At 37.9% G+C, this 72,089-nt stretch overlaps 4 protein-coding genes and 1 long non-coding RNA gene across 5 annotated transcripts in view; 3 read left to right on the top strand and 2 right to left on the bottom strand.

Annotated features, from left to right (window-relative positions):
* The window catches only part of LOC147557625 (tRNA endonuclease VMS1-like), a 2,630-nt gene extending 586 nt beyond the window's left edge, over window positions 1-2,044 (top strand). Inside the window, exons 1-2 of the mRNA XM_086658910.1 lie at window positions 1-1,328; window positions 2,033-2,044. The exon at window positions 1-1,328 is cut by the window's left edge and continues 586 nt beyond it. Of these exons, the coding sequence (XP_086515036.1) occupies window positions 1-1,328; window positions 2,033-2,044 (1,340 nt within the window). The remainder of the gene's footprint in view (window positions 1,329-2,032) is intronic.
* Window positions 2,045-19,018: 16,974 nt separating this feature from the next.
* On the bottom strand, window positions 19,019-34,482 carry LOC147557624 (uncharacterized). The gene is made up of 11 exons (XM_086658437.1): window positions 34,325-34,482; window positions 31,977-32,054; window positions 31,772-31,894; window positions 26,804-26,924; window positions 22,256-22,384; window positions 20,965-21,074; window positions 20,683-20,866; window positions 20,359-20,562; window positions 19,999-20,235; window positions 19,689-19,875; window positions 19,019-19,395 (listed from the first exon to the last, which is right to left on the bottom strand). The coding sequence occupies exons 2-11, from the start codon at window positions 31,997-31,999 to the stop codon at window positions 19,301-19,303; spliced, it is 1,413 nt and encodes a 470-aa protein (XP_086514563.1). The 5' UTR covers window positions 32,000-32,054; window positions 34,325-34,482; the 3' UTR covers window positions 19,019-19,300.
* Window positions 34,483-43,908: 9,426 nt separating this feature from the next.
* On the bottom strand, window positions 43,909-44,529 carry LOC147557623 (uncharacterized). Its single transcript, XM_086658909.1, has one exon. The coding sequence runs from the start codon at window positions 44,527-44,529 to the stop codon at window positions 43,909-43,911; it is 621 nt and encodes a 206-aa protein (XP_086515035.1).
* A 9,056-nt stretch (window positions 44,530-53,585) lies between these two features.
* On the top strand, window positions 53,586-54,672 carry LOC147557622 (uncharacterized). The gene is made up of 2 exons (XM_086658908.1): window positions 53,586-53,810; window positions 53,905-54,672. Exons 1-2 carry the CDS (start codon window positions 53,754-53,756, stop codon window positions 54,670-54,672), a joined length of 825 nt encoding a protein of 274 aa, XP_086515034.1. The 5' UTR covers window positions 53,586-53,753.
* Window positions 54,673-66,116: 11,444 nt separating this feature from the next.
* Window positions 66,117-68,019, top strand: LOC147557621 (uncharacterized). The gene is made up of 3 exons (XR_015235320.1): window positions 66,117-66,330; window positions 67,367-67,443; window positions 67,675-68,019. It is a non-coding gene; the product is annotated as an uncharacterized LOC147557621 (long non-coding RNA).
* The last annotated feature ends 4,070 nt before the right edge of the window (window positions 68,020-72,089 follow it).

Genomic DNA, 72,089 nt, shown 5'->3' with positions numbered 1-72,089 from the left:
CGAAGGACACTGACTCTCTCTTATTTGATGATAAACTAGACCACGTTGAGAATGGCATGGTATCCTACTTGAGGGAGAATAAGGTAGTTGAGAGAGTGAAGGGGTTGACTGACGAGCCTCGCAATAAAACCCAATTGAGGATTGTGTTACTTGCAAGTGGCGGGCACTTTGCTAGCTGTGTGTGTCATGGGAACTCAGTCATGGATCAAAAAACATTCCATAGGCATGTAGTTAGAGCTAAGGCTGGTGAGAAACAATCAACTAAAGATGCAAGTGGCAGAGATGCACATTCCGCAAGAGCATCGGTTCGTCGGTACCATGAACTTGGTCTAAAGAAGGAAATTCAAGAATTATTTGCTAATTGGAGGCTTTACTTTGATATTTCCTCATGCATTTTCATCAACGCTCCATCAAACAATCGTCAGTTACTTTATAATGGGGAAAAGGCATACTTTAGCTACCCACATAATGTAGTAAGGCACATACCAGTAACTGTCTGGACGCCTACATTAAAGAAAGCTAAACGAATCTACACTAATTTGACAAATGTGCAATATGAAGTAGATGTGAAAGGATCACCACCAAGTGTAATTGAGGATTTATCATTATTTCCAAGTGGCAAGGAAAGTTGCAATACCGAATCTAGGGAAGAACAGTTAGTGAAGCCTTTGAAAAAAATAAAAATTGTCGAAACTAGTCAAGTTATTGATAGTTCTGATCGTTTCGAAGAATCTAATGAAAATGATCTTATAGGTATAACAACACCTTTACACGTTGCAGCAATATCTAGCGATGATCAAAAGACACTAGAGCGTCTGGAACAAGGATTGGATCCTTGTGTTAAAGATGAAGGAGGAAGAACACCGTATATATTGGCTAATGATAAGGAAGTTAAAAATATATTTAGACGCTTTATGCCTTTAAAACTTGACAAGTGGGATTGGAATGCTGCCAAAGTTCCTGGTCCATTGACGAAAGAAATGGAGGAATCTAAAGCTGCCAAACAGGCAGAGAAAGAATTGGCTCGTAAGATATTCGATGAATTGTCTCTGAGAACGCAAAAACAAAAAGTGCAAGAAAATCATTTTACTTTTACTTCAGATTTTTGTGCTTATATTCATGGTGGTTTTGTCGAGAAGGGCTTAGAGATTTTTTGTGCTTATATTCATGGTGGTTTTGTTGTTAGTACTTTATGTCGTCCGGGGAGACTAACAACAACATATGCTATTGCGAAGACGATAGTTGTAGACTTGGGTTCTTCGGCGGCGTTGAGTATAATCTTCGTCATCAAATTACTAGATGGCGGGAGATGTAGAAATTTGTTGGAAGTTTGTTTCCTACCATCTATTTTGCAACTATCTTGTCATTATGGGATTCAGATTCTAGTTGGAGATTCGGTCTATATTTGTCTTCTTCGAAATTTCAACAAATTTCGCGCAAAGTGGGAACTAAGGATTGCTTGGGTGAAGTCATTGTATGTGGTACCACCGATCTTTTCTTTTTCGAAAGGTTCTGGAAGAACTTTCTCTAGCGATATCTACCAGTTTTGTCCGGAAGAGGCAATTTACGACGACACCAACTTGGGGACAAGTTGTCCCTCAGAGGAGGAGTATGATGGCGGCCATCCAACTAATGGGCCTCTCGGCCAGATCATTAGTGGGCCTAACGACCAGGTTACTACATTAGCGTAGTTACCAGATTTTAGTATTTAGGGTTTCCATGTTTAGAGTCTTAGAAATCAAGGAAAGTATCCTTTAATAATTATCTTCTTTCTTTATTTGAGTCTATCTAGGAAAGTACAATCTCTATATAAGAGAAGTCTAGTCTGTCTTTGTTAACCAGATCAGAGAATATTATCAATCGAGTTTATTATTAATCAATTTATCGTTTTGTTCTTTATTTTATCAGTTTATTTACGTATTTTATCAGTTTATTTCATTAGTTTAGTTTAATAACAATGGTGGATTCCATTACTTTTACACTTCCGCAACAATCTACATCATATAATTTACATTTGCTATGTGAATTACAGGTTTCCGTCTAATCCTAGAAGGTCTTAAAATGAATTCTGCTGATGTCAAAAAATGGCCTTCCGTTATATCAGCATGAAAAAGGGAGTTGATGCATGGCAGCCTCCATTATGATGGTATATTCTGTTATGTGAGGTAAGATTTCTGCGTCTGTTCCTGCTTCCAGCTCTGGTTCTCTGCTCCTCGCTCCTGCTTCTGCTCCTTGTTCATACTCCTGTTTTTCGTCTCCGAAGCTCCTGATCTCCAAGCTCCTGTTCGTCTGATTCCCGAGGGGGGAAAACCTGCAAAGGATTCGAAAACCGCTCCGACAGTCCGGGTGCTCTTTGCAGTAAAAGAATGAATACTGATTGATCCTTTTGGGGGCGAGTTATGGGAACTCTGATTGTTTCTTTTAGGGTTTCTGGGGTTAGAAGACGATGTTCTAGATGTCTTGTAGAAGACGATGTAGGGGGCCTTTTATAGGCTTAAGAGGCGGCGGTCTTTGCCGTTGAGGGAAACTTTCCTTATGTGTTTATCTCGGATTTGGGATACATGAAAGTTCCTAAGTTCAAGGATCTTTGATTGATATCCTGCTGATGTGATAGATCTTCTGGGAGAAGTTTCCTCCCTCGGACGCGTGGAGTCCAAACTTGCTTAAACACTTCAAGATATGTTAGCCGACTAGGATTTTTAAGGTATTTCGGGCTTAAGTCGGTAGGTTGCTAGTGCGCTTCTGCCTTCCAATTCTAAGTGTAAGGTATCGATCAAACCTATGTGGACCCCTCTCATTCCTTTAGAGACCCCAGAGCTGATTTATTCATGCCGAGAGCATTACAGGGCTGGTTTCCTCTAGCCGACCTCCCAGTTAGGAGAGTATGTAGCGGATCTTCGAGGGTTCAGCGGTCCAGCTGCCTTAAGCCGGGTTGACCCGTTGGACTTCATGTCTGATCTTGACTCTTCAGACGTTAGTCAACGTCTGGACATTTTATGCATCAAAATGAGTCCACCACTCCTTAGTCGAAAATATTAAGAATGAGGAGTAGAAGTAACTCCAGTATTTCTTAAACAGTGAAGACTTAAAGACAAAGGGTTTACTTGGACCAGAGCTGTTTCGTGGAGCGTGGTCTTTCTCTTGGTTTTTCGGAGCTCTGCATTCTAGTGTTGATCTGTGTAAACTGTCTTCTTCATTGTTGTTCGATTTTCTCTTTAACTAGCTATTTGTGCCAGAGTTGTCCTAATGATGTCCTTTTCGAGACGAAGTACACGTCTCTCCTTTCTCGTGACACGTCTTGGGTTCTGTTGGAGAAATTGATTTCCTTTCTCATGCTTGATCTGGTGACGTCATAGATTTGATTCTCTATTTGCGGGTCTTCGGCGTTAATCCTTTGGGTGACTATTCACAGGAGCTCTGTTGCCATGCGTTGGTACGTGGCATTCCCCGGTTGGGAGTAGTTGCGTGTTCTACCGAGTCCCGTTAATTCCCTTACTGACCTGATCAGTCTTGAGTCGTGCGTAGCCGATCGGTCATGATGACTGCTGATGTCAAAAATGGCCTTCTGTTATATCAGCATGAAACAGGGAGTTGATGCATGACAACCTCCGTTACGGTGAATATTCTTTTAAGTCAAGTTAGACTCCGCCGAGTGCTTCTCCTTCCAGTTCTGATTCTCTACTTCTTTGTTCCTGCTCCTCGTTCCTTGCCCCTTCTCCTAGCTCCTTGCTCCTGCTCCTTACGTCTTGCTCCTGCTCCTTGCTCCTGTTCGTCTATTCCCAAAGGGGGAAAACCTGCAAAGGGTTCAAAAATCGCTCCAACGCTCAAGACAGTCTGGGTTCTCTTTGCAGTAAAAGAATGAATATTGATCGATCCTTTTAAGCGCGAGTTAGGATTTGGGGGCCTTTTATAGGCTTAAGAGGCGGCGGTGATTGCCGTGGAGGGAAGTTTTCCCTTTGTGTTTATCTCGTATTCAGGATTGATGAAAGTTTTTAAGTTTAAGGATCTTTGGTAGATATCCGGCCAATGTGATAGATCTTTGGGGAGAAGTTTCTTTCCTTGGATGCGTGAAGTCCAAACTTGCTTAAAAACTTAGAGATTTGTAACCGACTGAGCTCTCTGTGGAGATTCTGTGATAAAGTCGGTAGGTTGCTGGTGCGCTTTGCCTTCCCAGTTCTGCGCATAAGGCATCGACCGAACCTACATGGACCCCCCTCATTCCTTTAGAAACCCCAGGGATGATCTATTCATGCCAAGGGTGTTACAGGGCTGGTTTCCTTTAGCCGACCTCCCAGTTAGGGGAGTATGTGACGGGTCGTCAAGGGGTCAGCTGACCTGTTACCTTAGGTCGGGTTGACCCGATGGATTTCAGGTTTGATCTTGACTCTTTAGACGTTCAACGTCTGGATATTTTATGCATCACCATGAGTCCCGTCACTCCTTAGTCGAAAGCAATGAGACTGAGGAGTAGAAGTAACCTGTGTTTTTAAACATTGAAGACCTAGAAGATAGAAGGTTTACCTAGACCTGAGCTGTTTTGAGAAGCTTGGTCTTTCATTTTGGTTTTCTAGAGCTACACATTCCCGAGCTGATTTGAGCCGTTTGTGCTATTTTGTGAAATCTTCTTTCTAATCAGTACTGATAGGGTCTTCTTTACTTGGCTATTTCTGGCCAGAGCTGGTCTCAAAAGGTATTTGTTTTCTCTGAGACGAGGTAGACGTCTTTTTTCTTGCGTGACACGACGCAAGTTCTGCTTGACCGAATAAAAAAAAATATTTATGCGTGATACGGTGACGTCACAAATTTGATCCTATGATCACGCATTTTCGGCGCTAGCCCTTTACGTACCTGCGCACGGAATTTTTTCACCATGCATGGATACGTGGCATTTCGTGATTGGAGAAGTTGGTGCATCTCCCTGTGTTCCATTAATTCTTCCGCTGGTTTAACCATTACTCGAGCCATCAATGGTTTGATGGGGCAACAAAGGGGCCTTTGGGTCTTCTCAATGCATGGTGATTATTTCTACGTGTCCATACTTCGAATGTTCCTTTACCTTTGCGCGGATTCTGTGCTTTCTTCTCACGATTTGGGAAGTTCCTTATTCTTTAAATATCTCAACTACTGAGTGCGTTTTTCCTTTTCTTTCCTACAGATCCAACTTTTATGCTCCCAAGTTCCAAGTTCCTTGGGAAGCAGCTCGGCGTTTTTATGCTCCCAAATACTCTTCCCCCTTGCGGCATATCGACAAAGACAGGGTAGCCATGTTCCTTAATGTCGTGATCGCTGACAGGGGCTCTAGAGAGGACTTCTCCTTTAGCGATGATGAGTAAGATAGCGAGGCAGTTGTTCCTGTGGTTCCAGTAGATGATGATTTTGATGAAGGCTCTACTTTCTCTGCCCCTCAACCCAATCATGACGATCCTCCAGACCCTCCTCCTTCTGAAGAAGAGCTTTAGTTTGTTTTGTTCCCTGTCCTTCCTTCCGTACGTTGTTAAAATTTCTGAGTTCTCATGTTTGGATTCGCAGAACTGATATTTGTTAAAATTAGCGTATCTTAGGCTTACTAATGAAATTCTCCTATCTTACTACGCATGCTCTGAATGATCGTTCATGCACAAAATAAAGCCCAAATTCCCTCTACAAAATAAAGCTCAAATTAGCCCTGTATAACTGTTTCGAATTATTTTCAGATCTGAATTCTGCCCCTGATCGTGGCCTTAGCTACAAAGGGTGCTTCGTCGGCTTGAGCATAACTAGTTTTGCTAAGACTTCTCCCTAGACCCCTGGTCGTTGCTTTCGCTACCAGGGTTGTTTTCGTTGGCTTGAGTGAAGGATATATCCGTTCGGTCTGAAGGAGATGTCCTTCCGAAGGAGTGTCCTTCGACCAAGACGGCAATGCGATTAATTTGTCAGTTAGGATAACGATGACCATAGGTGAAGATCATCCAGTCCGGTCCAATTAGGGGTCGTAATGCTTTTCTAGAAGCCAACTACGATCGTCGGATCAAGTAGTTGATTCGCGGCTAACATAGACCGGATCCTACAATAGGTTACACATAAGAGTATTAACTTGATCGGAGAGACTTGACTAGACGGGAACAGGCTAAAGATAGATTGGATCCAACTGAAAAAGCCGAAAAGGTTCGAATGAAGATTCGGAACAACATAGAAAGAACCGGGCCTAAAAAGGGGTGCCCGGAGGAAGGCTTATTAGGCCGGCCATGTGATGGCTGACCAAGGTAAGTGGGCTGGCCATATAGAGCCCATGGTGGGCTGCCCTGGCCAGCCACACTTAAGGGAATAGCCAAAATACTCCAAAAGGGTATTTTGGTAATTATCTTTTCTGTGACCCGAAAATAGAAAGACCTAATCTGAATGAGATTCTAATTAGGGGTTCTCTATATATAGGGTCAGTAGAGAACAGAAAAGGTGTGGATTTTTCTCTGGAAGAAAAATATACAACTCTCTCTCTCTCTCTCAATATACAACTAGTGGAGAGAGAGGAATATAGAGAAAAAGCTCTCGTTCTGTCAATCTAGTCAAGAAGAAGAGTTCTTCTCAACCTTCTAGTAAGTCCTAGTAGTCTGAAAGGAAGGGAGATCAAGTCTATACACTCGGTGTCTCAAGTAGAGGAGCTACAATTGGAGTTGTCGATCTTCACACGCGATTGAAAAGGTTCGAGGGAAAAACGCGATAAAGGTATTTATCTCTCTTCTAGTTCATTGATTAGTTCATGCTATATGATTTTGGGCAATCTAGTGTTAACATATGATGTTTGAGATTCCGGTTAGAACACTAGATAGTGTATAGGATATACCCAAATCCCAACAGTGGCATCACGAGCCGGTTGCATGAAACTATCTCTGACTAGTCGACTTAGATTCGAGCTTGATTGATTAAATGATTTTATGTTTAAATATGGATTTAGACATGAAATTGATTAGTTTAAATTAGATTTAGACGTAATCGGATAGAAATTGAAAGTGTTTCAATTGGGAGAACTTTAAAATTTCGAGTTTTTGAAAAGAGTTTTCAAAAAGAAGTTTTAAAAGAGATGGTTTTTTTAAAAGACTTTTCAAAATCTGCTGTTTTTGGATGAATTTTCATCAAAAACAGCAGCAAAAGTTGGTTGGAATCGAAAAACAGGAAGGGAGGAGCTGCTGTTCAAGAGCCGAACTGACCAGGACGCGTCTGGCCAGTCGCGGACGTCTCGGACGTCTCGGACGCGTCCCAGTTCTTCCCGGACTGGGAGTCCGAGACCGTCTCGGACAGACGCACCCGAGTTCCTCTCGGCCAGAAGAAGCGTCCAAGATTGTCTCGGACTGGGAGTCCGAGACCGTCTCAGACTGGGATCCCGAGAGATCCGCGTTGAGCAACGTGAGTTCGCGTCACCTGGACGCGACCAGAATAGTCCGAACGCGTATCGGATTGAGAATCCAGACGCGACCGGCACTATCCCTTCCAGACGCGTCTGGATAAACCAGAAGCCATCTCGGACTTGGAGTCCGAGATGCATATACTTGGACAGAGCGTCTAGGGCGCGTCTGTGGGCTTGGGACGCGTCTGGCCTAGGGCCAGGACGCGTCCACCCGAGGGCCAGGACGCGTCTGGCCTAGTCCTCGAGCAAAACAGAAAAATAAAACTAAACTTACCTCACCACTTTCGTAGGGAATCACGATTGCACTTAGCACGTGCAACAAGCCGTTAAACCTCTAGGTTACCCAAGAGGACGAGTTTTGTCTCGTGAGGGTTTGCAGTGAATATACCCACAAAATTCAGAAATCTCAAAAATCCAGAAGGGTCTAAATAAGACATGGACTCAAAATGTTAAGCCGATAGAAATTTTCGAAAGTTAATAGAAATGAAATCCAGGTCGGCCAAACCATACAAGCGCTAAAAATCCCTTCACTAGTAATCAAGACCTAAAGTGCACGTGACCAGCCAATATGAGTATCATTTCGGTTCTGAAAAGACAAGACCTCGATTACTGTCTCGATACATTTCGCCTCGACTACTGCCTCACGGTCATACACTCAAAAAATTAAAGTCACTCAAAAATGGCTCACTCAATGTGCGAGTATGAGTATGAAAGAAAACTCAACACATTACAAAAGATGGACTAAATTTCTTTATGAACGACTGATCTCATAAAAAGGAAACAACCACTAATATGGAATGGGGAAACTAACCTACTCTTCTCACCCGATCTACTATCTAACAGTGTTTCCTAGAGGTCAATAGAAACAAATGATAATGTGAACCAGAACTCCTGAGAACTTGATGTCTTCAAATCTTCAAGAATTTCTTCGAAGGATAAACACTTAAACTAAACAAACATTTTTATTTTTATTTTTCTATTTCTTTTCTCTTTTTTTTTTTTTTTTTTTTTTTCATAGTACTTTTCTAGTAATCAAACTCAAATACACAAAGAACTTTCTTGACATTATTTTTTCCTTGGGTATAATTCTCTTCATTTTGCTTCATGCCTTATTCTCAGGGTTCTAACAAATGGATTTCTATCTTCCTCTAGTTGACACTGTTTTCAAGTTTCTCAGACTACAAGAGAAAGGTTTACTTCCTGATGACATCCCTAGTGGTTGTAAAATTTGAACTCAAGAGATCAAATGAGTTCTTCTTTCAATATTGCGAGGTTGAGTAGCTCTTCACTCTACTCGGAGTTAGCGCAGAAGAGATCACTCAAAACAACAAGAAATGCTCAGAATCTCACATAGGTTAAGTCTCCACTAATGATCGATTAAGTTCTCTCAGAAAAGTCAACTCTTCACCTATCTAACACTCACATGGCTAGTGCACAGACAACTTCAAGACTCGAAATTCATGGACAAACCTTTAGCAAATGGATAGTAAGACCAACTAGACTCTATAACTATTAACAAGCAAAAACAACTAGACTCACATTTTCAATCCAAAAATTTTAAAATTTTGAACTCTTTTGAATTTTTGAAATAAGGACTAAAAATTCAATCCCCTATCCCCAAACTTAAACCGAACATTGTCCTCAATGTTCTGAAGACTATGCAAAAATAATAGGATGAGGGAAAGATATTACCTGATTCAGAAGTCCTAAGTGTGGGTTGCCTCCCAGAAAGCGCTAAGTTTAACGTCTTCAGCCAGACGAAACAGATGATTCGAAAAAATAAAAAGTATTAACCTACTGGATTACAGATACGTGATTAACTGTAAACCAATATTCGATACATCTGTGGGTCCACCCAAAACACAAATTTTTCAGTAAACGATAGTCTCACATTTTTGTGAATTGCAGAGAGTGCATGTGAGACTATCAAAGAAGAGGGGCAATCCCCAAACTTAGTGGATGCACAGTCCACTAAGTATCTATAAATACTTGGACCAATGACTAGAAAGTCATCAAAAGGATCGACATAACAATGAAGGGCCAATATATCCGTCGAAGGCAGAAAGTCATCTGCAAGTTTAGTGGATAGAATATCCACTATTTCCATAGACGTTCTCGAGGAGACATCTGAAGTGTCCCAAAAGGGATCAACAACCGAGTCTGAGACCATGTGAAAGGTCAAACTAGACTCTAAGGGTAAGGCAATATGCTCGGGGACCACGTCAAGGTCCATGGTTTCCTTAGGTAAACAGTCTGACAAACTATCCAACATGTCTCTAGCGTAATTAATGTCCTCAAAGACATCTGCGGCCTCGCATTCATTTATAGTGTCATGCCTTCCTAAGATTTCATCTAAGACTGACTCCTTACAAGTGTCAAATGTCGGAAAGTTCAGAATAGTGTCATTCCCAAACTTGCTCATAGAGCCATCATCCTGGATATCAACGTCTAGTGTAGCCCTATCATGGTGAGGCGACATAGGTGGAGGAAGCAAGACAACAAGGTCATCAGACCTTTCAGGCTCTAGGATATTATCAGTAAATTCATCGACATTTAACTTAGTACTAGGGTTAGACGTATTAACCTCGTCATCGTACCTAGTACCTTCCTGAGTTTGGGGTGGTGACACCCCTTCCTCGTCGGCGAACAACTGTGACTTAAGCATTTTTACCTGTTGAGTCAAGGACTCGATCTCCTGCTTTGTTTGAGTCTCAAATTGTGACATCATCTCAATAAGACGACTCTCGGACTCTGATCGAGATCTATCTTCAAGAGTCTCCTCATAATAAGGCTTACTAGTGTAATTAAAAGAAGACTCTTGATAAAAACTCCCACCGTACATATTAGGATCATACCTGCCTCTAAAGTCATTGGTCTCAGAATAGTGTGGACTATAAGGTCTCTCATATATAGTTGATGTCGGACCATATCCATCACTATTTTGACCATCTCTATACATTTGTCGGTGTTCTCCTAATGTCATACGAGATCGATCAGGTTCTGGTCTACTCCACTCACTAATAGACTCGTTTCTAGACATTCGTTGATAATCCCGAAATGTCATACCCGGTCGGTTAGGCTCGTCTCTACACATCTGTTGGTACTCCCCTAGGGTCATACCAGTTCGGTTAGGCTCAACTAGCTTATTCCCCTCGTTAAGTAGTTGATAATCTCTTAGAGTCGTACCACGTTGGTTAAGCCAGTCTTTACGCAACTGTTGGTATTCTCTTAAGGTTATATCAGTTTGGTTGATAACGGGTCCCTTTAGATCAAGGTCATCATCATCAACAGGGTACGTCCAACCATTAGAAAAATGCGCCATGATGGTCAGGCACGATCACAAGATGGGAATTGACACTTGCAAAAACTACACTTGATTCCTTTTTATTGGTCCATTTTTTTTTTTTTTTTAAACACGAAAACCGAGGAAGCACTACGAAGATCTTATGAAAAGTACCCACTAACAGGGGATTCGTGGGTGATTAGAGAAAGTTACCTCCCGTTCGAGACGGGCGACAACCTTTGCAGACGACCCGGGCCACTCTCCCCGCGAGTGTTCGAACCCGAGGCTTCTTTTTGGTTTTTCGGTTACAATTTATAAAAGCCCTCCAATTTAGGGTCAAAACAAAAGAAAGTACTAAAAAGTCTAAGTCTCTCTCTCACCAAAATAAAAACAAAAAATTAAAAAAAATGTAAATTTCTTCTTTTGAGGTCCTCCTCCTTGTTGCGCCTCCTCTTCAGCTCCTTAGTGTTCTGCACACCAAAAACAGAGAAGCAAGTCAAAGTATCCAAAATTCAAAACTTACCAAAAATAAAAACTTTCCAAAATTAGAATAAATTTAAAACATAGTCCCCGGCAGCGGCGCCAAAAACTTGATGGACCTAGAAAGGTTACCCTAAATAGGTCTACACCCGCAAGTGCACGGGTGTCAAGTTGTAATAATTTCCGGTAAGACCGGTTCGTTCCTCAGAGACTAAGTGAAACCTATTCTAAGACTTGGAAGTAAGACGGTTTTGAAAATGGTTTTGGTTTTGGTGATAAAATAATGATCAAATAATGAAACACTTAAAGAGACTAATGATACACTCAAATCGATGGGGGAGAAACCTAGGATTTTAGAAATTCACCACATAAAATCACCTTTAGAAACAAATACTTAAAATGGTTAATTCTCTTTTTTTTATAACTCAGAATTTCGGATAATGAACTATCCTAATTCCGGGAGATGTTTTCGTTAAAACCGAATAAAACATAACAATGTAATCATTTTATTTTAAATAAATAAATCTCTAAACTACTATTTATCAATTAATAAGTATGAACCGTCAAATGATTTAACATAAGCACGATGCATCAAATCGAAAAGTATAAATAGTGAAAAGAAAATCTATTTATCAAACTAAAACGAATTAAACTATGAAGCATTAATCAAGAGTTAATCAATAAAAATTATATCTCTAAAAGATCAAAAATGGGTTTCATCGTAAAACCCTAGATGGAGAGTCTTAGCTAATCATGATCGAGATTTAAATAAATATGAATAATAAAAGAGAATGGAAGAAAGCTTAACTTTTTCGCTATTTCCAAACCAAACAGGGCCTTAGGGAAATGATTTCCTTCTGTTTTTCCCAAAATTCCGCCAAACAGACCCTTAGGGAAAATTATTTTCTCGTCTTCCCGGAAACGATTTCCTGGTGAGAAAATAATTTTCCTTCTCTGGTTTTTCTCTTCCTTTACTGTTTTCTCTTTCTTTCTCTTTCTAAACTTCCTTTTTCTCTCTCTAAACAAACTATGAACACTCTCTTTCTATTTATAACCGAATCAATGAAGAAAGAAGAAGAAGAAGATGATAATGGAGTTTTATAACTTTGATTAAATCTCTTTCTCTCTCTACAATTCAAGAGCTTCTCTCTCACTAACTCTTTCAATCTCTCCTTTTCTCTCTCACAAAGAGAAGAATCAAAGGAAAAAGCAACAAAAACAGAAAACTCTCCAACTTTCTCTCTCTCTCTAGCTCGGTTATAAGCTTTAATGGCCGAGTGATGATGGTGGTCGGTCCTTCTCTGGTTTCAGCCGTGGAGAAGAGATGATAATCTTCTGTTCTTCTTCTCTCTCCCTCTGTTTACAGTTCTCTCTAAGAAGAAGACAATGGTAATTCTGTTTCCGTTCTTCTCCTTCAATCTCTCTCTGATTTTCTGTTCTAATTGAGCTAGAGAGATGATCCCCCAAAGATGAGATGTTAATAACTCTGTCCTCTCTCCCTTTTATACCAACCGAAGAGAAAGATTATAGCTGAGAACCTCTTCTATGATAGTAAAGAATCTTTCATTATCAGATAAATTCAAACTAAGCCGAGAAGAACCATCTCTCTAATATTTCTGTTTCTTGATTTATCTCTCTGTAGATTTCTAATATCTCTTCAATTTTCTATAACTTTTCTTGCTTTGAAAAATACTCCAACCATCTTTTCCTTTCATGGTTGTAGAGAGAAGATATTCTTCCTTTACTGTAGTATATAATATCCTTTATATGTAATGGCTATGTTGAGATGAAAAAATCAAAAAGGAAGGTAACGAACTGTAGTATATAATATCCTTCCTTTACTGTTAGTATATAATATCCTTTACCCAAATGTGCTGCCCCTTTTTTCTAGTAACAAGGGTTGATATGCTGCTTCTCAAAGTAGCCAGAAAAATATGCCAAAACATCTCAAAGACACGGGATGAAGAAAAGTGAGTGTCAGCCATTAGATACGAGAGGTGTTACTCGGGTGCGTGGTAATATCTTGCGCTCAGTTGTAACAAATCGAAGATCTCTGAAATCACTCAAGTACCACCGTACCTGACCGAAAATAGCCCGAACCCCATCTAAGCCGTTAGATCTTCCTCCACTTACGCGCCACGTGCCTCTACATGCTCTTTAATCAACCGACTTGGACCAAAACTTTGACTCGCTCTATCTTTCTTGTCAGGACTCCGATTTAACTTCCGTTTTCGCCATTAGGTTCATCTTGGACTCTACTTTGACATGAGCACTTATATTGACCAGAATACCCTTGTCATTAAAATGACCAAAATGCCCCTCAAGTATATCTTGATCACATGTTTCCGCATCAAACTCCGTAAACGAGACCTGAGAAAGAAAATCAACCAAATCATCAGAGTAACCGCTCGAACTGGACCAACTAACCCGAGTTAAGAGATTCAGATGGGACATTTTCATGTCTCATCACTCCTTGATCATGCTCCTTACCTCTTGCTCCTGCTCCTTGCTTCTTTTTCCTGTTTGTCTGTTGCCAAAGAGAAAAAAAACCTGCAAAGGGTTCGAAAACCGCTGTGACGCTCAAGACAGTCAGGGTGCTCTTTGCAGTAAAAGAATGAATATTAATCGATCCTTTTGGGGGCGAGTTGTGAGAACTCAGAGTTTCTTATGATCTTTTAGGGTTTTGAGATCGTGTCCTTTGAAGGACGATTTGGGGGCCTTTTATAGGCTTAAGAGGCGGCGGTGATTACCGTGGAGGGAAGTTTTCCCTTCGTGTTTATCTCGTATTCAAGATAGATGAAAGTTCCTAAGTTTAAGGATCTTTCGTAGATATCCTGCCGATATGATAGATCTTTAGGGAGAAGTTTCCTCCCTTGGACGCGTGAAGTCCAACTTGCTTAAACACTAAGAGATCAGTAACCGACTAAGATCTTTGTGGATATTCTGGGATTAAGTCAGTAGGTTTCTGGTGCGTTTTGCCTTCCCAGTTCTGGGCGTAAGGCATCCATTAATGCCTAGGGCGTTACAGGGCTGGTTTCCTCTAGCCGACCTCCCAGTTAGGGGAGTACGTGACAGATCGTCAAGGGTTCAACTGACATGTTACCTTAAGCCGGGTTGACCCGATAGACTTCAGATCTAATCTTGACTCTTCAGACGTTAGTCAACGTCGGGACATTTTATGCATCATCAATGACTGTGCGTATTCCCGAGGTGTTTTTATTTTTCACCTTGACACTTCTCGTCCATTGGGAATACTCCTTAATCTCCTCCTTCAGCTATAAATAGACTCCTTTAGTCTCTGATTTCTCATCGACACTTAAAGTTCATTGATATTTCCAATATTTGTTCTTAGTTCTGGTTTTCGCTAGAGGTTTCTGCTTGATGTTTTCTTTGGTGATGTTTTTCCATAATGACCATGTTAATGGGTGGACTTTTCCATATGGCCATGGTAACCCTATGTGCCATTTTGGATTATTTCATCTGGGAGGCGAAGATTCCGGTGCTGCCTTCAACTGGGTGCAGAGGAGAAGGTGATGGCGGTGGAGGAGAATTTTCTCTCTTGGTTGTCTTCTGGCCTTGGCCATTCTTTGGAAGGTGGCTTTTCGGGATGTTCTTCTCTCAACCGACTTGCGCAAGTGATCCTCTGTCTTCCTGCGTCTTTCGATTCTTCCTTGTTCTGTCTTTCTTTTCGTGGGTTTTATATCCCCTCTTCTTCTTCTTCTTCTTTCTTTTGTTTTGCAATTTCTTCTATAATAGACCTCTTTCGAGAATTTAATGAATAGTTACCTTTTTTACTTTTGCACGTGTCCATCTTGTTTATTTACTTTCCGCGTTTGAGTCTGTTGATCTTCTATTTTCCGTTTGTTTCTATGAAACGTGACTCTTCGATGGTTGTGCCCATTCATGGCGACTATCAATCCTTATAAATACGCACGAGAAAGGGATGGGTGTACTCTGTGTTTTATTATGGCGTTGCTGGTGGTTACTGGTTCTCTTCCCGGAGGTGATATAAGGGTTTATTTTACATGGCTCTTAATGATGATGACGCGTCCATCAAACATATGAGTATGGAAGTGGATGGTGAAGGCTTTGTCGACATCCTTTGTCCTCGAGATATGTTGGATGAGGACAACCTCTCAATCTTGCCGAGTGCTGATCTCTTTACCCACTAGTTTACTCTTTGGTTGGGAACTTGAGTACTGCTGAATCGGTCATGTTTTCGGCAGTCGGCTTTCTGGTTCGTCGCCACGGGGGTGGTCGACTTTTGCCAATATTCGTAAAGGCTTCTGTGGACGTTGTTGACCCTCCTGCTGTTCCTTCTTCTTCTTCTTTTTTCCTTCTCCTGATATGTAATTAATACAATCTCGTCTTTTCATGAAGCTTCGTTTCGTTGATGGCAACTTCTTTTATTTTCCGTAGTTTTGCCTCCTTTTGCTTGTTTGTCGTTGCTTCCTCCCTGTAATTGCACAAACACATGAACAAAGCCAGTGGGCGTTACTATTAGTCAAAATCCTAGGCTAACTAATGCGATTTCCCTAACTTACTACGCAGGCTCCGGATAAACGCTCCTGCAGGGGTAACAATTGGCCATACCTATTCTATCATGCCCTAATCTTACTACTTCCACCTGCAAAATAGTACCCCAGTTAGCCCTGCATAAAAGTTTTTGAATATTGTCTGAGTTTTTGGGTCTTTGCCTCTAGTCGTTTTTACCAAGGTTGTTTTTGTCGGCTTAAGCACGACTAGTTTAGCTTGGACTTCTCCTTAACTCCTGATTGTTTCTACCAGAGCTGTTTTCGTCGGCTTGAGCACGACTAGTTTAGCGAGGACTTCTCTGGTCATCGTTTTCAGGGCTTAGGTTAACTAGGACTTCTCCTTGGGATCCCGGGTGGGGGACCGCGTTTTACTCGAGTAAAGTGAGTTTAACTAGGACTCCTCCTTGTGGCTCCTGGTCGTCGCTTTAGCTACCAGGGTAGCCTGTTTCGCCTAAGCAAAGTGAGTTTAACTAGGACTCCTCCTTGGACCTCTGTTGGGGGGTCTTTTTTTACTCGAGCAAAGTTTCAGTTTAACTAGGACTGCTCCTTAGGGCCCACGGTCGTCGCCTTAGCTACCAGGGCTATCCTGTCCCTGGTCGTGGCTTTCGCTACCAGGATTGTTTTCATCTTAGGGCCCTTGGTCGTTGCTTTCGCTACCAAGGCTGCCTTTAGGGCCCCTGGTCGTTGCTTTCGCTACGAGGGCTTCCTTTTATGACACCGTTTTTAGAAGAAAAAAAAAATACTATTTTATTGATAAAACAGTAGCTTGTAACGCTACTCTTCTGCCTAGCGGCTTTATTATAAGTTAAAAAAAAGTACTGTAGCAGTTGTTCGTCATACCTGGGCAGTTTCTGTCTTATTCTGGCATGTCAACTGTAAGCTCGATGTAAAAGACTGTTCCCTCCGACCGTAGTTGGGTTAGTCATTTCTTTTCTGCACTTCTCAGCCGAAATTAAGTAACATTCCCGAGCCACCTCTTGGTTCCCCCCGGACCACTCCTACGAGGTTCGTTCCCGGGATTTGGAATTTCATTATTAGGTGGTTCATAGAGATTATAGTTGCGGATTCCCTCAGGAAGTTTCTCCCCGAAATGATGTTGTAGGCTTGCATCTTGTCAACAATGGCGAAGTTCAACACTATCGCCTTTTATGTCTCCCCGTCTCCGATCAGTATGGGTAGTGACGCCATTCCGTCGGTTTCTACTTGGTCAGTTAGAACCCCAATGGTAGTTTGATACGAAGGACACTTCTTCTTGACTAGTTGATAGCTTTTGGGAATTAGCTCACTTTCTCCTCTCTACTTGATGTGGTAGAGTAAGAAAGCTATATGAGAAATTCCACACCTTATTCTCTTCCCTAAGAGTCTTTATATAGAACCCTAATAAGAGTCCGCCTCTAATTTGATTTCCTAAAAGACCCTTTAAGAATAAGATTAAGGAAATTGCCGAAAATAGTAACTAGTTGATATTTTCTTAATTCCTTGAGGAGGTGACGTTCAAACCCCGCAAAAATTGGAAGATTTTATGTTCCTTATCAGGGGAACCGACCCTCCAAAAATCAGCCCAATCCGAAGCCAAAAAGTCCCTTTTTGGCTCTAGGCCCAGAACCCCTTTTTCGGGCCTTTTTGCTATCTTTGCCTAAACTTGTTTTAGACCTATGAGATATATTTATGGGACACTCCCATTATTATATTTCTCACTCCCACTAGTCATATCATCCGATTAAATAGCCATTCTTATGTGTAACCCGTTGTAGGATCCGATCGAAGTTAGCCGCGAATTACTTCATAATTCGACGATCGTAGTTGGTTTCTTGCTAAACACTACGACCCCTAATTCAATCGGACTTGATGATCTTCTTCATCAATTGTCCTATCCGACAAATTGCTCGCATTGCATTCTTGGTCGAAGGACATCCCCTTCAGTTTTCTCTGTCCCTTCAGAACTCCTATTGATCTTGACATTGACCTAGAATGTTAATGAAGATATAGTCTCTCTCTGTACAATAATCACTTTCTCTCCAAAATGGCAGTTCCTATTGGTTCAGGATAGTCCGAACTCCTATTGGTTTGGACGATGGACAGATAGAGAATATAAATGTATAATAGCAGATTAACATTGGCAAACCAAGTAGCACCAGACTAACCCCCTAAAAATTAAAGCGATGTCTATAAATAGAGTAGAGTTTCTTGAAGTCGTTATGATCAAATTTGGTTAAAGACAAATCCCTTAAAGTTGGTATAAAATATCATATTTGAGGTTTCACCAGCTTCTTCTGCTGCCCGACGACCGTAACTTTTCACCGGGGTCGAATTTGGAACCTCATATCTAGAAGAGCACGGGCTCATTTCCAAATCCAAACGCAAGACTGGTAAACCAATTCCCCCTTCACCCGACAAGAGTAGAGAGATCTCGAAAAGAGAAGAGGAAGAAAAAAGAGGACAAGGAAGAAGAGAGAGAGGAGAAAACGAACGAAATTTGTTTTTTCCTCAGTTAAAGCCGTCAACCGAGAAGTATCGGTCAGCAACGACTTAACCATGCCAATTATGCCGTCAGGCCAAGCATTATCATTTGAGTGTTTGCATTCAGAGAAGTTGCGTTTAATAACACTAGACATTGCTTCTAAATTCTCCCACTGGAAAAAACGAGTAACAATGATCCCACATAGAAAGACCATAGCAACCTAAATTGAAACGACTATGAATGGTTGTCGTCGAATAGTTTCATTTGAGAGATCTTTCCGATCGCAAACTAAAATCTAAATTGGATTTGAACAAATGATGTTTCTGATTGACAAACTAAAATCTAGATTGGATTTCAACAAATAAATAAAAATAAATTGGACATCCGGTAAGGAATTATTTTGCAAATTGGCAGTTTTTCGGCAGACCAGCCTGTAGTATTTATTGTTGATCGGTAGCAAAAATTAGGGTTTATGAAACCTTGAAGTTAGAGATTCTCGTGGAGTCTCAAGTGACTTTTAATGACAGATGAGTCTTCTTATTGAACTACACAGAGTCAAAATCTGTTAAAATATTTTTTTGCATTAGTAATCTGTTAACATATTGGTTCTAACTTTTACAGGTTCTACAATTCGGAGGTGGAATTTCAATCAAGAGAATGGGTGCATTTCTGTGTGAATCTTAATCATCCAGGAAGAAATATAAGTAATTGATTATAACCAAATCGAGTATTTATTCATCAATTTTAGACTTGAAAAAGTATAGCTCAGATTATCCTAGCGACCGAGACATTTTCAACTAACAAAAAGAAAAGGCTAGACTCTGAGCTGAGGTGACGGGACTATCAATCTAAAACATGTAAAAAAAAAATTTACTAGATGATCTACATAACAATCAAATTATCTTCATCTAAATTAAGAATTTGGATCTCAATTAGGGTCTCAAAGTTATCCCTTGTACAAAACTACATGACAAAAGATTCTGACCTGAAGCAATGGTTCAGTCACTAATTGGCCTCCGGCCCTTCCTAAATATCAAGACAATACAACTATCAAGGCGATGAACAAACCTAATAGAATGAAGATTAGGAATCTAACATAGTTTAACTCCGCCGATTATACAAACCGTGTTCGGAGAAAAGATGGGGTTTTCGACTTTTCGTTAGCCTTCCTCCCAGTCAATTTCATCCTCATCCTCACCAGATTCCTCCACAGGAGCATTTAAATCGTTTAGCTTATACTTCTCTGTTGTAGTACCTGTAGTGAAGTTCGGGTTAGGCACTTAAATGTAAGTAAATCCGAAACTTTCTTTCAGATTACTTTAAAAGAATTAAATGCTGCTAGATATCATGATGAATCGATGATGGGGTTCCGATCTCCCGTCAACAATGAGCTTCAGTGTCTTTCAGGGAGATGAATTCCCGTACATCCTTTTAATAGGAAATTCACATCAAGCATTGATAGTAAAGACTAGTAGTAATAGGAGTTGACAACTCCTATCATTTATTTTCCCAGAACATAGCCAAATCAGCAGTTAATTAAACCCATACCTGTAGTTGGATGTGTCCATATATCTTCATCATCATCGTTATCTTCCTCGCGTTTTGATTTCATACCAACTTGGCGATCAGAATCAGATAATGGATTTGTTGTTTGTTCTTCATTCTTCTTGACAGCTTCTGCTTGTTCTTGTTGCCTCTTCAGTAGTGCAGCATAATAAGCTTTAGCGTACTCATCCTACACAGATACGGAAAAACTACAATGAGATTTTATTCTCAGAAGATTTAACGTAATTTGTTACGTACAATCTATGTTCTAACACAAAAATAATAACGTTAAAATTAATCGCTTTGAACTAGCCTCTATACTCTTGTCATCCTCCTTTCCATTAACTTTTGACTTTTTGTCATCAGATAAATCTGAAAGTACTGATTTGCTGTCCACTTTGGTCTCCTCTTTGGCGACTTCTCCACGTTGTTCCTTTGTAAGATTCATGCCCTGTTTAATCATCCAAGGGGGCAGGACTTTCAGACCGGTTGCAGCATCAGGTTTGGTGTCTTCTTCCTTTACTGCAGTATCCGATATATCAACTTCAACCTGCCAAGAATCAGCAAAAAATCTATTATCAACCCGTGCAACCATGTTTTCAGCTGTCTGAAACATGATAGAAAATATATAAAGAAACAAACACACGTACTAAAGAAGGAAAATACTGCAAACCTTTGTATCTCCAAGAAATGGCATAGGTGTTCCACCATATCCTTGCCCTTGCGAAGACTTAGATGGATCATTGGCATTAGGATCACCATTTGCTGCACGGTTAGCAGCATTTGCTCGGGCTTCCCACGCTTGGAGCGTTCCAAATTCAGGAGTAGGCAAATCCTTTACTCTGTTAAGTTGGTCCATCAATGGCTTCAACTGGCCCTGCATTAAAAACCCAGCATATTTAAAGAAAAAACACATACTATACATTAAACCGTCTACTCCCCTGTGAAACTCAACATATCAATCAAAGAGATATAGAAGGAGTTATTAGTAACATACTTCCATCTTTTGAAGCATATCTTTCAACTTCTCCCGTCTCCTCCTCCTTGCATTGTCATCTCCATCTCCCATTTCCTCAGCAGCTAATTTATCACTCTCAGCAACAAGTTCACCATTGCAATTTTCACAGTGAAAAGCTTCATCAAATGGGGAGACCAGTTGAAGTGCATCAAATGCTGTATACCTGAAAATAGTCGAATAACAGAATATGGAGCATGAGGAAATTCTTTTTAATATAACAAAAAAGAGATGGATTTTAAAAACACGACAAGCAAGTATAACCTTTTGCCACAATCAGGGCATACATATTCCTGAACTGTGTTTCTATTATCCAGTTCATCCTTCAATTTTTTCTTCAAGCGATGCAGTCTGTATCTCACAACATCATATATCTGCAAACAGATTTTCCACTTAACATTGTTCACAGAAACATTTACTAGCACTTGCACCATAATTATGAAAGAATTTCATGGCGAAGGTAATTAACAAATATAGATTTTATAACTAGTATTAAAAAAAATAATAAAAAACTTAATTCAAGTGATTCAAAACTAACAAATGCAGAATATTATCTTGTGAGATGCATTACCCACAGCATATTAAACCAACTCCTACATGTGGCTCCAAGTCACGTTTACAGAAAATGAGGCTCTGAGCTGAAAATTATCAGCTATGTTAATCCTAAAGCCGATGGTGAAAATAGTGACCTTAGTCAAAACTCCCAAAGACTGTAAAACGAGATAAAGAAATGACTGTATACTACAGAATGTGGTATTTGGATCTACGTTTTTGGAAGGGTGCCTTAATAGGTCGTGTTGGATATTGTTTTTTCTTTTCCAAATAATTCTTTTTCAAATAATTCTTTTTGTATTGAATGATGATTACAATCTGCATAGAGGTATAGAAAGAGTAAATATCATGCATATCTAGTGACCGATGTTATATTTTCAAGCTTCGATAACTTACTAACTATACCTGCATATACTTTTTAATGATTAGGGCCACAAGCAGCAACCGGTTTAAGACTCCTAATATAATATTCAGAAGTGAAAGATGTATTTTAGATTTGTTGTATTCTTTTATTATACCCACATTCTGTTATACAACACTGGTTAGTTTGTGAAAGATTCATCAACATAAATAAATCTTGTCACTTTGGAAACTTGTTGACTATTCGAACATTTTCGAAACACACTCATGGTTTAGAACACGAAAAGTCGAAAACTGAGAGTGTTTTGAAAAATAAGTCAAAATAATAAAAGAAACGACGAATATGATAACTGAGTTAGCAAATTCACAGCAGTACAACATTGATGGTGAATAGACACACATGATGAAGAACTATCTCATATAGTTGAAAGTTGAAAACAGTCAATGCGATTTAGAAAATAACTTTCCAGGCATATGAAATAAAATCAGTAAAGTTGCACTTTCAGTAACAAAATAAGTGAAATAGTTTTTTAACTGCTAACTAAGTTTGAGCCAGCAAACTCATACCCAGGCCTCTTTCGATCAAGCACTAATCAAGATATGCAAGTAGAAACAGAACAGACCTACAACCACAAAGACCAACCTGTGAGTAATCTAAGCAGCAGTAGGAGTGGGTGTGCAGCTTTATCTTTTCTTCCCCCTCTTTCCCATTTCTATGTCCATCACCAGTGGCAGCGATTGCAGCACTAAATACCTTTGCTCCTTTAGCTGTCTATACAAAATCAAGCATCAAATCATAAATTATTGGTGTTTTGTTCATAATAATAGGCAACATTACGGAAGGATCCACTAAACTGAAAAGTACTGTTAGTAAATATAAGGTTTTTCCGTTTATTAGAATTGTATACGTAAGAAAACTAGTTGATAAGCGAAAATGTCAGAATACTCGAAACCTTTAGACCACCAAAGGCAAGACAAACTGTATTAGGTATTGTCCAGGGTAAGAGAAACACAAGTTCATAACACATAAGACACGGGAAGATACCTAAGTGTCTTATGTGTTATGAACTTGTTTAAGAATATAAATGATAATTTTGAATGGGTTTTTACTGGTGTCTACGGACCTTGTGTGAACTCTATGAGGAAAGAATTATGGATCGAACTAGACTTAGTAGCAGCAACCTGGGATAAACCCTGGTGTGTAGGTGGTGATTTCAACGTAATCCGTTTCCTCCATGAAAAGAAAGGTAATTCTACAATCTCACCTGCTATGAGAGATTTTGGAGATTGGGTTGATAGGAATGCTATGTTAGACCTACCCAAGCAAGGCCTGGAATTCACCTGGACAAATAACCAAGAATCCCCTACTTTGTGTGTGTTGGATAGATTCTTGATTAATGGGACTTGGGAGGATAAGTTCCCTGGGGTTGAACAAATTGTGTTACCCAGACCTACATCAGACCATACTCCCCTTTTGCTACGAGCTGAGATCGATCAGACCAACCCCCCACCTTTCAGGATGGAGGAGGTGTGGATGTTGGATAAAGACTTCAAGGACCACATAGCTAGTTGGTGGCAAGAGGGTCCTTCTGGAACCTCAGCTGGGCACACACTATGGACCAAACTTCAATTCCTGAAAGATAAACTCAAATCCTGGTCGAGAGAGAAGTTCAGATGCTTTTCTAAGGAATTCAATGAGTTGCAGAATGGTATTAAGGATTTAGAGGTGAAAGAGGAAAGCCAAGGTCTATCGCATAGTGAGTTCACTTCAAAGAACCTGATGAAGGCAAATTTAGATAAGTTACTTAGCCTCGAGGAGATCAGCCTAAGACAGAAATCCAGGTTACAGTGGTTGAAGGCAGGGGACAGGAACACTTCATATTTCCATAAGATATTGAAGTGCAGGAAAAGACAAAACAGGATAAGTGTAATTATGAAGGAAGAGACAGCAATATCTGAGGAGGAGGAGATTAGAAGGGAGGCTGTCACATACTTTTAGTAACTTGTATGAGGAACCGAGGTTGTGGCGTCCAGGCCTAGACAATATGCATCTTCCTTCCTTGTCTGGTGTAGAACTGACCTTCTGGAAGCAGATATATCAGAGGAGGAAGTGTTGTGTGCACTTAAGGAGCTAGCTAAGGACAAGGCTCCTGGGCCGGATGGTTTTCCTATATCCTTTTTTGTGAGAACATGGGATACCATTAAAACCATCCTGATGGAAATGATATGTGAGTTTATGTCTGGAGCTCACTTCCACTGGAGGCTGAATCATACCTTCATTGTACTTATTCCCAAAACCCATCATAGCTCCAACTTCAAAGAGTACAGACCAATCAGTTTGGTGGGAGGAGCCTATAAGATTGTCTCTAAAGTCCTGGCCTCAAGGTTGTCTAGAGTATTGGGCAGCCTAATTTCACCTTTCCAGGGAGCGTTTGTTAATGGCAGACAGATCCTGGATGGAGTGTTGATAGCTAATGAGTTGATTGATTCCAGAAGGAAAGCAGGCACCAGTGAGTTAGTAGTGAAGGCTGATTTGGAAAAGGCATATGATAGAATTAGTTGGGATTTCCTATACAAAACTATGGAAAGAATGGGGTTTGGATACAAATGGAGAAGCTGGATTTACTCTTGTATTTCGACTGCAACCTTCTCTGTCCTGATTAATGGTAGGCCTTCGGAGGTCTTTCAAAGCTCTAGAGGAATTAGACAAGGGGACCCCCTGTCTCCCCTCCTATTCTTGCTAGTGGCTGAAGTCCTCAGTCAATGCCTGCAGATAGCTGGGAGAGAAGGGTGGGTAAAAGGTTTTAACGTGCATAATGGTGGGGAAAGAATAAATCACTTGCAATTTGCGGATGATACCCTATTCTTCATAGATGAAGACGGTAGCCAATTAAGATATCTGAGAGATATCCTCATTTGGTATGAAATCTCATCTGGCCTTAAGGTGAACATGCTGAAATCTTATATATATAGTGCTACCAAAGTGGGAGACCAGAATATGAATCATGAAATGATTAAGGATTTTGGATGCCAGGTTGGTTGCCTACCCACATCTTATCTTGGTTTACCCCTGGGAGAGACCTATAAGTCTAAGAAGCTTTGGGATCCTGTTTTAGAAAGGATTAACAAGCGACTAGCTTCATGGAAAGGTCGCACCCTGTCTAAAGGGGGTAAGATAACCCTCCTTAAGTCAGTCCTCCAAGCTTTACCAACTTATTACCTGTCTCTGTTTTCAATACCAAAAGGGGTTCTTAAATGCATTGAGCAGAAGATGTGTTCGTTCTTTTGGAATAACAATTTGCACCAGAAAAGTCTTCATTGGATGAAGTGGAAGCAACTTTCTACCAGCAGAGCTAAGGGAGGTATGGGGGTAAAAAACTTAGCAATTATGAATCAAGCCCTCCTTACCAAATGGCTATGGAGAATGGATCATGAAAAGGATCAACTGTGGCAAAAAATTATAAGTTGCAAATATGGTAAGAGCCATAAGGAATGGATAGATAAATGCAAAAGAATTTCCTATGGATGTGGTGTCTGGAAAGGCATTTTATCTAATGTAGGAAAGTACCATAGCCTCACTAAGTGGAGGTTAGGTGATGGGACAAAAATTGAGCTTTGGACGGACTTATGGCTGGGGACTGAAACACTGCAATCTACTTTCCCTAGTATCTATAGACTGGCTATGAGACCGAAAGCAACTGTGGCTGAGGTGTTCAACAGTATCAGCAGGGAGTGGGATATAACAGTTAGAAGAAATTTGAATGATTGGGAACTCCAACAGTATGTCCATCTTCTGCAAATTCTCCATGAAGTCAGCTGGGGAGAAGGTACGGATACAAGAATAGGGCGCTTTGAGGAGAAAGAGCCACTATCTGTGTCAAATTGCTATAAGAGATTGGACATAGATGACAGTCTGCTTGAGCAATGCGTCTCTAACTATGTGTGGTTAAAAGCTCTGCCTCCCAGGGTGGGTTTCTTCATGTGGGCAACTCTACTGCACAAAATTCCTACGGTGGATGCACTGAGAAGGAGAGGATTCCAGATACCTAACAGATGCATACTATGTAAGATAGAGGAAGAATCGATGGAACACTTGTTTCTGCACTGTAAGGTGGCCTCAAACCTGTGGAGCTTCTTTATTCAATCTATGGGTGGTCAATGGTGTACCCCTAACTCTATTAATCACATGGTCACTCAATGGGATGGGCTGTATAAGAAAAAGCATAGAAGGGAAGTGTGGCATTTAGTCCCTGCAGCGATCATATGGAGCATATGGAGCGACAGGAATAACAAGATTTTTAAAGAGAAAAACCTTAACTCTTCAGTTGACATTGAAGATGTGAAGGGCACAATCTATGCTTGGATTAGGAGAATAGAGAAATATAAGAATGTATCTTATCTTGAAGTAGTATTAAATTGGGATACTTGGATGATGTGAGACATCGCCCTTGTATCCCCAACTCTTGTACATAGTTTTTTCTCCTTATATATTCAATCTAATTTTCAAAAAAAAAAAGATACCTAAGCAGCGAAGCAAAATTTCGATAAGCAATGGAAGGGCTCTTCTTCAAGGCTCTATAGACCTTTAATACTTGTACTGCCAATGATACTGGTTATAGAAGAGTTCCATGAATTTTGATACATGCAACTACTTTATTCTATCAGTCCTGTAGACTTTCGAGATTAAAATGTTGCCTTTAACGGGATTATCAACCATAATGCCATTCAACAGAAAACTAGAGGAAGCTCTTAGAACTGAACAATAACTGATCTATCAGAATGGTTGAAACTTGAAAATCATATACAAAAAGGAAAAACTTTTACTCAACTCCTCCCAGGATGTCAATCAAAGAGGTCAACAAACCACAGACTGTACTCATTGTCGATAACTGAATTACTGGAGAGACAGTGCGTGCATAAGCTGTTTCTTACAGAAACAATTTAAACAAAGCATCTCCCAACATTTTCCGACTATGATAAACAGTTCCACACCTTTACCATCCCAAAGTAACACAGTTTATCTCTAGTGGACAATGCTCTAAAAACCAGAAGCATAACAAACTGGTGACAGCAAAATTTAAATAAAAGGAAAATAACAGTATTTAATGATTTAATCTAGTCATATCACAAGATTCATATGTACATGACACTAATAGACATTTATCACTCAATCACGGTACAAAAAACTGACCTCTTTCCGATGATCCCTTGTCACTAGCTTCTCTTCTTCAAAAAAACGCAAAGTGCGGCGAAGTTGCTTGGAATGCAGCTTCAAATCTTTAGCCAAATCTTCTTCTCTAACCCACTGACGCCTAAACAATTGGAAGTATAGGATTGATCAGAATCGACAAGAAGCACCAAAAACATAGCCTATTTAGAACTTATTTAACAAGTGAAAAAGAGTTAATAAATTATAACAGAAACCAAAACTCAACAAGCATAATTCCAACTGGGGCTTAATGTCTGTTAAGCTATTCAATTCTTTCCAACAATATCTATTTCACCATATGCATTACATGCTCATACTACACCACGATAAGCTTTTCTTTTTTTTGAAACTTTGAATTAATATTAAACAAGGAAAACTATACAAGGGGGGGGGGGGGGGGGGGGGGGGGGGGGGGGGGAGGTTAGTGGAAGGATTAGCCAATCCACGCCTCCCAATTGAAAACAACATCATTGAAATGGAAAGTTCCAATACAATTTAGGTTTTTTGCCCAGCCAAAGATAACAGACTTGATGTCCTCCACGTCTAGGGTCGAGTTTGCATTCCCATCCTTGAAAGTCTTGTTATTGCGATCTTTCCATATACTCCACACTATGGCTGCTGGGATTAAGTTCCATATCTCCTTATTTCCTCGCGGCTTAGGGGTATTCTCCCATTGATCGAATAGGTTGGCAACCGATGATGGACAGCACCATTTGATACCTGCTGAATTGAGAAAATATGTCCACAGACCTTGCGCCACCTTACAGTGGATGAACAAGTGGTCGCTAGTCTCCTCGCTATCCTTACACATGATACACCGATTGATGATCATAAGACCCCTTCGTCTGAGAACATCCACCGTCGGGACTCTGTTGATGAAGGTCGCCCAAAGCATAAATCCAACTCTCGGAGGGATGCCCTTCCTCTTAAGAATATTCACTAGCGTTGGATGCATGATTTCGTCTCCTGTTTCCATCAAAGAGTAACATTGCTTGACCGACAACTTCTCTTTCTCCTCCCTTATCCAAACCCTAGAATCCTGGTTACTATTTAGCCGAACCTCCTGGAGAATCTCTAGAAGCTCCACATAATCTGTAACTTCCCAATCATTCAAACTTCTCCTAGTTTTGATGATCCACACTCCAGATTCTAAGTCGATCATCTCACACACTTTCGCCTTCTTCTCCATCGCGATAGAGAAGATGTTAGGGAAGTGATCTTTTAGCGCCAAGTTACCTAGCCATATATCCTCCCAGAACATAATCTTTTCACCACTGCGCACTTTCCACTTGGTAATTCTTCTGAAATCAAAGAGATTATTTTGGATTCCTTCCCAAACCCCACAGCCATAGGATAAGTTTTTAACCTTCTTTGCCCAAGCATCCGGCTCGGTTCCGTACTTATCCCCAATTACTTCCTTCCATAGCTTGCCATCTTCCTGCTCGAACCTCCAAATCCACTTGGTTAGAAGAGCCTGGTTCATTATCTTGAGATTCTTATTACCCAGACTCCCTTTAGACCGGGCTGTCTTTACTTTGCTCCAGGCTGCCCAGTGGATCCTATTGGTCTCTGATTTTCCATTCCACAAAAAGTTGCACATTTTAGAATCGATCTTCTTCAGGACACCCATGGGGATGGAGAACAAAGACAAGTAGTAAGTAGGGAGCGCCTGCATCACCGATTTTAGAAGAGTTATCTTCCCTCCTTTCGATAGAACATGCCCTTTCCAAGAAGCCAGTTTGCTATTAATCCTCTCCATAACCGGATCCCACAAAGACTTAGCCTTATATCTATGACCAAGAGGCAGACCTAGGTATGAAGTGGGGAGAGTACCTATAGGGCACCCAAACCCTTCCAGCACCACCATATTCCTATTGCTTTCCTCAACCTCTAATGCCTCATAGATAAAAGACTTCTTCAGATTCACTTTCAATCCTGAACATAGTTCGTACCAAACCAAAATGTCACGCAGCTTCTTTAACTGATCCATGTCTTCATCCAGAAAAAACAGCGTATCGTCCGCGAACTGCAAATGATTGATCTTCCTACTTGAGGTTGCGACTTGGAAACCCTTAATCCACCCTCTGACTTCCGCTTGTTGCATGCATTGACTCAGAACCTCCCCAACCAAGAGAAATAGAAGGGGGGATATGGGATCCCCTTGTCTGATTCCACGCGAACTCTGGAACACTACAGAGGGTTGCCCATTGATCAAAACCGAAAAGGTGACCGACGAAATGCAAACGTAAATCCAGGCCCGCCATTTGTAGCCAAAGCCCATACGGTTCATAATATGGTAGAGGAAATCCCAATTACTGCGATCATATGCTTTCTCTAAGTCCGCCTTGATTATGATACCTCTGCGACCTTCTTTCCTCCTTGAATCAACCAATTCGTTGGCTATCATGACGCCATCTAGGATTTGTCTTCCACCTATGAATGCTCCCTGAAAAGGGGATACAACTTTATCCATAACCGACGCCAATCTAGAAGCTAGAACCTTGGAGATGATCTTGTAAGCCCCTCCCACTAGACTGATTGGTCTGAAATCCGTGAAGGAAGAGCTCTGCTTCTTCTTGGGAATCAGAACTATGAAGGTCTGGTTGAGTCTCCAATCAAGTTTTGCCGAGCTCGAGAAGGCCTCTACCATAGCCATGAACTCTTCCTTGATGATATCCCAGCAGCTACTATAGAACAAAATAGGGAACCCATCTGGACCCGGTGCCTTGTCTTTGGCCTAGTCGGCTATAGCCTTCCTCACTTCCTCCTGTGAAAAGTTCCTTTCTAATCCGTCTGCCTCGTCGGGCGATATGTGAGGGAGATTCATACCTTCAATACCAGGTCTCCAAAACGTGGGCTCACAGTAGATCTTACTAAAGTAGTCTACTGCCTCTTTCATGATCTCTTCTTCTTTTGTGATGTTGCCATTATCCTGAATGATGATGCTGATTCTGTTTTGCCTAGCCCTACATTTCATGATTTTATGAAAGTAAGTTGTGTTTTTGTCTCCCTCTTTGAGCCATAGAGCTCTTGACTTCTGACGCAGGCTAACCTCCTCCTGAGCCATCAATCCCTCCAAATCTCTTCTCATCTTCTTCCTTTCCACAAACTCTGAATCAGACAGGGACTGTTTCTCCTCTTTCTTGTCTAGCTCACATATATCGGACTGCAATTGTAAGAAAGCCTTATGGAACTTGCTATATTTCTCCCTTGACCATCCTTTGAGCTTACCTTTCAAGTACTGGAGTTTTTTCCAGAACGTGTTGCTTGGGGACGAACCGTTAGGGCCTTCCGCCCACCAAGACGCAACGACGTCCATGAAATCCGTCTCGCTCATCCACCTCTCCTCCATCCTAAATGGGGGTGGATTAGATTTAACTACCTCTGTCCTCAATAGGATGGGAGCATGATCTGAGATAGGCCTAGGGAGGATGAGTTGCTCCACCTTAGGATATTTGTCTTCCCAAGCTCCATTAATGAGGAACCTGTCCAGGACGTTAAGCACCGGATCAATTTGATTATTAGTCCATGAGTATTCCATCCCTTGTTTGGGAAGATCCATTAAGCCATTGCGATCAATCCACTCCCCAAACTCTCTCATACTAGACGTTACTTTCCTCCCTCGTTTCTTTTCATGGATAAATCTAATTACATTAAAATCACCCCCCACACACCATGGCATCTTCCACTTAGTCGACACAAGGTCCAATTCCTTCCAAAAATCTGCTCTGAGATTTCTCTGGCAGGGGCCATATACTCCAGAGAAAACCCATTCAAAATCATCCAAAGAGTTCTTAAAGTGAATGGAAAGACTAAAAGACGTTTTAAACACTTCCTTAACATCCAACATACTATTATCCCACATATACAAAATACCACCGGAAGCTCCTACTGCTGGGATGGCATCCCATCCACAGCTTCCTTTACCCCAAACAGACCTAACAAGAGACTCAGACACATCTACTACTTCAGTCTCTTGAATACACAAAACAACACCACGATAAGCTTTACAACCTTGTGGTTGGAGAATTCTACATTACTTTCATTTTAAGACCTCAACACATGGAGCTTAATGAATGACGCACTTATATAGTTTGGTACTTTAAACGATATCAATACATGGATGATATAGTTTGGCTATTACCCTAAAATGTCTACACTCCACAAAACAACTTGTGTTGTTTTAAGAAGTGCTAAAAATAATAATGCAAATCTCAGTATAAGATTCGTACGGAAACCAACACTCTTTCTTTGGATAGAGAAGCGCTATCTTGCAAAAGATCTCCATCAATATCCTGCAGATATGGCCTTCATCAATATCCAAGAGACAATGCATTCCCTTGGAAGTTACTCCAGATGATATAAATATAGAGTGGGTGTTGAAAGCTGTGTCAGTGACAACATGGTCGGAAAGTGGGTAGGGACTTAAGTTGTTCACTTAGAAGATGACATTTACATTCACATGTCATCTACCAATTTTCCATTCAAATATTTCAACTATTTAAATATGCATGTCTCCCAACAGCACTCCAATTATAGGCATATGCAAATAATACCAATCTGTCAAGTAGGACCCGACTTCACACATAGATAACGTAATGACATGTTCGCAAAACAGAATATAACCTGACAAATATTTTATTACATCATACTAAGCTTTTGATAACATGAAAGATAATAATCACCTTGAATCTAATTCTGTATCCACTCATCTGAATATCCTCTATGTATCATCCTTCGCTTCTTCACAATATATATAATCCAAATAGTAAAGGCGACACTATGTTTCGCATGGTTTTTAATCAGCTAACATTTAAACCTAGAATTTTGGTTATAAGTTCACTGCCCACTTAAGATCATCAAATCAAATACAAATCTGATATAAATTTATCAACGAGAAGTTGAAATTTAGTAGGTGATATCAACAACAATGATTAATCAAGACATAACCTTGTCAGAGCATCTAAAATCACGACAGCCATCCCTCTGTTATCACTCCTGCCATTCTTTTGCTGGTTATCGCCTTTCAAAGTTATGTCATCGTAAAAAGCTCGAGCAGTAAGCTTGACCAATCTAGGATACACCAATACTTGAAGTAAGGTCAACGGCAATAGATGTCATCAGTGATCACTTAAATACAACTTGAAGGCATTACCTGTTGAAAGGCTCCACACTCATCTTCTTCAAATTATTCTACAGATCTTATGATCATCAAAAATCTACCTCTGCTTCACTGTACACAAATTAAGAGAGACACAAAACAAACAGAGGTAATAAGAAAGCACTCTTATCTTCCCAAATAACGCTAGGACCTAGGTAAAGTAGGAGAAATGGGCAGCCAAGTTTTATATCAACTGCACTTGATTCTCTTTTACATTCTTTATGTTATTGTTTACTAATACGATTTTCTAGTATTAAAAGATAAAAGAAGAAAACCCCCTTGATCAATCATAAAAATCCATTAATCTGCTAAGGATCAATACAGAAAATGTTATTTGAAAACCAAAGTAAAAGGTTTAAAAGTGGTACCATGTAAACCTCCTTATTTAGGATTTAGGTTTAACGGTACAACTTCTATAATTTTCTAGGACATTGTAATTACAACTTCAAGGAGGTCCTCACTCCTCCACTTAGCCCTAAAAGTGGAATTACTGAGAGAAAGAGAGTAACTACCAGTCAACAACATTTAGATCAAGCAATACAACTACACTTTAGTTTTTTAGTGTGTTCCTGAGAGAAAGGGGGGGGAGATAGAGAGTAACCTCCTGTTGTGACCATCGACAATCAGGACAGAAAACAGAGAGATGGTGCATATTCAAAAACAACAACGAAACAATTAGTCAACAGAACAAACAATTTTTGCGATTGCGCTATACCTAGATTCTCGCATTGAACTTTAAGAAGGATCTTGAAGAGACGGCCTACCTCTTCTTGGTGAATCAATAGAGAGTCAATCAAGCTGGTTAGCTTCAGGAGCCAACCACCTTTCTGATTGACAATTCCCTCTCTCGTTCCACAAGAGGAGTTACGATCCTATTAGAAGCATTGAGCTTTTTCCAGTTGGCAAAGAGAAAAGGAAACAAATAAACCTAAATTTCAACAGAAAAATTAGTGAATCTAGAGAGAGACCGAACCAAATAACAGAAATCTGATCTTTCTAGGGTTTTCTAAACCCTAAGTTTCCAGTGAAATAAGATGAGAAAGAAGACGAGAAGAAGAAATTCGCTCAGAATTTTTGTTAAAAGATTTCAATTCGAGCTGATATGTTCCCACGGGCAAAACTTATTTGCTTTTAAATGTTGGGAAGCCCTAGTTTCTAAGGAGATCGAGTGTGATGAAGAAAGAGGTGGAACTGCTTAGAGCATCTCCAATGCAAAACTCAATCTTAGAGCATCTCCAATGGGAGCTCAAACTCTAAGACTTAAAGATTTTGTCAAAAAACCTAGAGAATTACTGAAACCCCCGCCTTTTCATAATGCTCTTTCCTGAAACCCCACCATGTATTAGTAATTACTTAAACCCCCGACTTCCGTTAGATTTAACTTGATATTCTCAATATTACTTTCTTGCCCTCTTACGTTTTACCCCACCTTCTGATAATCTGATTACTAAAACCCCCACCTTTTCTAACAGACTTGGCCCCTTACTAAAACCCCCTCCTTTACTAATTGATTTACTTTTTACACCAGTTATTTGAATTTGAAATGAATGGACAATATTAAAATGGAGGGCCAAGATGACACCTTCACTATTTGTAATTTCATTTTATAATGCCGTAGTTGTAGTTCTTATGTGTATTTGTGTTCTTATTAAACAAGAAGATATTTCATACAAACTAACATCCATTTCAACCATTAACCTAACATCCATAATGTTGTCGCCAAGCTATGTCTGAAATTCTATCATACAAATAAAGTAAATTTCATAGAAATCAAACCAATTTCATACAAATCAAGTAAATTTCATCATACAAATCAAGCCAATTTCATAATACAAATCAAGCCAATTTTATAGAAATCAAGCCAATTTCAAAATACAAATCAAGCCAATTTCATACAAATCAAGTCAATTTCATACAAATCAAGTCAATTTCATAAAAATCAAAGCCAATTTCATCATACAAATCAAGCCAATTTCATAGAAATCAAGCCAACTTCATAAAAATCAAGTCAATTTCATAAAAAACAAGCCAATTTCATCATACAAATCGCCAATTTCGAGAAACACTAGTTCGAGTTATAGCTCATTCGAGAGGGAAACAAATTTTGGGTTCGTTAAGAACTACTTTGTTCTAAATGATTACTGTTATAATCAGTGAAGGGAGACAAAACCCCTATTTCGAATGGAGAGAAAGAGAGGGAAACCATATACTAAAACCCTAGTTCGAGTTATTTAGACCTAGTTCTATTTGGAGTTAACTACATGGAGATAGAGAGAGAGAGAGAGAGAGAGAGAGAGAGAGAGAGAGAGAGAGAGAGAGAGAGAGAGAGAGAGGGAGAATACCTGGTTCGTTTATGGAGTTTCGCTAGGGAGAAAGGTTGCTCTCATGGAGTTTCATTAGAGAGGGAGAGGAAGAATACCCGAGTTCGTTCTTGTTGGCTGCTGGTAATCCCGCGTGGGAGAGAAGAAGGTTGTGTTTTTAGGCGCCCCGGATTTGTATCGAAGGCGCCCCAATTTTCTGATCCATGGAAAGGTCCGATTTTAGTACATGGGTCTATCAGTCATTTCTCTCCCTCTAACGGCACAATACCGTCAAATCTAACGGAAGTCGGGCGGTTTCAGTAATTACTAATAAAAAGTGGGGGTTTCAGTAAAGAGCGTTATCAAAAGGCGGGGGTTTCAGTAATTCTCCTAAAAACGTTCTCGAATGGGGCACTCTAATTGACGATCCATGATGATGTGGAGGCATTTAATATAGAGACTCTGAAATTATTTATATATATATATATATAGAGAGAGAGAGAGAGAGGGAGAGTGACAAAGAGATGCTCAAAAAATTTAGGGTGTCAGACTCAAAAAAATCTCTATTCATCTTATGTGTCACGTTCCAATTAAGATTCTCACTACGCATATGATCTGAAGATATATATATATATATATATATATATATATATATATATATATATATATATATATATATCTATTATACAAAACAGATACTTGTGACTAGGACAAAATGAATGCTCTTAGATGGTGACTAGGACAATGTGACTAGGCATACCAAAACATATGATTTGCTGACTAGGACAAAGATTATGACAAATCATAGTCCTCCCTTCTCTTTCATCTATAATCTTAACCTTTAGATCAGTCTTCCACTCATTAATAATTAGTAGTTAATTACTAAATTAGTTTCAAATTCATGAACCTATTAAGCTTCCCAAAGAGCCATTGAGGAAGATCAACAATTGTATTGATTTTATTCAAAATATATCTTAATAAATTTTAATAGCTAACTAATAAATTAGTTGATGTTCCAGAAGTTATTAAACTTCTCAAAGAACGATTTAGGAAGATGAACAAATCTCAGTAGTGATTAATAGGTGATTATTAAATTAATTGTAGCTTCTTGAACCTATTAAGCTTCTCAAAGAAAAATTTAGGAAGATGAACAATTATGTTAAATGTTATGTCCATAAAATATCAATTTAGTATTAGTCAATTCTAATTACTAATTCCGTAGCATTTTCATGAACCAAATTATTTTTCCCATATATAAGAAAGAACCATTTCCCCATACGTCGAAGCAACAGTTGATATATTCATGGAAGGAGAATTGATACAGATCAAGTATTTTATTAATGTTATGCTCATATGTTTCATTCAGTGATGAAAAGTTTCAAACTATCAATAATGATGATGGGTATTTGTTCTTTAGTATTCTTATTGGATTTTTTTCTATTAGGATGATGAAATATCTAAATGAACAGTAAGAGCAATAAGTGATTTTGTGGTATCATATACTGGTACGCTCATACAAGATTGATAATCAAGTAAGCGGATATAATCTCAACAAAAAAAAGAAGTAAGCGGGTATAACTGATTGGTGCAACAGTTGCCTTCTTCCTTTTACTGATTATATAATTGAAAGATTAGGTTTATTGCCTTGGTGGAGACTCATTTTCGTATCTTCTCGTACCTTCATGTTCACTCTTGTATTCTGCTTTTAATATTGAGTCATTTCCTCTTAAATCAAAATGAAAAATATATATGAAAATTATATTTCATACCAGAACTTATACTTTGACAAATTTTTTCGTGTTTGTACTCCAAACAAAATTTTTGGTTCCGTTTCTAATAACAAGGTAGAACATGTTACGTATTTATCAATTTATCTCACAATTTAATTTTGTTAATATTTTCTTGTTCTCACTTTGAATTGTTGTGATATGGAGTTGGTTTGATAATCCAACAAACAAGAAAAGAGGGAAAGTGAAGTTACAATTTTTATAATAGCACCCCTTTATGAATTGATGGAGATGCCTTCTATGTCATAGCGAATTTTTGTTTGCTGAATATTATGTGGCTAGAATCGTACAATTCTAATTTTCATGTCTTTTGTAAGACATACTTTAAAAAAACTTAAACATATGTCTACTACACCTAAGTTGGAGTTTGATTTTTTTTTTTAAATGGGTCTAGATTGATTGTATTAAATTGGACTTAAACCTATAATATGGGGGCAGTTAGCTATCTATAAAAGAAAACTAGAAATATTTTTTAAAAAAAATTGTAAATAGATTTAAACATCAAAATCAAAAAAGTTTTGTAATTTCAAAACTTTTAAATAACTAACGACAAATCTTATACCTCTAGACAACTACACCTATCTTTAGAGGGTATCAGGATACTAATTAAAAAAAATAATCGAATATCATGTCTACTTTTTCGCGTTGTTTAAAGGGCATTACCCCGCCAGTAGGACGGGGGGTCATGCTTAAGACATAATTTGATAGCCACATAGACATTTTAAAAGGACAACTTTCCTTTCCTAAAAAAAAAAAAGGCAACTTTCCTCTTTCATGGTTCAAACAGATGTCAAATTTGATATGATTTATTTATCGTTTAGTCCAGACCTTTTAATTGAATCGCACATTAATAACCAAAAGCTTTCGCCCATCTTTCACGGTATGTTCCTCTCCTATGGGTCGATTCATCTTTTGAACTTCTCTCTGTTCAGTTGAATTAACTCTACCCAGTTCTAGGACAAAATGAAAGCTCCTCCGGGTAACTTGGTGACCACACATACATGTGACTAGGACAAACACTATTCATTCAAAACAATCCATTCATTTTGTTGTTGTCCATCTACACTTGATTGTCCCTTCAATTACCTCTTCGTTGTCCCTTCAATTACCTCATTCGCATACCAAACATGACATTTTCCTTCTTCTCTCTCAGAAATTCATTTTTCTCTCTCAACAACAAAAACTTGGGTAGCCACACAGACAACTATTCTTCCATGTTTGTCTTCCTCGCCTTATCAACTCCTAACCGCGCCCAGTGAATCTCAAACACCAAAATCCCTCCCCTCTCGTGCAAGCGCTTCATTGAATATGCACTCTCAAATTCTTTGTCATATCTCTCATTCCTCTCTGTCAATGTCCATCCCTGTCTCTCAAATCCTCTATTTTTTTCACTTTCCCATTTATCCCTTTCATCTAATCCTCCTTCCTTACCTCTTCATCCCCCACTCTCAATTTTTTTGTAATTATTTCATACTTAAAATTCTCCGCAATATCTCACCTTCCTCTCTCAATGTCTCACTCTCTCACTGTCTTAGATTTTATGACATCTTTATCTACTTTTTTTTTTATTTGTTAAGAAGTACCGTGTATTGGACGAGATTGAGTGAATACTTTCATCCTCCACTTGTCCATAGTTCTTTTTATTTATGACACAACTTGTTTGGGGAAATGACTCAACCAATTGAATTTTATTTTCATAAATTTTGCTTCCTGGTTACCTTTGCTCCTACAGTGTTCCGTGTTTTATTTGATATGTACCGTAATCAACATTTCCAATAAGGTGCAAACTACCTACCTGGTCAAATTCCTCCATGGAACAACTTTGTTTGAATATAGAACTATTCTATAACTGTATCTTGGCTATAATTTACACAGTTTATCCTTCATCCTCTCAGATCTACATTAGAAAATTGATTGTTACCGATTCAAAGCTTCTTTATATAGCAAATGGGTTGTACTCTAATGGGCGTGCAACCGATTCTAACTAAAAGAGGTTGTAGGTTTGATACTCGCAGATTGTTGTTGCCTAAATTTCTTATGTTCCAGTTATATCAATTGCTTACGAGATTATTTATTCTTATGTGAAGTCATTGATGGTGTAACAGGACAACTACTTGAACAAAATTTCGACGTTTTCAATCAAATTTCATTTCGGATAATATATGGCAATGGACAACAATCTCTTCACGTTCTCATTTGGTATGACTTTCTTTTGTTAACTTTAATCAACTGCTTATTATTGATTTCTCTCCTGGATGTATTTCTTCCATTGCAGCGGTAGCAAATGAATTAATTTCATCATCAGATGCAGACAACACCAATGTAGACATGAGGACAAGAAGAAGATTCACTATTAGGAGGGACCCTTTTTTCGGTATCTCCTGATCACGAGAAACTCTCTCGACTCTTTTCTGATCACTACGGTGCTTCCTTTGTCTGTCTTTGCTCTGGAGGAAGGTATCGCTCTCCTCCCATAACAACCTCATAGTTCGAATTAGTCTATAAATTTTTGTTTATCAATTAGATTGTTCTTGTAAGCCGTTTTGAGTAAATCATGTTCAAATATATTAATTTTTCACATGGATGTTCGATTTTGCTTCTAATTGATATTGGTGGTCATTCTGAATACCGATGTCCTGATTATTGTAGTAAACCGCCAGCATATTAATGCAAAGAGGAGCATGAAAAATAAATAAAAAATGAAATCCTACCTTTGTTCCTATAAGATCCATGAACTATAAATTGGTAACCTTCCATACATGCCTGCAAATTATATATTTACTGGTTGGGTTATTTAGGTGGGACTTTGCATTCAATATTCATCCGCTTGACCGGTCTTTATTGTTATGTTGAGGCTAAGGAACATTGCATTTGTGGATTTCAAAGATGAAAACTTGACTTATGAAGCAAAAAACAACTAAACAAGTACATATATGTTTTGCTCTTATTACCTTTAATTTTTGTTTGATTAACTTTTACGGTTAGGAAAAGAGAAGAAATTTCTCTTTAGTTTTCCATTTCTTTGGTAACTTAGTAGGGAAAGAAGTCTTCCCCCTAAATTACGTACCAACCTGACATTAAGCAAATTAGTCAAATTTTATTCAGCAACTAAGCCAATATCAACAGATAATAAGGATCAACAAAATGAAGCACAAGTTGTGAAGGACTCGAGTTGTCTACCTGCATAGTTGACCAAAGATGTCGGCTTTACTGGAAACCAAAGTAGGGGAGTCAATATGGGGTCTCTTCCTGTTAGTGAACCTATAGCTACAAGATTGTCGTGGAATACACATTTCTTCCTCATCTTGAGTATGTTACTTCCTTCTCCTTTCTTTGGTAATGAGTTTTCATTGTAAAATTGTGAAGACATCCTCATTTCTTGATCCAGTCATCTAATAGTGAAATAAATTATTTGGTTTGTCATAAAAGTTAGTTTCATGTTCTCCTCAGTCCTCATTAACATCCTTCCCATTTTAGATATGTATATCTTCCTCCTGATCGGAACGTACTAACGAACATCGTGAATGTTCTTATTGTAGTTGCTTGGCTTCACACAAAGGTTGAATCATTAATTTTCTGTACGACACACTAACTTTACTTATCTGTTATATTATTTTTTTACCTCTTTAATTGTTTTCATTTTAAAAAAATTGTAGGTTACCACGAACATCGTGAATGTTCTTTTATCCATATATTTAGTTTAGTCTTGTTATGTTTAAGTTTAAAATTATTCAACAATTCCGTCAATGCAACTCCTTATTTTTGTTCAGTTACAGTTAAGAAGGTCGTCTTATAGCTACATTGGTCTGATTGAGTTGTCGCTTAAATTTAATGTAGGTTATCATGGTGCCATAAAATCAAGTTGAAACATTTGGTGCAGCAAAGGGTTCTTTTATCCATATATTTAGTTTAGTCTTGTTATGTTCAAGTTTCAAATTACTCAATAAATCCATCAATGCAACTCCTAATTTTAGTTCAGCTATAGTTAACAAGGTCGTCTTATAGCCACATTGGTCTCTTTGGGTTGTCGCTTAAATTTAATTTCATACGCATTTGTATGGATGTTTACAATCACCATAAGTAAAGAACATAACTAAAGCGTTTTCGTTTCAAACTCAATAGGACAACAAAAGTACTATTCAACTACACAAGTCATTAGGTATTTTATTACACAAGACATGGAATCTTTAGTATATTTAAGTACTTTTTTGGTCTCTATTACTGTAATTAAAATTTTTTATTGTTTCCGTCAAGACATAACACATGTTCAACTGTAATGTCTATCTTTCGAAACTGGTCACGTCCGGTGCTACGCCTTATTGGGATGCTACATATAACCTTCTATCCGTTAAAGTGTAGTCTACTAAATTTCTTCGTCTTTTCCCACAATTATGCATCATCTGACAATCATTGACATTTATCCTTCTTGATACTCTAATTATTCACGTTACGAACCACAACTAAACAGAGTGTTGTGGGCAATCTATAACTTATAACGCAATTTCTTTATATCTACAGGTCACTTTAACGCTAAGTGAACTACTCCATGCCTTTTATAATTGGTAATGGATTTTTTTAAATACCTTCTTCTAGAACATTAGATATGGAAACGTCACTTGGATTGTTTGTTCTCATTACAGTCTACATGTCGCTAGAATAGATTTCTTCCAAAATCCACTTGAAAATTTATTTTATGTAACTTTTTCTAGGGATAGATATGTATTTCATTATTATTATTTAATTTACCAATTCTGTAGTTTTGAATTTTGATTATTGGAGAAAATATATTTCCAACTAATATCTCAACCATATGGAGTTTGACTCCACTTTTAAGGTCGCAAAGTCTTTACAAACCCTACATATTAATCGGTTAGCGTCCGAATGGTGTTTCTTTCATTCAAATCCAAAAAAAAATTTCATCTATAACATTTTGTCACGGAACACCATAGTAGTGATTCTAAACCCATATAGGTATAGTTGTTACCCATTAAATTTCGCCTCTTTTTCTTTCTTCATGAAAATATTATATCTTAATGTTTTGTTATATTTGTTTCACTTGATTTATTTGTGTATTTGAAATTTAAGATCATGAATGTTTGGAAGAATTAATACACGTTTTCTTTCTTCAATTAAATTTAAAAATTTCAGAATAATTATGTTGACATGGTTAAAATTTCTATTTCTACTCTTGAAGGATACTGATTCCGAAGAAGAACTCAAGGAAGCTTTCAAGGTTTTTGACAAGGATCGTAATGGTGTCATTTCAGCTGCAGAGATAGGCCCTATTGATTCATTTATATATTTGTATGATCGTTATTTGTTCATTTTATTATTACAAAAACAATACAAAATTGGGTTCTTCATACTTTGTGTACATTGTGGTTTTGCATTTTTTTCTTAAAGGTCTATAATATATTGACAATGGTGTAAAGAGTGCACCAATCGAGCAAAGAGCTCTTACATCAAAACTTATAATATGTATTACAGAAGACACTAAGTTATCAAAATATTTTCCGACCATTGGAAGATATCCTATCATAATAAATTGTATTTGTTTTTTATACCAACATGGAGCAGCTAAGGCATGTGATGACAAATCTGGGAGAAATTGACTGATGAAGAAGTGGGCGAGATGATCAGAGAAATATATGTGGATGGGGATGGCCAAGTAAACTATGAGGAGTTTGTGAGGATGGTGTTGGCCAAGTAAACAGGATTACGCAATGTGAATCCAATTATTTTCAATGGTTTTTCTGTCTTTAGTTCTTATTGTGAACGAGGTGATGTTGACAAGTTTGCTTGAAAATACCTGTACATGTCTATTGGGGGCACAAATCTCCGCAGATTTATTGTTTCTCACTCTAAAACCTATCATTATGAGCTTTGTTGAACAATTTCAGGATGGCTGCTATAACTTGAAAGTGTGCCTCTCATCCTCGGCGATTTATGGCGTGCTAATGGCAGATTGATGCATATCTTTAAGTTAATATTGTGGTGTTTGAGTTTCAAGTTGTACCTAAGTCTGCAACGTGTAATCTTTCCAAATTCGGAACGCCCATGGTTGTACTAATTGCTGCTTAACAACATGTTACGTATGCCCTTCCTCTTCATTGAAGTATATTCTGCTAAATTTCTTCTCCATTCTTCCACCCTTCTGCACCTCCTAACAATTATTTACTTTCCTTGCAAGTAATTGTTTGTGTGAAGACAACTAAGGAGAATACTGTGACTGATCATAACTTATAACACAATTTTATTATGTCTACAGGTGAATGTAAAGCAAATGTTTGTATTTTATTCTTATTATTTACTTTTTTCAACTTTGTAGTTTCAAATATATCGAAGAAAAACAAATTTAGGGGATTTCTCAAGCATACGGAGGTTGGAGTTTACGTTTGAGATTCGAATTTCATTATAAACTATAGATATTCTTACTTTACTGTCTAATTTGTATTTGTTTTATCATGTACATCACATATACAACTTTGTTTCGACAAGATGATATTTTTATTGTTGGAACACAAAAACGAATAGTTCTCAACTCATTTATGATATAATGTATTGTATCCATAGTTACATACAATGTGTTAGATAAATAAAAATTGTAACCAGTTCTACGTATCTCAATTTCATTTCCCCAATATTTGAATTTCATAAGGGGCATTGCCCCCGCACGTAGTGCGGGGGGTTATGCCTAGTATTATATATAAAGCACAATGGTGTTTTTGAGGAGGACCGTAGATTTATCTTTGAGATATTCGTGTTCGTTGGATTTTCATCAAGTACTTTACGATCTAAGGACCATTATATCACCACGTATACAGTTTTACATATTTCAGTAATTAAATACTATCCCAAAGGTTATTTATGTCTTTTATAATTGTCCTCTTTTTACCTTCAAAACCAACCCCACGTACATTACCACGAATTTCTCTCATACAGCAAAAACTACCAAATTTTTCTCTTACCTAAAACTACTCAATCTTTTCTCTCACCTAAAACCACGAATAAATCCAACCTCATTAACTTCTCCCACTAATTAAGTAAGTAACTTCTTAAAATAACTACTCAAAAATCTTATATAAATCTCTCTCTCAATATTTTGAGTTACAAATAACTTCTACTCCACGGTTACCATACACCTAAAACCAACCTTATATAAATCTCTCCCTCAATATTTTGAGTTACAAATAACTTCTACTCCACGGTTGCCATATATTCTTTAGTTATCTTTTTTAGTTTTAAATTTCAAACCTGATATTTTCCATTAATCCTCTCTACTGTTTTTGACAATTGATTTATGATTTTCATTTGCAGGTTTAAATAACATTGCTTCCATTGCTCCACAGGTGCAGGTTAGAGAAAAAGGTGCTCAAAGCTATATTCTTTCCCACTGCACCCACTTTCTCTCTTTTGAACTATTATCTTTGGTTGTTTAATCTTCTTACTTAAAACCTATTCAAGTTTTATTAGATTTACTGTTTTACAGTAATAATTTTGTTTCTTACTAATTTCATTCAAATATACCGCTTCAATGTAGTCTTGCTGTCGAAGTATTCGAACAAATGTATAATTATCAAATTTCATATCTAAACCTCAATAACCTTCTTATTAATGTATAATTATCAAGGGAGGGAGAACAATTCAATAAGAAATGGACAGTGTGGGATACGAAATCTTATTACTCTCTTTTTTTGTATGGTTTCGTAATGGATACTGTAAAGATACTGTTAGAGGAATGTATTTGAAAAGAAACATGCGTTCCCTTATTATTTTTGTGTTTTTTTTTGTTGAAGGAAAAACACAAAAAAACCAAACCAAAGCAATTACATCTTCAGCTCACACCTCATTCTCTCCATCGAATGCCACGTTTGACTGACCCCTTGTTTTCCAACCCCACTTAGCTAAAGCGTCTGCTAAAATATTGATCTTTCTCGGGCCGTAGTGAAATTGTATTTGCTCGAAGTTGGTACAGAGGGCTCTGATGTGTTCCATGTGATGTAGAGATTGCCAGTTGATGTCCTTGTTTTTATCTTGAATATGGTTGATCAAATTGTTATTGTCGCTTTCAATAATGAGATGAGAAATATTTAGCTCCTTTGCCCATTGTACTGCTTTCAGGATAGCCAAACATTCACATTCCTCCGCCGTCTGTCCCCTAATGGTCTCTGCCTTAGCTATAATAAAGTCTCCATTCTCATCATGAATAATACAACCGATGCCTGCTGGATCTGTGAACTTGCTGAAGGATGCATCGACATTTATTTTGAGGAAGGATTGAGGTGGTGGCAGCCACTTTGGAGGGGTGGCCTTGCTTTTTGGATTCCGTTCGTCGTGGATGCTTGTAGTATAACATTGAATCATCCTAATAACCTGCAAGGGTAAAATGTCTTTCTTTCCAAAACATTGATCACATCTTGCTTTCCAGATAAACCACATAATTTTGGCGAGGAACGCCATGGTTGTTTCATCCAGAGAAGGCCAAAACATAATCCACTCTAGCACCGAAGCAACGCCATCGGTTCTAATGTTGAAATGAAACCAAATGGCTCTCGCAAAATTGCAATGTAGTAGTACATGAGTTACAGTTTCCCGTTCCTCGCAGAACGCACATCGATAACTGTTTCCGATGTATTTACCGATTTTGTCTTTAACAGGAAGACTGTTAGTGCAGCACTTCCAGAGGAAGAGTTTAATTCTTGGTATGGTTCTAATGTTCCAGATAAAAGACCATTCCGTAGTATCAGAATCCCGATTGCCATTACTCAAATACCTGTACATAGATTTAATAGTGAAATTGTCCGATTTGGTAAGAGGCCATACCATTGCGTCTTCCGCTGACGAGTGAAGGTTTATACTAAGGATAGCCCTGCAAATCTCCTCATTAAAGTATATCTGAAGCAGATCCGCGCTCCATGAATTGTTAGAAATCAAATGGTCCGTCATGTAGAAGGGACAGTTATTTAAGTTAGGTATAGGCGGTTTATGATTAGGGATCCAGAAGTCATCCCAAATACTTATTTTTGTGCCTTTGTTAACATCCCAAAAGATAAGATTAGTGGTTTTTCCGATAGACTTCGCCAGTGATTTCCAGCCCCAAGAATGGTTTTGTTTAGGTGAAGAGGGTTTGGCCGATTTAGGGAAATATTTGGCTTTGAGTAGTTGTGCCCAGGGCGCGTCAGGGAATTTTAGAAGACGCCACCCCAGTTTACAGAGAAAAGCTTCATTGTCAAGAAGAGGATTTCGAAGACCAAGACCTCCGAACTTATGAGGACGACAAATGGCAGCCCAGTTGATGGTGTGAATGGATTTTGTTTTTCCCCACCAGAATGACCGTTGAATGGTCTCTATGCGATTGCTAATGCCTTTCGGAATGGCAAAGCATTGCATCTGGTATCGGGGAACCGCCGCGGTAATAGTCGAGATGACTACTGTGCGGCTTGCTTGAGAGAGGAGATTAGTTTGCCACTTCGAGAGTTTATGCTGAATTTGGTCAAGCAGTGACTCAAAAGCTTGTTTTTTCTTGGCTCCAATGAAAAGTTTTGTACCCAAATACTTGTTAAGAGAAGAGGCCTGGTGCATTTTGAGGGATTTGGTGATCAAACGTTTGAATTTGGGGTGAGTGTTTTTGGAGAAGAAGATAGTGGATTTATTATAGTTAATGATTTGACCTGATTCGGACCCAAATAAAGTAAGAATGTTGATGATATTGGTGATATTATCGAGGGTGTTCCGCCCAAAAATGATGCAGTCATCGGCAAACAGTAAGTTGTTTACTACTTTTTTACTTCTCTTAAAAGAAAACAATTCATGTTATTTATATACACCTCAATGTTTATTTTTGTGTAGTTTATTTTTTTTTTACTTCTCTTAAAAGAAAACAATTCATGTTATTTATATACACCTCAATGTTATTTAAAAAAAGGTTATTAAGGTCATTTAACATGTTTCAAAAAAAAAAACAGGACATTTAACATATTTATCCTAAGAATTGGTCGTGGGTGAACTGAAGATCCCTATTCCTTTCAACAACAAATAAAAAATCCTTATTCAATTTTTCCTCTCTCCCTAACCACTTCCCAAAACTCTTTCTTAAAACTTACGGTTTCTTGAAACTATATGAAAGTGGAAGATAATTATCTTGTCCTAAATTCTCTCAACTAAAATTACCCAGATGCAAATCGAATCCGCTTATCACTCAGAGATCCGCATTCAATTATTTTTTCTCTCTCTAACCGACTTCCACTATCTCCAAACCCAATCCGATTATCACTCAGATATCCCTTTAGAAGCTCCACAATCTTCTCCCTAGGAAAGTTATAAATACAGAACAATCTACTGGAGTAAGAGGTGTTCAAGTTTATCTTTCAGGTATATTTGTAGATAACATGTTTGTTAAAATTCCCATGACATTATGTAATTTTATATTTGTGTCTTCTTCTCTTAATTTTCCCATTGAGCAATAGCTATTCAAGTTGTACATAACATGTTTGTTAAAATACCACACTCCCATTGATCTCTTTGTTTATTTCTCTTTTGTTCTTTGATGTGTTGATGTTGTGTCTTCTTCTCCTGTTAATCTGACCTTGCCAAAAAATGATCAAAGTTGAATTTGGAAAAATTATCTCTCTCTTCTATTTCATTCTCCTTACTTATAATTCTAATTAATTTTTTCAGAATTGCTTTATTGTTTGGTCCATGTTAATCTAAATCTTTTTGTTTTATTGTTTTTCAAGATTGGTTCCTTCTTTCACATATAGAGGCCAAACCTTACTTCTTCCAGCTTTTACTTCATCTCTCCATCCCTCTGACCCACTTCTTCTTCCCCTCCATCTTCTACCTTTTTATTGCTTACTTGGTGCCTTTTTCGTTTATCAGGTTCCATCTCTCTTCTCATATTTCATTCTCCTTGCTTACTTTTGTATCTTTTGTATCTTTTACACATAGACAACCTAAGAAATACACATAGATTATAGATTATAGATTTACTATAAATTGTTTTAAACAACCTAAGAAATACACATAGATTATAATTTTCGGTGTTTTACACAACCTAAGAAATACACATAGATTATAGATTTACTATAAACTGTTTACACATAGACTATAGATTTACTATAATCTGTTTTAGGATGGTTCCCACTATTTTGTTTTTACATAACATATAAGAAATAGACATAGATTTTAGATTATAGATTTATATTATAATCTCTTTCAGGTCAAAGAACTACACATAAACTATTTTGTTTTAGATAACATATAGACTATAGATTTATGTGTATATAGGATAGTTCCCACTATTTTGTTTTAGACTAAGAAATACACATAAAGATATAGACTGTAATCTGTTTTAGGATAGTTCCCACTATTTTGTTTTAGACTAAGAAATACACATAGACTATAGATTTACTGTAATCTGTTTTAGGATAGTTCCCACTATTTTGTTTTAGATAACTTATAGGAAATACACATAGATTCTAGATTGTAGATTTATTATAATCTCTTTCATGTCAAAAAAATGAATAACAAATTACAGATTTACATAGTTCTAATAAGTTCGGCAAAAGATTACAGATATATGTATTAGTTTTCAAAGTCTTTACAACTTTTTGAGTTTTTGATTTTTTATTGAACTTATGGTAATATTTCTTTTATCTGACCAGACTTTCCATATTTTTTTATCCAGCTGAAGTTCCATAGTACACGATTCTTTTGATTAAGTTACAAATTTTAGTGTAATTCTTTATCTTTCTTCTTATATTGCATTCTCCTTGCTTACATGCACGTCTAACAATAAATATGTTGTTTTTCAGGATTGTTTTTTTCTCTTTTCTATTTCTCTATACTATCACCATTGACTATTGTTTAGTTTAGTTCTTTTTTTGTATTTATTTATTTGGTAAGCAAACTATATAATTCTGTTTTAGTTGTTATTAGAATATCAAAGAACTCAACAAGGTTAGGATCGAGTTCTTTGGTAAGGACTCTTGAAATGTTCACATTAGTTGTCTCGATTTATTACGTTGAACTTTTTTCGAATTTATATTTGAAAATTCGAAGCTTTCATATAAATTGCTAAACTGCAGGTTTTTCCTTACATATGGCGTCTCATCAACATCATACTCATGACTCGCCAGATGAAGATGACGCTTTAGAAGTATGACAATTACACTTTCTTACCAAATCATGAATTATACTTTAAAAATTAATCCTATTTATATATCATTTTCCAAATTGTAGACTCGAACTATAGGCCAACATAATCGCCGTGCAAGAGAGCGTTCGACACGTTTACACGAAAGAAATTCGGTTGCTAATCAACCAAGTTTTTCTGACGAAGAGATTTCTTCTAAGCATGGAGTTGAACAACTCAATGTAACTACATTTAAACTTTAACCCGCCTATTACTATGTATTATTTTTTACTAATTTATTTTTAATATTACAGAATCGAACTATAGCCCAACGCAAATCGTCGTGCAAGAGAGCGTTCTGCACGTTTAGACGAAAGAAATTCGGTTGTTAATCAACCAAGTTTTCTTGATACTAAGATCTCATCTGAGCGTGGAGTTGAACAACTTAATGTAACTACATCTAAACTTTAACCCGCCTATTACTATGTATTATTTTTTACTAATTTATTTTTAATATTACAGAATCGAACTATAGCCTAACGCATTTGTCGTGCAAGAGAGCGTTCTGCACGTTTAGACGAAAGAAATTCGGTTGCTAATCAACCAAGTTTTCTTGATATTGAGATCTCCTCTGAGCGTGGAGTTGAACAACTTAATGTAACTACATCTAAACTTTAACCCGCCTATTACTATGTATTATTTTTTACTAACTTATTTTTAATATTACAGAATTGAACTATAGCCCAATGCATTCGTCGTGCAACAGAGTGTTCTGCAAGTTTAGACGAAAGAAATTTGATTGCTAATCAACCAAGTTTTCCTGACAAAGAGATCTCCTCTGAGCGTGGAGTTGAACAACTCAATGTAATTTCATTTAATCTTTGACCCGCCTATTACTATGTATTATTTTTTACTATTTTTTTTAAAATATTTCAGAATCGAACTATAGCGCAGCACAATCGTAGTGCAAGAGAACGTTCTGCACGTTTAGATGAAAGAAATTCAGTTGTTAATCAACCAAATGTTCATGACGAGGAAACCTCTTCTGATTATGGAGTTGAACAACTCAATGTAAATTTCTAACCCTTTGATGCAAATTACAAAATATATTGTTTGATTTTTATAAAAGTATTTTTTAATGATGTAGAACCAAACTATTGCACAACGCAATCAACGTGCAAGAGAGCGTTTGACCCGTTTCGGTGAAGGAAGTTCGAATACTATTAATGTAGATCCTGAAGTATGTTCTGAAAATCAAAATGAGACTCATGTCGTAAGTACCACTAATTTTATATCAAACACTCTATCCATGTATATATTGTAAATAATAATGTATGATTTTTATGTCTTTTGTAGAATGAAAGTATAGCACAACACATTCCCCGTTTAGGAGATCATTTGACCCGTTTGGATGAAGGAACTTCATCTGCTACTCAGTCAAATGTCCCTGAATTATCTCTTCTAAATGAAAATGATGTAGTTGTTCTATTGGCATATTCTCTTATATTTTGTCAAGTTATAAATATTAGAAATTTGTTTGATGATTCGTGTATCTTAATCTTTTTAATAGAATCATACAATATCAGAACACGAGCGCCTTCAAATAGAGCAATCACGTCTGCGAAAAGAGAAATGGGTAGCACAACCAGATGTAAGTACAAATTGTTCAATTTTTACTTCTTTTATTTATTTCAATTTTTTTTATCTTTTTAACATGATATTCATTATTAAAAGGTAAGATATTGTCTAGATAAATCTTATTTGTTTTTAACTTTTGGATAATAAGCTTCATATACTTTAAATAGTCAATCACGAAAGTATTATCTCAACTAAACATATTATATTACTATTTCGTAGAAAAATTGTTCAAAGGCACAACTAGCAGAACGTGCCCATCTTCAAGCTGATCTGACACGTGCTACTCGAGTCCCAACTTTGAGAATTGTTGAAAGTAATGAAACAAGCTTTAATCCTCCACAAGTCATCATTGAGCATTCTGATGGGGTTCGATTTTCGATTACATTATTTTTTCATAAATGAATGTTTTAAATATTTTCTTTAACTTTTCAATTATTTTTTCCTGGCACTTTAATTTCGGACGTAGAATATGAGCAGTAGTACTTCGACGTCGACAAACGGGATAACCCCTAATGAATGTTATGAAGAACCAGTCAGAATAGTTCCAGAGCATATAATTGAAGTTGACCAAACTGATGATGAATTAAATTTTGGTTCTCCGCTGCCAAGTAACAACATTATTAATAGCTCTATGGGGCGTCATTCTTTAGGTCGGATGAATATAGCGTACCCTCACTGTGGAGCTTTACATTGGATCGATGAAAAATTAACTACTTCATCTATCAGAAATCTTTTATTTGGAACATGTTGTTTGCAAGGGAAAATTCGTCTACCTACTCTCCGTGAACCACCTGAATCTCTTAAAGCATTGTACGAGGGTAACGATGAAACATCAGTGCGTTTTCGAAATAATATTCGGCGACATAATGCATCTAATGCATTTACCAGTCTAGGGTGCACACTAGAACTGAGAATTTTACAGGGAACGGTCCTACGTCATTCACGATACATGGAGAATTGCGTCATAGAACGGGATCATTAGAACCAGTTGAAGGAACCGATGGATCATATGCTCAATTATATATTTATGATCCTTCAGAAGCTTTAAAGATTCGAAGTGGAAGAAATGAAGATCTTGATGTTAATGTGTTTGAAATTATTCCAAACACATTATTGGCTAATAACGTATTTTTCCCAGTATATCGTCAGGCTCATTCGGTTCTCCAACGAATTAATTCAGCTGAGCAAAATATACCTGTTCACCTTCATTACAGTGTCGCAACTGATAGACGACGTTATAATCTACCTTCAGTTGATGAGATTGCAGTTATATTGCCTGTAGATGGGACTGAAACATCTAAGTCTAGAGATATTATTTTACATTTGAGGGGAGACTCGCAGTTGATGCGTATATCAGAATGTCATCCGGCATATTTACCGTTGCATTACGTGTTGTTATTTCCTTATGGTGAGTTAGGTTGGGATCTTGAACTTAAGCAGTGGGATGTAAAGCATAATCGACCAAGTACTGAAAGGCTGCCCAAATGCAGTATTTTAGTTATCGAATTTTTCAACGAACCTCTAAATACTCAACCATATTACGAGCTGGAAAATTATTCCAAGAATTTTTTGTAGATGCATGGGCCTCGACTGAGCAGAACACATTGAATTTTATTCGGTGTTATCAATCTGTGTTGCAATCTGAACTTCACAACGGGTTAACAGATATGGCAGATGATGGTTTCCGTCCCGATCAAGTGGTCAACGATTCATTTTGCCTTCTTCTTTTACTGGCGGGACACGACATATGTTTGAAATATATCAAGATTCAATGGCGATCACACGTTACAATCATCATCCTGATATATTTCTCACTGTGACTGCGAATCCGAATTGGCCGGAAATAACATCTTCTCTTTTGCCAAACCAAACTGCTATAGATAGGCCTGATCTGGTTGCAAGGGTCTTTGAGTTGAAAAAGAAGCAATTGATGAAAGGAATTAAAAAAAATGAATTCTTTGGGAAATATGTTGCTCATGTTTATACCATTGGATTTTAGAAACGTGGACTACCTCATAGGCATGCACTTATACTTCTTCAAGATTCAGATAAAATTCATACAATCGATCAGGTTGACAAATTAATTTGTGCAAAATTACCAGATGAGTTAGAAGATCCGACCCTATTTCACACAGTAAAAAATTGTATGCTTCATGGTCTGTGTGGAAATCAGAGACCGAATGCGTCATGTATGAGCAAAGAAAAATAAACAAAAGAATATCCACGTATATTTACAAATGCCACCACTCTTGGAGAAGATGGATATCCAATATACCGTCGTCGTAATGACGGTCGAATTTTTACGGTATGCAATCAGTTGAGAATAGAAATGTAGTGCCTTACAATCCATATCTTTCTAGGCTATTTGATTGTCACATAAATGTAGAAATTTGTGCGAGTGTACGATGTGTGAAATATATTCACAAGTATATTTACAAAGGAGGTGATCGCACGACTATGATTATTGGATGGATCGATGAGATTCGACAATACCTTGATTCAAGGTACATTGCCCCACCGAAAGCTGCATGGAGAATTTTCAGTTTTTTATTACACGAAGAGTATCCGCCTGTTGTAAGGTTGGTTGTACATCTCCCAGGGATGCATCATGTGCTTTTTAATCCTAATGAGGGAGCGGAAGTTATTCAATCTAGAGCTGCACAACAAAAATCAACATTAATGGTTTTTTTTTTCGTGTTGTGAATCTTATCCAGCAGCTCGAGCTTACACTTATCAAGAATTTCCGCAATACTTTGTGTGGCACAAAACTCTAAAAATTTGGAAAGTGAGGCAGAAGGGTTCCACAATAGGAAGGATGTATATTTTGTTAGTCCTAATGCAGGTGAGAGATTTTACTTGAGGTTGTTGCTAACAGTTGTAAGAGGGAAAAAATTGTTTAAGTGTTTACGTACTTTTGATGGGATAATCTATGATACATTCAAACAAGCATGTGTTGCACGTGTACTTTTGGATGATGATGAAGAGTGGATACAGTGTTTAGAAGAAGCTGCTCGAATGAATAGTGGTCACCAATTGAGAAGACTTTTTTGTACACTTCTTCTGGAGTTTTATCCATTAAATCCACATTTATTATGGATAGGTTTGCGAAAGACATATGCGACGATCTTGCGCATGTTCTCCGGACAACACGTGGAGTTGCAAATCCTACTGAGGATCAAATACTTGATTACGGGTTGTACTTAATAAATGACTGACTGCTAGAAACTGGGAAAAATCTCAATGAACATTTTTTTACTATGCCACAACCACGTGAAATATGGAGCAAAATTTCTGAAAATAGGTTGATTTGGGAGCATACGCAACTTCGTATATCTCTTCACGAGTCAAATGTAGTTTCCAGTGTTGAACTTCTTAATGATTCACAAAGAGCCGCTTATAAAGATATTATTGATTCTGTTAACCAGAATAAAGGACTTATAGAAGTGGTGGAGCTGGAACAGGCAAAACATTCCTGTACAATACTTTAGCTGCAAGTTGTCGATTTCGTGGTGATATAGTCATTACTGTTGCATCTTCGGGCATTGCTTCGTTATTATTGGCTGGAGGTAGAACTGCTTACTCAACATTTCGTATTCCTTTGGATGTACACGAAGATTCAATGTGTAACATCAGTAAACAATCACCACATGCTGAGTTATTTAAGGAAACGAAACTTATTATATGGGATGAGGTACCAATGCAACATAGGTATTGCGTTGAGGCAGTTAGTCGCACTCTTCAAGATATTCGTGATGACAATAAACCTTTCGGAGGTATAACAGTTGTTTTGGGTGGCGATTTTCGTCAAATACTTCCTGTAATCCCAAAAGGTGTAAGAGAGCAGATAGTTGGGGCTTCACTACGAAGATCACCTCTTTGGCATGCGATTAATGTGTTAACCCTTGCTCAGAACATGATGTTAAGATCTGATGAACCTGGACACCAAAATTTTGCAAACTTCTTACTCGAGGTATGACATTCTTTGAATACAAATTATTTATATATTTTTTTCAACATACATATATAATATATGAACTTGCAAGGTATCTTTTCACTTTTTGTAGGTTGGGACAAATCCACAAGAGATCCTAGATTTACCAACATCTATTAATAGAAGTCGAAGTCTCCATGAACTTATTTCAGCTATCTATCCCGAGTTACATATTAATGGAACCGTAACAACTGAATATTTGACTGAGAGAACAATTCTTGCTGCACGCAATGAAGATGTATCTGTAATCAACGACGCGGCTTTGAGTATATCTCCCGGAGAAGTAGTAACTTATATTGCTGCAGATAAAATGGAGGAAAGCGAAGTTAACAACTACGCTTTAGATGTTCGCTATCCTAATGAGTTTCTTAATTCTTTAAATCCTGCAGGATTTCCACCTTTTAAGTTAGACTTAAAAGTTGGGTGTCCCATAATGTTGTTACGAAATCTTTCTCCTAAAGATGGATTGTGTAATGGCACGCGATTGATGGTTGTAAGATGTTCACATCGTGTGATAGAAGCGAAAATCTTAAATGGAGATAAAGTTGGTAACTTGGTGTTTATTCCAAGAATTTCTCTAATACCTACCTCTTCAGACTTCAACGTCCAATTCAGCAGACGTCAATTTCCAGTTAAACTAGCTTATGGGATGACAATAAATAAATCGCAGGGTCAATCTGTTAAATTTGTCGGGATTGATTTGCGTACTCCTGTATTTAGCCATGAGCAGTTATACGTGGCTTTATCAAGATGCACTTCCACCACCAAGTTACATATATTACTTCCTGAAGCTGAACCAAATACTACAACAAATGTGGTTTATAATGAAGTTCTTTTATAAATTTATTTAATTTGTTTTCAACGTACATTTAAATATTATTTCATTTATTGGAAATATTGTGTTCCACTATGAACATTTATATTTGGCTTAAGAGCATTTATATGGATTTCTTTCTAAACAAAGTATTATGATTTTTTAATATCACATCGATAATTTTATTTGTTAATTTATTTGTAATAAATTTTTGACGAACTAGATGTGCATGAAATAATATGGGTTTCTTTCTAAACAAAGTATTTAGATCCCTTTTGACTAATGTCATTGTGAGCAGGGACGGAGGTGTGTAAGGGCCAGGAGGGGCCCTGGCCCCCACCTGACCTTTACCCTTTCTTCACTGTTTTTTATTAAATAATTACATTATTCAACCTTTAAGCTTTAGTGGCCCCCAGTAACCAAACCCACAACCAACACACACTTAATCAAAGCCCAGCTTGAATCCTGTTTTTTCTCTTGTCAGCCCAACTTAAATTTCTATCTGTGACCTAAGTAACCTAATTTGAATGGTTTTACCTTCTCTTTTCATTTCTAGTTGCAAATTTCTATTATTTTAAATTATAATTGTTAATTTTCTTTTCTACTATATTAAACAAGACTACATGAACCGTCTCGTTGAACTTCCAATTGAACCGCATGTGACATAAACAAGAGTTTTCTTTCCTCTCGCATGTTCAGTCATGTCGATAGACACCCTTGTTTCCATCAACGCGGATCAAGTGGCAAGTTGAAGGAGGCAGTTTGAGTAAACTTTTTGTTTTCTATTCGTTAACTACTATATTGATTCCAATTGTAAAGAGTAATCAATTCGAGTCATCCATACTTTCAGCTCTCATTAACCAAAATCAATTGCCTCTCTTTTCTCCATTCATCCCCCTCTCCATACCTCTAGCTCTCTCTCGCTATCTATCTCCCTCTTTGTGTCTCTCTCTACCTCACCCCGTCTTTCTGTTTCCCTCTCTTTTTATGGCTACAAGTAATTACACAATTATATATTTTTCTAAGTAGACATTTAGCTAATATAATAAATGTATTTTAAGTAGGTACGACTCAAATGGCTAGTGGGAGCAGTCGAATTAATAATGACGATAAAAAAAGTGGCATTGATAACGTTTAATTTATTAGTCTACTTATTGTTCGGCCCCCTCCTGACAAAAACTCTGGTTCCGTCCCTGATTGTCAGAATAGACGAGCTAGAATTTAGCTAGAATCTAGTCAAGGAGAAAGGAGTTCTTCTTCCAACCACCATTGGTGTGCTAGCTATACAACAAGGTGGGAGATCAAATTGATTGCTCGTGTCCCAAGTAGAGGAGCTACACTTGAAGCTCTTGATCTTCTCATAAGCAATTGGAAAGGTTCGAGGGAAAACTAGCGAATAAGGTATTTATCTTTCTAGTTTTAATTAATGATTATCATAGGCTTATGCATGTGATCCTGGGAATACTAGTGTAGACATTAGATGTCTTAATTCCGCTATAAACACTAGTAGAAGGGTGTAAAACCCAACAGTGGCGTCAGAGCCTCTTGCAATTAGCCTATCTTATTTAAGTCTTGGACCAATTCCATGCTTTTCTAGATAGATTATTGTGTTTAAAAGTGTTTTGAACACAAAATTTTGATTAATTTTGGATAAGATTCAAGTATTTGTCAAAAGATTTCAAAATTTGTTCTTGAAAAGAGTTTCTAAACCTAAAATTTTGATCCAAATTGGTTTGATTAAAAGAGTTGTTTTAAGTTTTTGGAAACTTGTGAAAAACAAAATTTGGAAATTTAGAATTGTTCTAAAAATAATTTGAAATATTTTAGAAGTGTTTCAAATTTTGGAAATAGCAATTTAGAATTGGAACACAAAAAAAAAAGGGGAAACTATTGAGTTTTTAGAAACTCAATAGGTCCGGCCAGGAAGCTTACTGGCCGGACCAGTAGCCTGGAGGACGCGTCTGGGAGACGCGTCCCAGATTACTGGTGGATGCGTCTGGGGACGCGTCCAGCTACTCTAGGTCGCGTCTTCCAGACGCGACCAGTAGCTTAACCAGGACGCGTCTGGGACGCGTCCAGTAGCTACCACCAGACGCGTCTTGGAGACGCGTCTGGGGTCCTGGGTGTCTCGGACTAAGTCCGAGACACCTAATGCTGGTCCGGTCCAGCACCAGATGCGTCCAGGACGCGTCTGGTGCTTGGACTAGCGTCCTGGCTCCGGCCAGGACGAGATCAGGCCTATTGGCCTCGGCTCGGACATGCCGGCCCTATGGGCCGTGCCATATCCGGACCTTGTCCAAACCCTTTTATGGGCTTGGGCCGGGACTTGTCTAGGACTTGTCCCGGGTCTTTTCAAGGCTTTTCGGACCACGAAAAGGGACCACTATTCGAGTGGGAGTTTTATCCAAATTTTCTCCCAAATTCCAATCCAAATATTTCCGAAGTTAACCCGGGCCATTCAAAGCCCAAACGGAATTTCTCTTTAAAATCAGATTTTAAAATCAAACCAAGACGCACCATTAGTCTAATCCTTTGATGTAGACTTAAGGTACGTACATGACATATGGATGTCGACAAAAGTATCTCCCGGATATACATGCATATATAATTGTTAGCCTTGAAATATATTATATGATTGCATGTGATGTGAATGCGGAAACTAGTATGGCCATAGATTTTAATTCTTATTCTTGTTTTAAGCACAGATGGGTGCATTATTTTTAATAATTTTAATTTCAAGTTTACACGATCTGCGAATCGTTTGAGTCTTGTAATTAGAGTTTAGGGTTTATGAGTCCATTGATGAAACTCAAGGAGGAAATCCAAAGGCGAGTGGGAGAAATCAATGGAGGTTCAAAGATGGAGATCTAGACGAACTAAAAGGCGAAACAAGAAGCAAACCAAAGGAGATTAGATCTTCTAGGTTAGGGGCCATACTAGGATCCATATGTGCTTGATTTACTTTCTTGCGCGCATTTACTTACCTTTTACGCCTTATGTCGTGGATGTTAGTTAGGCTAATTAGTTCACTAAAACGAACGCCAGACTAGCGTAAAAGTCCCTAAAAGTAATTTTGAGTACAGTGCCTATCCAAATTAAGACACTCCTTGCGCCCTTGTTCGAGGAAGGTGGGTCGGCCTTCGCAGAGTACCTCCTCTACCTTGGGACATTGCGGGTAGGTCTATAGAAGAGGCCTACATGTCTAAATGGTTCTACTCAACGAGATCAGCAAGAGAGTCTTGGATACTCGAGGCAAAAGGATGGATTTTACACTAAACATGTAATCCATCAACCGAGAATCATATGGTATGATCAGTGAAAGTGTTCACTCACCTAAATCAATGGGAATTAAGGGCAGGGCCCTAGTCCGCTTAATCCTTGAGAGATGGGATCTCGGAATCGCATTATTCATTTAGGGACACGTTTTCTTGAATAATGTGGCAAAAACTTAGAACTTTTTGCAAAAATTATCGATTGTAATACTTAGCAAAATCCTTTTTCTGTTTCATGTAGTTTTACTATGGCAAAAATCAATCTTTTCAACCTATGTTCAATCCTTGATGAGGACAAATTGAACATGGATAACTTCCTTGATTGGGAAAAGAGATTAAGAAGTGTTCTCAAGTCTACAAACAAAGAAAGCGTACTGGATACCCCTATTCCAAGGATAACTGCGAACTCAAAGGTTGAGGAACAAAAGCAGGCCAAAAGTATCCGGATGAAATCAATTTCAGTAACTTGCCTTATGTTAGCAACCATGGAGCCTAATCTTCAAAAGAGATTCAGGAAAATGGATGCGCACACAATCATCCGTCGATTAAGGGACATGTCCCGAAACAAATCACGGTTGAGGAAGTGGGACTTCCAAGGCAATCCGGAGAGGCATTGGAATGTCTGAATCAATGAAAGAACTTCAACTGATTCAGAAGAACAATAGGAAAAAGGAAGGAACTCACGATTCCGACCAAGGTATCTATGTTATCGAAGTTAACTTAGCAAATACATTTGATTCTCAATCCTGGGTATTCGATACCGGATGTGGTGCTCATATCATTTATGATGTGCAGGGCCTTAAGGGAATCAAGTATTTATCTGGATGGGAGCTTGTCCTACGAGTAGCAAATAGAGCAACGGTTGCTGCGAAAGCTGTAGGAACATTCAGTCTACCTTTAGAAACTGGTCTAGTTTTAGAACTTCATAATTGCTATTATGTACCCTCTATTTCTAGAAACTTTATCTCTGTCTCATAATTAGACAAAGAGGGATATCACCTATTAATAAAAAACCAGCGTTGTTTTTTATACAAAGGTGAAATGTTTTATACCAGTGCTAAGCTATACAACGGTCTCTATATTACGAATATTGAGAACGAAGTCTTCAACATAGAAACCAATAGGCTACGGTCAGATGATTCAAATCCAAGTTACCTTTGGCATTGTCGTTTGGGTCACATTAACATGACACGCATGAAGAAGCTCCATGAGCATGGACTTCTAGGTTCGTATAATTTAGAATCATATGACACATGCGAATCATGTTTAATGGGTAAAATGACGAGGTCTTCTTTTAAAGGAAAAGGAGACCGAGCCAAAGAACCCTTGGAACTCATACATACGGATGTATGCGGACCAATGAGTACTCCGGCGAGAGGTAACTATGGCTACTTCATCACGTTCACGGATGACTTCACTCGTTATGGTTACATATATTTGATGAGGCATAAGTCCGAATCGTTTGACATGTTCAAACAATTTTAGAACGAAGTAGAGAATCAACTTGGCAAGAAAATAAAAGCCATTCGATCCGATCGAGGTGGTGAATATTTGAGTCAAGAATTTGACGATCATCTTAGGAGTTGTGGTATAGTATCTCAACTCACTCCGCCAGGAACACCCCAGATGAATGGTGTTTCTGAAAGGAGAAATCTCACCTTGTTAGACATGGTTCGATCTATGATGAGTTTAGCAAATCTTCCAAACACGTTCTGGGGGTATGCTCTAGAAACGGCTGCTTTCACACTTAACCGAGCTCCGTTAAAAGCTGTAGAAAAGACTCCATATGAGTTATGGTTTGGAAAGGTTCCAAAGCTGTCTTTTCTCAAAGTCTGGGGATGCGAAGTTTATGTAAAACGTTTACAAGGAGACAAACTCGCACCTAAATCAGACAAATGTCTCTTTGTGGGGTATCCAAAAGAGACAAGGGGTTACTACTTCTACCACGAATCTGAGAACAAAGTGCTTGTTGCTCGAGATGGTGTCTTCCTTGAAAAGGAATTCCTTTCCAAACAGACAAGTGGGAGAAATGTAGATCTCGATGAAATTCGATATGAGCAACAAATAAACACAGATATAGAGATATCAAGAGGTTTAGCGGCTCCTATCTATACACAAAGTATGGAAGAGGAGAGTGAGGTCGAGAGAGTACCTCCCGCTCAAGTCGAATTAAATTCGCAGGAGACATCTCAACTAGTTGAGAACACTCCAAAAGTTGCTCAGGCCCCTCGTAGATCTCAAAGGCTCCAGGAATTATCTCAGAAAACAGATATCCTACTGTTAGAAGATAATGAGCCGAGTACCTACAACCAAGCTATGACGAGCCCCGACTCCAAAAAATGGCTAAAGGCCATGAGATCGGAAATGGATTCCATGTCAGAAAATCAAGTATGGAACTTGATCGATTTGCCCGATGGAGCAACACCAATCGGATGCAAATGGGTTTTCAAAGTAAAAACTGACAAGGATGGAAACGTTAGCGTTTTCAAAGCTAGACTCGTGGCAAAAGGATACAAACAGATTCATGGCATAGACTATGATGAAACCTTTTCACCTGTCGCAATGCTTAAATCCATTCGGATCATTCTAGCAATTGCAGCTCATTATGATTATGAGATTTGGCAAATGGATGTCAAAACCGCCTTCCTGAACGGACACTTGGAAGAGGATGTGTACATGACACAACCCGAAGGTTTTGTAGATTCCAAAAATGCTGGAAAAGTTTGCAAGCTTAAGAAATCCATTTATGGACTCAAGCAAGCAAGCCGGAGTTGGAATCTTCGATTCGACGAGAAAATCAAAGAATTTGGATTTCTCAAGAATGCAGAAGAATCTTGTATTTACAAGAAGGTTAGTGGGAGCGACCTAGTTTTCTTAGTCCTTTATGTCGATGACATATTAATCATAGGAAACAAGATTCCGATGTTGGAATCAGTTAAAGACTGGCTTCGGAAATGCTTCTCTATGAAGGACCTAGGGGAAGCAGAATACATATTGGGAATCAAGATCTATAGAGATAGATCAAGGAGGATGATCGGACTTAGTCAAGAAACTTATATAGACAAGATTCTTCAACGGTTCGAGATGACAAACTCCAAAAGAGGATTCCTTCCCATGTCACATGGTATGGTGCTTAGCAAAGATCAGTGTCCTAAGAGTCCTGATGAGCTAGCACACATGATGAAAGTACCCTATGCTTCGGCAATAGGATCAATCATGTACGCCATGATCTGCACTCGCCCAGACGTCTCATATGCTTTGAGCATGTGTAGCCGTTACCAATCAAATCCAGACCAAGCGCACTGGCACGCCGCCAAGAATATCCTAAAGTACCTGAAAATGACTAAGGATCATTTCCTGGTATATGGCGGGGAAGATACACTAAAAGTTGTAGGCCATGTGGATGCAAGCTTTCAAACGGATAGAGACGACTTCAAATCACAATCTGGGTTCGTCTACTGTCTGAATGGAGGAGCGGTATGTTGGAAAAGTTACAAGCAGAGCACAGTTGCAGACTCTACCACTGAAGCAGAATACCTAGCGGCCTCGGAAGCTGCAAAGGAAGGAGTTTGGATCAAGAAGTTCATGATAGAACTTGGTGTCGTACCTAGCATAGAAGAGGGTGTAACTCTCTATTGTGACAACAACGGAGCAATAGCCCAAGCCAAGGAACCAAGAGCGCACCAAAAATCCAAACATATCCAAAGGAAGTACCACTTGATTAGAGAAATCATAGAAAGAAAAGATGTGGTAATTTGCAAGGTTCATACGGATGATAACGTTGCAGATCCGTTGACCAAACCGTTACCTCAGCCCAAACATGATTCACACATGAGGGGACATTGGTATAAAGCGCATTGAGGAATGGCAACAAATGTAATTTGGATTCATAAAAGAGTTTATGTGCCTAATTACTTACATTCGATAAATAAAATAAAAGAAATTTTATTTTGTCCTTAAAATTTGGTTTGGTATTTTAAGAGACAGTCCACACGATAAAGAAAACGCTCCGAGTAGGCTTGTCAGATACGTGATCTGATGAATGAAACCCTACTAAGTGAACTTGGAGTGATTCATTATCAATTCCCTAGTCCAGGTCATTGCATGGACAACAATGACTCACGAAGACTAGTACGGGAGTCGATGGGATAGCGCAGTTTCATGGGCTATAGGAATAGTGTATTCGATTCGACTACGTGAGTGCATAATAAGGATTATACGCTGGAATAACCCTCAACATGAGAAGTTCATCCAAAGAATGATGAAATCGTCAAACTTCTCATAAAGACAAGATTGAAGAGATTCCTCAAAACATGAGTGCTCAGCTCATCTTATGTAAGGAATGTCTGACTTTGGTTCCGTTAAACGCCGCGCCGTAAAAGGAGGTTATAAAAGCGGATACTGGGAAGGACAGGATAGACATGAAGTTGAGTGGGAGCGCAAGAATGGATTATGTCCTCCTAACCATGTTAGGATACAGTGTCCTCGGGCCACTTGACGAGCAACAACTGAAAATGCATGGCCGTGCTCAAATGGATTAAAAGTTAATCATTTGTTTTGACAGTTGTACTCGAGATTAAGAAAGTCTGAATGACGTGACGTATCAGATGGGATACTAAGTGACATGGGAATCAAGCATTGTACTTGTTCTAAGTCCAAGTGGGAGTCTGAAGGAGTTGAAGGAGATGTCCTTCGACCAAGGTGACAATGCGAACAATTTGTCGGATAGGACAATTGATGTGGAAGATCATCAAGTCCGATTGATTTAGGGATCGTAGAGTTGTAGCTAGAGACCAACTACGATCGTCGAATTACGAAGTAATTCGCGGCTAACTTCGATCGGATCCTACAACGGGTTACACATAAGAGTGACAAATTGATCTAGGATATGACTAGTGGGAGTGAGATATAATCATGGGAGTGTCCCATAAACATATCTCATAGGCCTTAAAAGGAATTAGGCAAAGATAGTACAAAAAGGCCAAAAACAGGGTTTTTGGGCCTAGACCGGTTCGGGTACTTTTTGGACTCGGATTGGGCTGAATTTTGGAGGGTTAATTGATGATATAATAAAAATTATATCTGCCAATTTTCGTGGTGTTTGGACACCTCCTCCTTAGGAAATTGAGAAAATATCAATAGTTGCTATTTTCGACTATTTCCCTAAATCTTATTCTAAAGGGTGTTTTAGGAAACCTAAAAGGAGGTGGATTCTTATTAGGGTTATATATAAACACTCTTAGGGCAGAGAATAAGGTGTGGAATTTCTCTCTTAGCTTTCTTACTCTACCACATCAAGTAGAGAGGAGAAAGTGAGCTAATTCCCATTAACTATCTATCTAGTCAAGGAGAAAGGAGTTCTTCTTCCAACCACCATTGGTGTGCTAGCTATACAACAAGGTGGGAGATCAAATTGATTGCTCGTGTCCCAAGTAGAGGAGCTACACTTGAAGCTTTTGATCTTCTCATAAGCAATTGGAAAGGTTCGAGGGAAAACTAGCGAATAAGGTATTTATCTTTCTAGTTTTAATTAATGATTATCATAGGCTTATGCATGTGATCCTGGGAATACTAGTGTAGACATTAGATGTCTTAATTCCGCTATAAACACTAGTAGAAGGGTGTAAAACCCAACAAATGCCTCAACCAAGATTTGACCAAGCGGAGTTGGTCGCCACAGTCGGGACTGATTTTTATTTTCTTTATCTCTCTTCCTTCCTTCATCTTTTTATTCTCCTTCCTTGTACAACTAGTCAGTAAAAAGTACTTCTTTCATATTTAGGGTTCTTCCCTTTTTGTTTCACACTTCTATATCAAAGAATTGGTTGGGATTCAAACGTTTTAAGGCACACAAATAGGGCTCAAGAATATAAAACTGAAAATCGAGCTCCTCAACAAGTAGAACTTTTCCTCTTTTGGTCGTCGTCAGTATCTCGATTACTCTTTTCGTCAGCAATCCCTCCAAGAAATCGAAATCCTCAATGAGTAGAACTTTTCCTCGCAAAATTTCAACTGGAATCACTTAAAATTAGTAAACAAATTTTAAATTTAAAACCTAATTAAGAGATGTGTAGGTCTCAACTTGATCCAGTTGTACGTGAGAAATACACAAGCATGCCTAAAATGAATGCCAAGGTTCATTCGATCCTTCACACTTAAGCAACAAACAAACCTTTTAATATCGAAAGCAACAATCTAACCTTTTTCATATTGAAATCAACTAGAAGATTTTCTCTGCACTTTGATTTAAAGCAACAAAGAGAAGAGTAGTAAATAAAGAGCATTAGAATTGTAGAGAGAGAAAGTCAGTGATAGAAACAAATCTATTGCGATACTGTTACCTTTTCCCAAATGAAGGGTCTGGTTACCAGACCGCCGACAATAGATAGAGAAGAGAGAGATGGGAGGGTAGAAGAAGAAGAAAGAGATGGAAGGAGAAACAGACGAAGAAAAAAGAAGGAGAAGATGAAGAACGAATTTTTTTTTAATTAAGGTAACCCGTCGGAGAGGGTTGACTGGCGACTTTTTACCGCTGAAATTAACCATAAAAAATCATTGCCCTTAACCAAATTTGGTCTTGATGAATAGACCAAGTCAAGATTGAAAAGTACATTGCCTATAAAATTTCTCATTTTTCATTAGCTTTCTAACAAGATCCACTTTCAATACTTTTTTTTTCAAAAACATGTGTTTGCAACAATCTGTTTTGCAAACAAGTTCTGCAAACATGTGTTTGCACCTATCTGTTTTGAAAACACTTGTTTGAAAACAAATTCTGCAAACGTGTGTTTGCATAATGTGAATTGTAACAATCAGTTTTGCAAAATATAGATTGCAAACATGATTTGCAAGCTTTGCAAAATATAATCTTGGGTTTCATATCTTGCAAACTCGATTTGCAAATTGATAATATAAGCTAAGAGTATATTTCTACGAAATCTAGTTTTCTTACCGACACAATCGGCATCCATGCTCTTTTCTGAGATTTTGTGCTTGAAATTCTTGTCCCAAAAGATTTGTGTAAGAATATCGTTTAATTCATGCTCCCCATTAACTAAGTGTGATCTACGGGTCGTTTCTCATTTCTTGCTTAATGGTCGATATATAATTTAACTTTTAATATTTGCGTTATTTTAATTTTTTTATTTGCATTCTTTTGCTGCAAGTATTAAATGATCAAACATTTGCTATCATGGTTTTAGTGGCCCCCTTCACTACTTTCATCACAACATTTATCGTTATGGTTTTATATAAACCATCAAAAAGAGATGACAATGCTAACTACAAGAACAGAACAATAGAGAGAAAAGACACAATTACCCAACTTAGAATTTTCTATACAAATCTGGAGTCTAAATAATTTTTGTCTCGTTTGCTAATAACAAAAGCTAACCTAATGGATAAGGAGGTCGGACATTTAGCATCTAATTGCTAGCTAGGGCTTCATTAGCCATGATATAGAAGGTTCTAATTAGCAAGTCAAAGACATATAATATTTGTGAAGGAGTTGAAGGAGATGTCCTTCGACCAAGGTGACAATGCGAACAATTTGTCGGATAGGACAATTGATGTGGAAGATCATCAAGTCCGATTGATTTAGGGATCGTAGAGTTGTAGCTAGAGACCAACTACGATCGTCGAATTACGAAGTAATTCGCGGCTAACTTCGATCGGATCCTACAACGGGTTACACATAAGAGTGTCAAATTGATCTAGAATATGACTAGTGGGAGTGAGATATAATCATGGGAGTGTCCCATAAACATATCTCATAGGCCTAAAAAGGAATTAGGCAAAGATAGTACAAAAAGGCCAAAAACAGGGTTTTTGGGCCTTAGCCGATTCGGGCACTTCTAGGGCTCGGATTGGGCTGATTTTTGGAGGGACGTTTCCTTATGTTATGAACATTAAATCTGCCAATTTTGGCTGGGTTTGGACGTCATCTCATTAGGGAATTGAGAAAGGGAAGTTGTTTAGGTACAATTTTTTTTCATAATAACTAAAAAAGCAATTATCTTTTTCTATTATCTAAAAGCTGTCAAAATTTTATTGCTAATGACACATAAAGCTTATAATAATATAGATAATTAGTAAAAAGGTCATTTTATATTCTTCTCATTCCAAATCTGCCCTTACTCTTTACAACTCATTTTCTCTCTCTAGAAACCCCAAAATTTAGGATTTTGCTTCTTCTTCGTCTTCTCCTTCTCTGGTTCTTCTTCTTCGAATTCTGAAATCAACAAACTTGAACATCGGAGAATTATCTGCCTCTTTGATTGAAAAATGAAAACAAAACATGGAGAGAAAATAAAAGATTTGGTTTAGGGTTTGTGTTGATGCAAGCTTGTAATTCTAGAAAGGCATAGATCGGTTTAGGGGATTTTTTTTTCCAGCTAAGTTCTGAAGAACAAAGGTAAATACTGAGTCCTCATAACTTATCTAATCTATCAAATAAGTATAAGAAAACTTTTTGATTGAACCAGTTTGTTAATTCATTGTTATTCATTGTTAATGGAAGTTTTTAATTCCAAAAGACATATATCGGTTTAGGGTTTTTTTTGTAGCTAATTCTGAAAAACAAAGGTAAATACTGAGTCCTCATAACTTATCTAATCAATCAAATAAGAACAAGAAAACCTTTTGATTGAATCAGTTTGTTAATTCATTGTTATTTTATTTGTAGTTAGAGAATGTGAAATTAGATGGAAAATTATTTTAGCTGCTTGGGAGTCCAGCGTTTGGATTGGGAATGAGAGCCTCAATTCTCTTCCAGTTGTTCAAATAGGTGAAAATTTCATTATTAGAATTGAACTTCATTAAGGGGAGAACAAAATTGGGCATGATTAAGAAACAAACCGTTTTTTTGGGATTTTTTTTATAGACCAATTCTTATACTATGACATGTGAGCATGAATTCGACCATATTCATTGACCATCAAGGTTAAAATTTTTAGGGAATAATGGATCCTCAATGTTGTTTTAGAATTTGTGAGATGTTTATTCATTGTCTTGATTGGTGAGGTTGGCTTCAGCCTATCTTTCTTGTTCTGGTTTGGGTATATTAATGATAAGAGGTTTTAACTAAATGATCCGGCATAATGAAGTTATTTTTTCATCTAATTCTACATGTGAAGGACTTTCCTGCAGATATAGAAGTTGGTTATTAGTTTCTCTTCTATTATTCTTCACACTATTCCTATAAGCTACCACTAAATTGATTGCTACTTGTACACGGATGTATGAGATGGGTGGAGTTGCTAGATCCTAGTTTTGAAGTAACAGAAACTGACAGTCATAAAGCATGAATGTGTGATGTAGCTTATCTTGCTTAAAAAGTATAAGATGCAAATCATTCCACTGTTATGTTTGCTTTCCCCTCGCTATTTTGGAGTTTCTTACATCTCTTTCAATGTCTTATCTATTAATCTCATTTTTTGGTTGTTTCGTAGGAAGTATGCCGACAAATATAAAGCTCCAAGGAACTAACCTAGGAGCCTTCTCAAAATGGAACACGAACTTCAATCAAGTGAGTATTGAATCATTATTCAGTCTCATTGTTGATTTTTGTTATCGTTCATGAATACACTAGTAATTGTAAATTGTATGATCAACTAAATATCCTATCTACTTCTCAAAAAATATTCTTTTATTATTGATGAGTGATGTCCAATATGACTACAAAGGTAATTGTTCATACGTCTGTCTTAGTCTTGTTCTAATACGGCAGTGTCTAAAGTCTTTGAGTATGTTGATGCAGAAATTCACCGTGCAAACCGAACAATGGAGGAAAGTTGTTGATGCAGCAACAACTACTATTCGGAGTAGATATGAATGGGAGAGTTGTTGGGAGATGTGGGTCAATGGACAAACAACTCTTTGATCGTGGATATTCTGGTTTCCGTCCTTCACCATTAACGCACGATGATTTTGAAAATGGATTTGACAGTGGAAAAAAGAAAGGCTATAGAATTCGAATGTTCGGCGACTTGTGGAAGAAAAAGGGTCACAAATAAACAACTTCAGTATCTTAGTGACTGCATTTTTCATTTGTTTCCTATCTCGATTACTTCTTTTTAAGGTTCCGAAAAAAGAAAATATTATTGAGGACGTACTCGCCTTTTCTCGTAGATCCTCAGTTGCCCAAGTCGTATTCGAATAAGGACTTTAAGAGATTCATGGGTTGTAAATTAAGTTCTAAACTTGGCGTTCAATGTTATTTCGACAGAATTTTGTTTCGATTATACTAACTCTTTGACTGCATACTTTTGTTTTCCATTTTTCAGAGTTCGTGTGTAAACTGACTTTGTAATGTCGTAAATGCAAACTCAGTTTGCATTGTCGCACATGCAAACGCAGTTTGCAATATCGCAAATGCAAACACATGTTTGCAGAACTTGTTTGCAAACGTTTGTTTGCAGATCAGATTGCTGCAAACAGTTGTTTGCAGCACAGATTGTGCAAACACGTGTTTGCAGAAAAACGTTAGATCCTCAGTTGCCCAAGTCATATTCGGATGAGGACTTTAAGAGATTCATGGGTTGTAAATTAAGTTCTAAACTTGGCATTCGATCATATTTCGGCAGAATTTTGTTTCGATTATACTAACTCTTCTACTGCATAATTTTGTTTTCCATTTTTAAGAATTCGTTTGTAAACTGAATTTGTAATGTCGTAAATGCAAACTCAGTTTGCATTGTCGCACATGCAAACGCAGTTTGCAAAATCGCAAATGCAAACACATGTATCCAATATCGCAAATGCAAAGACATGTTTGCAGAACTTGTTTGCAAACGTTTGTTTGCAGAACAGATTGCTGCAAACAGTTATTTGCAGAACAGATTATGCAAACACGTATTTGCATAAAAACGTTAGCGTAAAAACACCATTTTTTCTGGGGGTTTTTTTGAGAAAAAAAGTATTGAAAATGGATCTTGTTAGAAAGCTAATGAAAAATCATTTCTAAATATATAAATTTTATTGAAATCCGACATCTCAAACGAAAGTTATAGCAATTTAAAGTTTAAAGAAAAATAACAGAATTTAGTTACACAAAAAGACAAAAAAGGTTAATTTAGTCTTTGTATACTTTTTGACCTGAATAATAATTTTCAAATGTTTTGTGTTTTTCTACTCATTTTCAATATTATTTTGACCTTTTTAGTTATTACCTCATTGAGAAAATACCAATAGTTGCTATTTTCGACTATTTCCCTAAATCTTATTCTAAAGGGTGTTTTAGGAAACCTAAAAGGAGGTGGATTCTTATTAGGGTTCTATATAAACACTCTTAGGGCAGAGAATAAGGTGTGGAATTTCTCTCTAAGCTTTCTTACTCTACCACATCAAGTAGAGAGGAGAAAGTGAGCTAATTCCCATTACTATCAATCTAGTCAAAGAAGAAGGTGTTCTTCTATCCAACCACCATTGGTGTGCTAGCTATACAACAAGGTGGGAGATAAAGTTGATTACTCGTGTCCCAAGTAGAGGAGCTACACTTGAAGCTCTTGGTCTTCTTCAATCAATTCAACTAGTTCGAGGGAAAAGCGATTAAGGTAATCTACTATCTCCATTAGTTTAATTACAAGTTTTGCATGTGATCCTGGGGATACTAATGTAGACATTAGATGTCTTATTTCCGCTATAAACACTAGTATAAGGGTTTAAATCCCAACAGTGGCGTCAGAGCCTCTTGCAATGAACTAGTTTTTGCTAAGAATCGAACTAGTTCATATTGGATATGATTGATAGTTTAATAAATTGAGTTTATAAAAGTATTTTAAAAGTGTTTTAAAATTATTTAAACTCACAATTTGATATTATTGAATGGGATTCAATGAATTTCAAATTGAGAATCAAATTGATGATTGAAAGTGTTTTAAAAACTCAATTTGATTGAATTTCGGACTAATCCATGCTTGATTAAGTTGATAGTTATGTTTAAAAGAGTTTCAAAACATAAAAATTTGATTAATTTTGAATTGGATTCAAAGATTTTTCAAATTGATTTCAAAATTGTTATTTGAAAAAGTTTCAAAAACCTAGATTTTGATCCAAAATTGGTTTGATTAAGAGTTGTTTTTAAGTTTTGGAAACTTTTGAAAACAAAAATTTGGAATTTAGAAGTGTTCTAAAAGAAGTGTTTTGAGTTTTAGGAAACTCTCAAAACAAAATTTGGAAAATTTTAAAAGTTTCTACAAGTTTTGTAAAATTTTAGAAGTGTTCTAAAAGATTTCTAAATATAGTAAGAGTTTTAAAATTGGAAGTTAGCAAATAAGATTTGCACAAAAAAAAAAAAAAAATTGGAAACTAGGGTTTTGGAAACCCTGGTGTCCGGCCAGGAATGGCCGGACAGAAGCTGCTGGTCGCGTTCACTGGACGCGTCCAGAGCAGCTGCTGAGACACGTCCAGGAGACGCGTCCAGCAGCTGCAACCAGATTGCCACTGGTCGCGTCTAGGACGCGTCCAGAGCAGCTGGGACGCGTCTTGGAGACGCGTCCAGGTCGAGTCTAGGACTCGACCACCAGCTGTAATTGAAGCATCTGGACGCGTCTTGGAGACGCGTCCAGAGCAGCTCGAACGCGTCTAGGACGCGACCAGAAGCTGCACTGGTAGCTTCCTGGACGCGTCTGAGACGCGTCCAGAGCTCTCGACCAGACGCGTCTTGGAGACGCGTCTGGGTGGTTCTGGGTGTCTCGGACTAGTCTGAGACACCTAGTGCTGGTCCGGTCCAGCACCAGACACGTCTAGGACGCGTCCGGTGCATGGATTAGCGTCCTGGCTCCGGGCCATGACGAGACCATGCCTTGGCAGGCCTCGGCCAGGACATGCCGGCCCTATGGGCCGTGCTATGTCCGGACCTTGTCCGAGCCCTTTTTGTGGACTTGGGCCGGGACTTGTCTAGGACTTGTCCCGGGCTTTTTCGAGGCTTTTCGGACCACAAAAAGGGACCATCATTCGAGTGGGAGTTTTTGCCAAAATTTCTTCCGATTCCAACCAAATAATTCCAAAATCAATCCGGGCCATCCAGAAGGCCAAAACGGATTTCTCTTTAAATTGATTTATGAAATCATTAAGAATCGAACCAATATTTTTTCCGAAATTGACCCGGGCTTTCTCGAGCCCAAAACGGAGTTTTTCTTAAAGTTGATTTTAGAAATCATAAGAGATAAAATGAGAACGCACCATTAGTCGAATTCTTCGAATTTAGACTTAAGGTTCGTCATGTGACATGTGATGTCAACAAAAGTATCTCCCAAGATAATCATGCATATATATAATTCTTAGCCTTAATATATTATATGAATGCATGTGATGTGAATGCGGGAAACTAGTATGGCCATAGATTTATATCTTATTCTTGTTTTAAGCACGGATGGGTGCATGCTTTGTAATTAATTTTAATTTCAAGTTTATATGATCTGCGAATCGTTAGAGTCTTGTACTTAGAGTTTAGGGTCTATGAGTCCATTGAAGAAAACTCAAGGATGGAATCCAAAGGCGAGTGGGAGAAATCAATGGAGGTTCAAAGATGGCGATCTAAGACGAACCGAAAGGCGAAACAAGAAGAAAACCAAAGGAGATTAGATCTTCTAGGTTAGGGGCCATACTAGGATCCATGTCTGCTTGATTTACTTTCTCGCGCGCATTTACTTACTTATTTACGCTTTATGTCGTGGATGTTAGTTAGGCTAAATAGTTCACTATAACAAACGCCAGACTAGCGTAAAAGTCCCCAAAAGTAATCTTGAGTAATCGCCTATCCAGATTAAGACACTCGTTGCGCCCTTGTTCGAGGAAGGTGGGTCGGCCTTCGCAGAGTACCTCCTCTACCTTGGGACAATGCGGGTAGGTCTATAGAAGAGGCCTACACGTCTAAATGGTTCTACTCAACGAGATCAGCAAGAGAGTCTTGGATACTCGAGGCAAAAGGATAGATTAGTCATTCATTAATGAAATCTATCAACCAAGAGTCATAAGGTATGATCAGTGAAATAGTTCGCTCACCCGGAACGACGGAGTCAAAGGGTAGGGCCTTCGTCCGCTTTACTCCGAAGAACTGGGGTCTTGGAATCACTTATTCAATCGGGGACAATTTTATATTGAATAATGTGGGAAAACTAATGTTTTTCAAAAACGATAACGAGTTTTAAAACTTTGCCATTTCTTTATGTA

This window comes from Eschscholzia californica, unplaced genomic scaffold (assembly GCF_041429995.1).
Source record: "Eschscholzia californica isolate CP2 unplaced genomic scaffold, dmEscCali1.0.p SCAF_2, whole genome shotgun sequence".
NCBI lineage: Eukaryota > Viridiplantae > Streptophyta > Magnoliopsida > Ranunculales > Papaveraceae > Eschscholzia > Eschscholzia californica.
The sequence above is the reverse complement of the archived record's forward strand: the minus strand, read 5'-3'. Positions and strand labels throughout refer to the sequence as shown.

Excerpts from the sequence above, each read along its gene's own strand:
- LOC147557623 (XM_086658909.1), bottom strand. The coding sequence starts at position 44,529 with ATGGCGTTCCTCGCCAAAATTATGTGGTTTATCTGGAAAGCAAGATGT.
- LOC147557622 (XM_086658908.1), top strand. The coding sequence starts at position 53,754 with ATGATGTTAAGATCTGATGAACCTGGACACCAAAATTTTGCAAACTTC. Across the intron at positions 53,811-53,904 it reads TTGCAAACTTCTTACTCGAG|GTTGGGACAAATCCACAAGA; the intron begins GTATGACATTCT and ends CACTTTTTGTAG.
- LOC147557624 (XM_086658437.1), bottom strand. The coding sequence starts at position 31,999 with ATGAGTGTGGAGCCTTTCAACAG. Across the intron at positions 26,925-31,771 it reads ATTTTAGATGCTCTGACAAG|GCGTCAGTGGGTTAGAGAAG; the intron begins GTTATGTCTTGA and ends CCAATTGTTTAG. Across the intron at positions 20,236-20,358 it reads CATTTCTTGGAGATACAAAG|GTTGAAGTTGATATATCGGA; the intron begins GTTTGCAGTATT and ends GATTCTTGGCAG.